We start from the raw sequence: 72089 nt of genomic DNA on the forward strand, positions 1-72089 counted from the left end.
AGCGTATCTCAACCAGTTTCCTTTCTCTGTCGCTGATGTTGGCTATGGTACACCCTCCGTTGCTGGAAAACAAAACTTTCCTACCTATTTTACAGGTGTGGGGAGTTTCCCGGTTGTCCGGACTATCGTGGCCCCATGCCTTGATAGCCCTATCTAAAAATCCGGCTTATCATTATTTCCAAGGGTGTCCCGGTTTCGTTCGTGGTTCTTTCGAACAGTAAAAAATTGGACGGAGTGACAGTTGTCTTGACTTTTTACCCTCGCATAGGCTTAACGTTGTCTAGCACTTTCGTCTCCATTCTAGCCGCCGTGATGTAGGGTTCCCCGAGGATGACTAGGTGGGAGGACGTTTCTTGCACAAAAAAGTGTTGGTTTATGTCGACATCTCCGACGCTCACCCTGACGTTCGGGCAGGCCCCGTGTAGCTCTTTCATGGCTCTTGTTGCCGCGCGTATCTTCCACCCGTGTTTGGTGTTGATCAGCCAATTTCCCTTTTTGTAGAAGTCCATGGACATTAGGTTGATTTCCGACCCGTGGTTGATTAATGCCACCACCGGTTCCTTGACATTCCCGATTCAAATCGGGGTCTCTATAGTAGCTCTTGCCCAGTGCGGCTTGGCGTAGTGGCTCTCCGCGAGCTCGTCTTCTGTGGCAATCTCATCGAGGAGTGCCGCCCTCACCTCAACTAGCTTCTCGGGCTCCGGTTCCGTCGCGAGATGCTTTCTCTTCACAAGGTCCACGATGTTGTCGTGGAACTCCCTTATTGCTATACCGAGCACTTCTCTAAGCGTGCATTCTATGCGACTATCGAGAACTCGCTCCTCTAGAACCTTTCGTAGGTTCATTGTTTTCTCGATTTCCGAGCTTACGCGGAAGCTTGGAATCCTGCCCTTCTCCTTCTCCTGGGACCCGGTCGGAGTGGCATCGTTCTTTTTGGGCGTGCTTCGGGTGTCATACCTCCCCGAAGGGCCCGCTCCCCCGGTTTTCCCCGCTCGTCTTTCGTCGATCAGGGCCTCGTAGTTCCTGCACGCGGCTTCCTTAAGCTGGTGCTTTCTTCAACGAAGTCACTCCACCCGGTAACTTCGTGCACAAGTTCTTCTACACGCTCCGCTTCTCCCTTCTGCAACCTTCCTCCGGTCAAGGTCTCGAGAATAGCCGGCCAGAACCCAGGGTTTGAATCGGGTTTGGCACTCTTTTCCCCTACTCGGATGCCGGCCGAAGCTGAATAGTGGACATCTTTGATGTGTCGGGCCGCACCCTCTTCCATTAGCCTCTTCATGCCACCACGTCCAAAATTCGTGTCGAGCAGTCTTCGCGTGTCGCTCACATGTACTCGGTCGTTCGAAAGGTAGACTACATTACTCCTGAGTGCTTCTCTGAAGTTAGCACATTCTCTTCGAGCATGCCCGGTGGCGTCGCACCATACGCACCTCTAATTGGCCGGCGGTCGCTGGTTGCGCGACTGACCCTCATTGTTTCGGCGGGCTTGGGCGATCTGGAGGTCGCGTACCATCCTTGTTAGTTCTTCAAGCCCTGCGCCGCATGCAGGTCCCACAATTATGTTCATCGGGGTTGGGCCTAGCTCGAGTTGCCTCCTCGTTTCTTCCATTCGGGTCAGCGTCGATTCGGACCTGATTTCGACAGCCGGTCCGACCGACGAGGATCCCTTTTCTTTCAAGTCTCGGCATTTGTCAATCTTGCTGCATACTTCTTTGACGGTCGCCAAGTCAGTCGTGAGACCTTGGTTGGTTTCCAAAAGAAGACCCACGCTTTCCCGAACGCACGAGTCGAAAGATGTCACGAAAAATAGGACTTTGCTTGTTTCGAGCACGGTTCAGTCCAATCTAGAGAATCGAGCAAACTGTGACTCAAACTCCTGGAGGAGCGCCGAAGCATTCTAACCCTTGTCGGGGCTATTGACCCAGTCCATAAAATCCTTTCTTGATAGCCGAAGTGAGTCATCATAGTTATACCTCTTGAGAACTTCCTCTGCAAATTCCACCCAGTCGCGACAGCCTGCTTGTATCTCGACCATCTCTGTATGGATGTGTGATGTTATGACCCGGGGAAACCCCACCAACCGTCTATCTTCGGGTATGTTCCTCATCTGCATTTCATATTTGTAGGCCTCTACGTAACTCGTGGCGTCCTTTCCGCTGAACCGGCCTATCTTGCCAACCGTTGCTTCTATGGCCCGGTCGAGGGCACTAGCGCCATCGCGAGCACTAACCAGGCGGTCTACCGCCACCGCCATTGCTTCTACAAGTTCGCTTCCTCTCATCTCCAGATTCCTTTGCCGCCCGGTTCACGTCAGGTTCACCAAATATGTCGAGGTTATCCTCGCGGAAGCGTAGAAGTTGGGCAGGACCACAGGGGGTCTCGAACCAAGGAATCGAGGAAACGAGGAGGGAGGAGTTTGAGAATCGCGTAGGTCTTGAGACCGCGGGAAAACAGGTAAGGCTAGCGAACGAGAGAGGGTAGGAGAGTCGTGCGTAGACGCAAATGCGGGCAAGACACGGAGAACAACGTTTGTTAGGTAAAGATGGTTTCTATTAAAACAACACAGATGCACGGTGTTGTGGGTGATTACAACCGGATCAGAGCCGGTGATGGAGCGTTGTCGCGAAGAATTTCGGCCAGAGGCGGAAACCGGGAAATGTTGGCTACATCGGCAGGGTGCACCATGTGCGCTCACCCTTGTACATTTAGTGTGAATAATGAGGGCACCTTTATGGCGCCGAACAGTAGTTAAGTCGGGATTTATCCCACATTGTAACGCATCCCTCTCCTTGTTCTATAAAAGGGAGGGAGCGCCCCTCTTCGAGGGGGTTGCCCATTTTTTAGTCCTAAAGGTATACTGTTTTGTGTTTCTTTCTAGGGTTAGCGACATCCTTTCTCTTCTTCGTTTCTTTCTGCTCCTTCTCGAGGAGTCGAGCAGTAGCTATGGCGAGAAAGCTATTAGGTTAACTCTTCTTCTCCAGTGCGTACCCGGCTCGCGGCCGGGGTTGTATCTCTCCCTGTTGCAGGTTGCTTCAGCTCGGCTTCTCCTGTGCAAGACCCCGATCGGCGCGACGAGCTCGAGAGCTCCCCGACGGCGGCTTGGCAGCAGACTGTCGTTGCAACCTAGCCTACCTCACTCAGCTCAGAGTCAGAGTTGTAACTCACTCTTGTAATCATAAATATATACAGGGTTGTGCATATTTGTGTCTCTGTTGGTGTGTGTGTGTGTGTGTGTGTGTCTTAGTGTTTCTTTCTTGCTTATGTACATATGTGTGCGAGAGTCAATATTGAGTGCCTGCTCTCTCTCTCTCCCTTCGGTTGCTTCCGGTGTGCTTCTGGGACGCCCCGGAAATGGTGAAGCACGACTTCCTACGCTCCGTCACTCCCTAGTCCAAGACCCCCGTGGTCCCGCCTTTCTCCACGCACGCGCGAAACTTCGCGACAGCGTAGAGCTTGGCAATAGCCAGACACGAAGGTGCGTTGGCATGCTAAAGGTCGATCCCCTAGTCAGGAGCACTCAGGCGTCTGACGCGTGCAGGGGAAGCACCTTCCGAAGATCCGTTCTTACCTCTCCTCTCTGTATATCCTCTCCCCTTCCAATGGCCTCCTGAAGACAGTCGAAGGTCATCCCTTTTATAACACAAGGGGCGACTGTTACAAGCATACATGACCCGTCGCTTTCCCTTCCAAGATTCTCTCCCCTGATTCACTCCCCTCGTAACCCTCCCTACATATGCGATGTTCTATTTCTTCTTTAATGCTCTAACTACCTAGTGCCCCTGCGTATACTCATGCTTAGTACTTTCCCTATTTAATTCTCTCGAGGCGTGCACTCACGTAAACCAGTGTTCCTACGCGTTTCACCTTGTTTCTACCTATGGCCCGAGCATTTATTATCACTCATCCGTCTCAATAAAAAGCATGATGCCCTTCTTTACGAGCTTGTATGACTCACGACATACAAGTTTTACGATGCTCAATTTGCATCTTGATGAGTTCTTCATCGAGGTAGATAGGGTCCCCGCCCAATCCTCGAAGAATTGGTCTCTTTTTAAAAGTGTGATACTAGATTCTAAGTCCTTAAACTGGAGGACTAAAGCTCTCTTCCTAGTAGTGTCATGTCCTACCCTCCAAGTTTTAGTGATTGGTAGGGCTTCTGTGTACCCTAACATTTTCCCTAGTGTTTGTGCATCTTCGTCAGGAGATGCCCCTTCCTTGAGCCTAGTTACTCGTACATTTAGGCGTCGAGCTTGACACATTTTCTCCTCCTCAAGGGTAGTGTTTACAATATTTCCATCATTTAGTTCCTTTTTAATATTACATCTTACTACATCAACCCAACCGGTTTTCGTTAATTCCATGTCGCTTTTTATCTCTTCCTTAACCTTTTTAATCTTGTCCTTAATATCCTCTAGGGAAGATATTTCACCATCTTCCCTAAATGTCTCAAGGTCCTTAACTTGTTTCTGAAGGTTCATGTTGAGCAAAGTTGAGAAATACCGAGAAAAGGTATAAACTTGTGGGTAAGAAGTGAGCATATCTCTATATACAACCATTCATTTTTTGCTATGCTCACCATTAATTTTTGAGAGGGGACACTAATGAGATAAAATTATCCATTTTGATGGTTCATACCTTGATTTCCATATTTCTTATGTCATAGTCTTGGAGTCAATGCACGTGGCAATAGTGTGAAAGCTCCACGTCAAGATTTCTCCATGCTATCAAAGAATGCAATGAGCTAGCCAACAATGCCACCAACTTACACATGACATTAAAAACACAAAATATTGTAGTTTGGATTTTCAACAAAGTGCCTTGATGGTTTGCAAAAATCAAATTTTGAATTGGACACAACATTGGCCTTAATGGTCTACATAATACCCAACTACAGAACCACCCCATCAAAAAATTTGAAAATGTAACCTTCGCCTCAAGATTCCCCCAACCATTTTACCCACATCAAACAATAGATAGAACTAAAAGTCTACGAGATCAAGGGGATATTAGAGGTTGTAAGAATCCCACATGATATCGCATACAAAATATTAGAGTTTGTAAGAATCTCACATGATATCACTTGCATCAACCATGTTTTATAGCCGAAAGATCATAGTTTGAAATGACAAACTATTCGTTTCATATTTTCAAATTTGTTTCATAAATGTGCAATCATATTGAGCATACAATCATGTTAATTGTAGTTTTGAAGTAATAGGGAAAGCTAAAACCCCCTCTTGCATTAATTCACTTATCACTTCTCTCATCTCAACTAGAAACATGATCGATTGATTGTTGAGGTGCTTCAAAGTTCATACGATGTTGACTAAAATAATAAGTGAATACCCATTTATGGTACACTTTGCATGAACTTAGTATATTCTTTAACCATATGTTTATGCAATATTTATGCCAAACAAAAAAACATCATCTACACTTGCGCTAACCATGATTTGCTACAAATTAGTGAAAGACTTCATTGCAACACCTGTTTTGGAATTCATGATGCATGACCAATAATGTTGCTTGAGTTCCTACCAATGAGGATCATTTCAACCATAGGGAACAAAATATATTTTTATCTTTTTTTTGTTATGTTGCATGCACGAGGACAACTAGGAAAATTACGGTAGAGTTTATACTTTGATATATTTGTAACAACATCAACAAGTAGGTTTTGAGAACTATTTATGTAGTTACAACAACTTTGGGTTGCAATGAACAACACAAGTTGTTTTCTCTTGCTTTAAGACTTTGACAAGCTGTTGGCCATTTGGAATTGGAAGTCATTACCTCTATAGTGTTTCACCGTGATAAAATGACACAATAATTTTTGTAATAAATTAAGGTTAATTGTTTCTTCAACACATCAAACATGTTAAATTCATAAATTTAAGGACACACAATACTTGCTTGAATTGAGTTACTAGATGCACAACCTTGGGAATTATATGCTAATTTCAATTGCTAACCGTAGTTCCATTTTTTGTCATGGTTCAATCTTGCTAGTGTAAAACATTGCACCACTTTCCATTTCCTAGAATACAAGTTATACATCCAAGTTTAATGGTACAAAAGCGATGCCCATGTAACTATGGGTCTTGAAAAAAGTGTTATGCATGTGTGTATACGAAACACAAATACTTGTGCTACGAATCGGAGTGGTCTTCAATGTTGTCGACATAATTGATGTTCAAATTCAAACTTAAAATTTAAGAAAACTTAGGTCTCACTTTCGTAGTTTTCATAAAACCATAAACTATTCTTAAGAACTTCCTTATGGTATAATTGAACCAAGGCGCTCATAAATTTAGAGTCTAGACACTTGAGAGAGAGGAATAATATATTCCTTACATCATTCTTCTCTAGACGAAAATGCAAGCACTAAGGTACATCTCTTACTAATATTCATATGGAGAAACCACATTCTATTTATGGACTCATATTATTGTTCCTCCCACAAGAAAGGGGGGACCTATATATTTCTCCCCAATCACGTATTGGAATCTCCCAATCCACGAAATTATGCTAGTATTTGGCTTTTCTTAGGTCACATTGAACACACGAGCTTTTAAAAAAAACTTTTAAAAGATTCAAGATGAGAACAAATTATTGAAAGAATAAGACAACAAACTTCACCTCTATTCTCTCGGATTGTGAGGTCCTAAGCCCTATCATCTCTTCTTTTGTGCAACGTCATAAGCAAAGTCTATATTGTAATAACACACAAAAGGGGTTAAAGAATAAACACTCTCATGATCATCATTGAAACAACAGAAAAGCTAGTCTCAAAAGTACTCGAGTCACACTCGCAAACTTATGTGTTATAAATGTTTCCATACTAAATGACAAAGAAGGGGGTCTTTGGTGCCAAACTCACTCAATCTCTCTCAATGGGTTAACGCCTCTATGAAAATCATCGTAAAACTTCAAATCTCAACGAACATCACTCCCCTACGTATGATCGTACCTCTATCTACCTTCGTAGGGATATGTATGTTCTCTTTCTCTCTCTGTATGTATGTAATAATGTGTGTGTGTGTGTGTGTAATGTATGTATATGAAGCAAAACCATGTATAAACATGAAATAACACACTCATGTCTGAAAACAAACCAAATATTAAAAAGAGCCTTCTAGTGAGTGAGCTTTCCATGTAGACATAGCATGTAGCATCCTACCCTTCCATCCCATCAAGAGGTATTGGCTATCCTCTGCCACAGTGTATTCCTTGTGCCAACTCTTCAACATTACATGGACTTTGTCCCTGATCTCCTCATTCAATAAGAGTTGTTGGAACCCCACCTCTTCGGTCACCGCTTGCCAATGCTTGTACTTGTCGACGCGCTCTACCACATCCGTCCCCTCGCACGCCACAATGTTTAGTATTGCTTTCCCAAGGATCTCGCTCTCGAACACCACTCGATCCGTGTTCTCGCGATCGATGAAAGTGTCGAGCATATCGTACACACTCTCGAAGTGGAAAAGGGCTTCTCGGAAACGCCTAGTGAAGAAGGGGGTGCTATAGGAACCTGTCACGATGCCTTGGATGTAGACATCGGGGTTTACATCTCGCCCCATCTTCAAGAGCTTGGACCGCGCCATGGGCGAGTCCAAGGTGTCATCCATGACATAGCGCAAGAGATATGCGGAAATGACCACTAGAACTTCGTCGGGCTTCCTTACGGGGGTCACAAAATCTTGCATTCGGAGGTCTTCCCGGGCGCCCGCCCATGCGGTGAATTGGAAGGGCACGCGGAATGAGGCGGCACATTCTGACAATTGTGCGCCCGAGCTTTGCAAGCCTTCAAGCACGACCTCGGTTTGGGCGGGCAGCATAGAATAGTGCGGGAAGCCAACCCCTATGAGCCGGACATGGGGCGGTCCCTCGGGCCTCGCGGCCAGTGCTTTGAAGAGAGAGGGGTACTGAAAACCCGTGGTCTGAAGCTCCAGGATGTGCAATTTGGAGGCCCCCTTTGCTACATTCAAGATGGTTTGGTTTATGAAGTAATGGGAGGCTTTGGCAAAGGGGCAGCTCTCCATGTATTTGCAAGTGGCCTTCAAGATATCGGCCGAAGAAGGGCGGCAGCGCAAGCCGCCCATATACAAGGGCCATCCAGTCCCTGAGAACCGCGCATCCATGGCCTCGGCAAAGTAGTAAGCCAGCCGTTGGGTGCCGCTCCCGTAGGGCGATGGTGCGTGTTGCTTCACTCGCTCGAGTATCTCCATAGCAGATTTCGTGTTGTTCATGCCGGCTGCTTGTGCACATTGCAAGAGCAGATCATTGATATCCACATACTTGTGCTCGCAATCGCAATCTTTGTTCGCTCCACGGCCTTTCCTTGTACCACTACTACATCTCTTCAGCGCCGTCCCACTCTCTTTCCGGAGCTTCAAGAGATTTCCCTTCTTTTGATGATGATGATGGCGACGACGATGGCGATGATGGTCATTATCATGTCTATGAAATGGTACTAAAGTGGGTGTGGTATCGGCTCCGCCGTCCCAAGCCATGTCGAAATGACTAGAGGATTGCAACCTACTCATATCTAGCACCTCATCTCCCAAGGACTCGAATCGGATGGGCTTGATCGGCACGTGCGGATCGAAATACTTGAGGCTGTTTGTGGAGGAATCACCAGAAAGATTAGGGAGTTCTTGTGGAAAGAAGGTGTCACATGTTGTCATGAATGATGGCACCATGGTATGAATGGTGGCGGTTACGGGGAGTTTCGAGGAGGATTCGACACCACCGCCATTATTGAAATCGTTGCTCATGTTCAAACTTAAGGAGGGAGAATCCTCCTTCAAGATGGCCGCGACCTCGGTGGCCTTGGCTTTGTATGCGACCAACTCGCCATAGCTAATGGAAGGATCCTTGGGCTCGACATGGGCATCGCCTTCTTCTTCTTCGCCGAGGATGTCGTAAATGTATGAGAGAGCGGGATCCGAGAGAGGCTCATACCTAGAAGAGGAGGAGCCAAAATAATCCGGCTCCGCCACTATGTTCACATCATGCTGACCGAGGCTCCGAGCCTGGAATTCGCCCCGCGTTTGCTCAGAGATGTCTCGCAAGACAGAAGAGAACGAGGTTCGATCGAGAGGCGGCGTATCGCAAGAATCCATGGAAGTCTTGACTTGGAGATCAAATTTGCGATATATATATTCGGTAGCGATTGGGGCGGGATCGAAAACTCGATCGATTCATTAGAGTAGAGGTCCAAGACCGAACACAAAATCGCAGAGGTGGACCGTGGGGGGGACAAGAGGATGAATGAGTTAGCAGCATATATGTAAAGATGATGGGGACATGGCTAAAGTGGTGTTGGTTGTCGTCCAAAAGGAGACATTCTCCATGGCTAAAGTGGTTTTCTCCATAGCTGTGTGCAGTGGAGAGGGTTTGGGTGTTGCAGGGGGGGGATCCTGGATTGGATGAAAAATGAATTGGAAAAAACTCTGTTTAGAATCATCATCATTATCATCATCATCAAAGTACCAATATATGTATTTGTATGATGGAGCACAAAATTGAATGAATCCTGGGATCATGGACCTACTACCTTACCCCCCCCTGTTCCCAAATCTATCTATCTCCATCCACACCTACTAAACCTTTGTCCACCAATGAGCTCCCGAGTCTCCCATACTGTCCGCTACCTCACTCGCTCGTGACCCGAACTGAACCGAACCGAACCGAACCGAATCATTCACGTCATTGCCCGCACTCGAGCTTGTGCTTCGGTTCGGACGCGCTGGTTGCTCGCTTCCATTATGTAGAGTCCATTCATATGCTTGTGTTTGACCCTTCTTACACTTGTTATTCTATTTCGGACGTGAGTCGGTCATGGGTGCAGAAACACGAGTTTACTACATATTGCCATGGTCGTCAATGAGTTGAAGGGTCTGATGATGATTGAGTTTCTATTAGATATTGAAAATATGTTGTCACATCACTTCAACGGCATCCATCATTTAGATTATGGACCATGGATGCCCTTACAAGATGTGGTATCACAACGATCTTGTTTGCTCCATTGACATTCCTCAGAATGTAAACCCCACTTTGATTACAAGGAGGAAACTTAGTTGGAATCTCAAAATGCTAGAAAGTTTCAAATGGTTCAAAAGTGGAATGCGATGGTTTGAACACGAGATCAATCGTCCTATCCACAAGGGTGTAGCACCGTCAAATTGTATCAATCAAAACTCAAACCTTAGGTCTACAAGGTATGTGAATTATATAGAGTTGATAGACACAATTGGATAACATTCACAAAAAATTGGAATAACCCACCCCATCATTAGCGCGTTTATGATCTCTATTAAACATCAACTCTACTCCATCAATCTAACATGCATTTACTTCTTGAAATTTAAAACTTGTAAGAAAGTAAACTCAAGCCTTTAATTTATTTTGATTGATTAGATATTGGGAGTCATTTCTGTGACGTTATTCAATTGTGAAAAATGGAGAGTTGTACCATCATTTTGAATTAACAAATGTAGACACCCCGTGATTTATTTCAATTACAGTTTACTTAGGCGCGCTGTAAACCTTCTTATAACCAATGTTGTGACAATGCATAAATCTTTAACCTATTGGGATAAATTCCTCAAAGCAACATGTTTGATTTGTTGATTGTGAATGTCTTCTTTCTCACATCTTACGTGATAAGCAACATAATATACATGAGCTTTTTTGTCTATATTGGCAAAACAATCCCACACTACAAATTGTGGCTCGTAAACTTTTCTTTTTCTTTTTTTAGTACTTCACAAATGATATTTTTTTATCTATATTAGCACAAGGTTTTGTCTTCTAGTTTCACTAGAAAACATTTTAGTATACCAACTTGTTACTTGTTTTCACTTGATTTTTTTTTGGATAATTGATTAGAATTATGTGTTATTTGTTTGATGCCTCAAGTGGACAATGGGCAATGTCATTCACCCAAAAATTCTAGTAAAGTTAATATAAGCATACTTCCTATGTTGATGCAAGATAAAGTTCAATTCTCTCGTTAAATTTAATGTTTTCAACGTGTATAAAACGACCCAAAGCCATACATAAGAAAGACGTTATTAAAAACCCATGATAACCTCAATAGATCTATGGAATGGTGCCAATCCCATGAGAGAGAAAGAGAGAGACAATTTATCATAATGAAGATTGGTGCATTCTATTCTACTTTGTCATACAGGCCACCCAACCCAAACTCCAACAACACCCACACTCATTTGAGCCCCTAGAGCATTAAAACACACATTTTACTAGAATGTCATGGTCACATGTTGTTGGAGACATGATTCTAGCACCTTATTCTAATTATTCAATCATGCACCACAGGGAAGTTTTGACATAAAAGAGAGGTCATAAAATTTGATGACTGATAAATGTTTCCTCATCATCATGTCATACGAGAGAACCAATCACAGAGGGCTTAGAAAATGAAGGCAAAGGGAAACGTAAAGTGGGGGTGAGAAGGAGAGGCGAAAACTAAGATGTTGTGTTGGGTTAGACAAAAAGCTTTGGTTGTTATAACAAGGCTTCCCCCTAGATCACGATTCACTTAGCACCATTGTAATCCTAATAAGAGAATAGAGCATGTTGTGTGGAAGCTTAAGTTTTATACACATACACATACACGTACACGTACACGTACACGTACACATACACATACACGTACACGTACACGTACACATACACATACACATACACATACACATACACATACACATACACATACACATACACACATACACACACATACACATACACATACCCCTACACGTATACACATACGCATACGTCGATCAATATATTCGTCGTATTTAGGAGAAGGAACTCGTAATGTGTATGTTGGAAGCATCCTCTTGGGGATCTCCATGTTAACGCAAGGGTTGAGGGTTGATTGTTGATGCTCTTAAAGCTTGAGCAACAATTCCCAAATTTGGCATGGGTCAACCTTCTTGTTGAGCTTCTGGTAAAACCTTTCGAATCATAAGAACAATTTCACATCTTGCAATAAAGATGATGTATGCTAGCTTAGAACCATTTGAACCTTCATCATATCCATAGAGATTCCTCCTTGTGAGACTAGATATCCCAAAAAAATCTACTTGATTGTGGTAAAAATTGCACCTCTCCACATAGCCATATTAAAGCAATTTTTATAGAACTTGACAAACTTGGGCGTTGTACCCCTTTTGATTCTTCAAGTAAATCAAGATGTCATTTAGGTAAACTATGGTTAATTGTTAAGGATTAGGTAATTAATTAAGGAATAATTATTACCTAATTATGTGATTAAGTTAAGTGGAAGATTATGTGATATGTGTGTGTATGTGTGTGAGAGGAAGAGAGAGAGAGACTTATGAATAACACAAGATGGGGGATGAGTAAACTAGAGTGTATATTATAAAACATCATCAAATCCAAAAATACCCATAATGAGGTATATATACATCTCATGTGCAAAGGTGCACATGTGTGAGTAGAATATAAGTACTAATGTGTAAGTCCTATATTAAATGTACTTAGGAGTGAAGGATCTAGAATATCCCACTTAAGTACAGGTCTTATTTAAGGCGTTATAGTCAACACTTCTAACTAGATTCTATCTAGGTAACTACGAAGTTACATTGTTGACTAACTAACTAAACTAAGTTGAGCTTGATCTCTCAACACGCCCCCTCAAGCTCAAGTGTGAGGCGTTCGACATCCGGCGTTGTTTTCGGCATTGTTCGGCTTTCGATGTTGGCTTCTGTGTGGCTTCCATCCGGCCTTCGGCTTTCTTCGCCGTGGCAATCTCGGGTCCTCCCCCTCAAGCCGGTGACGAAGGCTTGTAGTGTGTCGGCGAAGGTCGGCTACTTCCACCCATCGTGGGTTACGATCCGCTTCGGTGGAGCTCTTGGGCTCTTGTTCGGACGCTACCTTCATCGCGAAGGCATAGTGATGGGCCATATACTCGTTGTAGTCGAGCCGTGTGAGGGGGTTCTTAGCTCTAGATGAGCGTCGAAGTTTTTCACTCGCCGATGTGAGCGCCTTCTTTACTCCGGGTGTCCGCATGATGGGTACACCGAACTCACTGTCTAATGAGGGAGTCGATCCATCCGAATCATTGTCGTCGGGGTGGTCGACTTCATATTCCGGCATCTTCCCCTTGCCCTTGTCCAAGTTCGTACTTGGTTGCGATGTGCTTGGGTCGCGTGGGGGCTCTTGTGGCCCACTAGGCTTTGTCGTAATCGGACTTTCTTCGTTTAATATGTGCAAGTTGATCTTCAGCTTCTACCTCTTGTTCGGCGTAATCTGCATCGAGCGTAGTTGGCGTCGAAGAGGTCTCTAGTGTGTACCAGGATGCGTACTCGTCGAAGACTACGTCTCAACTTACGCGAACTTCTCGCGTCGACGGGTTGTAGCACTTGTACGCCTTCTTCTCGGACGAGTATCCTACGAGGATACATCTCTCTGACTTCATGTCGGACTTCTGTCGTTGTTTGTTCGGGATGCGTACATTCGCAATGCTTCCAAACACTTTGAGATGCGACAGGATCGACTTCCTTCCAACAAGGAGCTCATATGGAGTTAGCTCATGCACTCCATTCGTGGGGCATCAATTCATGAGATAGACGACTGTAGATGTCGTTACGGCCCAATAGAAGTTCGGCATGATTTTCTCATGTAACATGGCCCGTACTACCTCAAGTATTTGCCGATTTTTCCTTTCAGCGACTCCATTTTGTTGGGGTGTGTGTCGGCACGAGAATTCTCTCCGAATGCCTTCACTATGGAGGTACGAGGTGAATTCGTCGGAGAAGTACTCCTTTCCTCCATCCAATCGTAGGCATCAAATGTGCCGACCGGTTTCTTTTTCGACTTGCCCCTTGAGCTTTTGGAAGTGGGAGAACACTTCGCTCTTCTTCTTCATCGGGTAGATCCACGCATAACGTGAGTAGTCGTCGATGAAGGTTACGTAGTATTGGCATCCGCTGATCGTCGACATTTGAGTAGGTCCCCATACATCTGACTGTATGACGTCGAGGAGGCCTTTGCTTGTGGAGCTCTCCTTGGGGAATGGGAGTCGATTTTGCTTGCCAAATTGGCAAGCGGCACACACGTCTTCAATCTCTTTCTCTGCGAGTGTCGGGAGCCCGATGACGACTCCTTTCGATTGCATTGCCTTGAGCTTTTGGAGATTTATATGGCCAATCCGCTTGTGCCATAACTCTATGTTGGAATCGGCTTTCACGCCCTTCGCAAACATGGCCGATTTCATCTCGTGTGAGTCGAGAATGAACATTCGGCCCTCTCTTCGTCCGCGAGCGATGAGTCGGCCCTCTTTTTCGATGAAGCAACCACCTTGATTAAATCATACTTGCATTCCTTGCTCTACAATTTGACCGATGGAGACCAAATTCTTCGTGATAGTTGGTACATGCAAGACATTTTTAATATAAGTTTGCTTACCTTCTTCTCCGAACAGAACATTGCCGATGTGCCGAATAGGGTGCGTAGTGTCGTCTCCGGTTTCGACATAGCTGGGTCGGTCCGGCTCTCGAAGTTCTCAGAACCATTCTTGATGCAACGTCATATGGTTCGAGGCACCGGAATCGACGAACCATACGTCTTCTGGACCGGAGGCACTAGTGGAAGTAGAGGCCGACATAGAATTCGCTCTATGTCTCATCATGAACATTCTGCCACGATCATCATAATCGGAGTTGATGGCGTAGTTGGTGAGTTGTCGGCTAGTGGAAGCTGACTCGCGTATCTTCTTACGGCATTCTTCTTCGTGGTGACCGATTTTTCCGCAATATCCGCATTCGACCGAGCTTTGTCGGTTCGACCAGAATGGAAGCTCCCCCTTCTTCCGAAGGTTCCTCGATGGCTTACGTCTTGATGCCGAAATTGCGAGTTGTTTTCGTAAATCGGGCCTTGTCCGCCACGTCCTTGGCCGAATCGGCCTCTTCTTGCACGGTCGCGTCCTCTTCCTTCGTCCAAATGCATGTAGAGCATTTGGCCTTACGAGGCGTTGTTCCTTGTTTGAACATGATTCTCTTCAACCAACAACATGGATTGAAGATCGAAGAAGGAGGTGACGGGAACTGATCGTTCCTTATGCGCAACGCTTGGCCACAACCGAGATTCTTTTCATACACAGAAAACGAGAAATGAAGCGCGACACAAAGGAGAGGAAGATACACAGGAGGTTAACGTGGAAAATCCCAAACTAGGGAAAAAAAACCACGGCAGCCCACAGGCTGCAAACTGTCACTATGTATGAATGTACAAAACAGTGAGTTCACGGAGGCAACGACCTCGGACTCACGATCTTCGCCACAGGCAGCGGTTACAACAGAGGCAACGACCTCTTTCTCTCTCTCTCTCTCTCTCTGTACAGTTACGCACACTAATCTCGTGTAATACAGAAAAATGACAACAACAAAACAATATTAGTTTGCCCTAAGTCATATTTATACTAATATGACTTTTCGGCTATTTACAAATATAGCCACAATGGGCTCTCAGAAACATATTTACGAATATGTCTCTTCCTCCGGTTCATACCGGGTCTGCACCATCCGGCTCTCCGTAGCCGGGTACTCCTCATCCGGTTCGTACCGAGCCTGCACCATCCGGCTCTCCGTAGCCGGGTACTCCTCATCCAGTTCATACCGGGCCTGCATCATCCGGCTCTCCGTAGTCGGGTACTCCTCATCCGGTTCATACCGGGTCTGCATCATTCGGCTCTCCGTAGCCGGGTACTCCTCATCCGGTTCATACCGGGTCTGCATCATCCGGCTCTCCGTAGCCGGGTCCACCTCATACGATTTCGGTCGTAGTCTGTTCATCGGCACTGTTCTTCCCCCTTCCCATCCGGAGGGACCTGTCTCCCAACAGGAGGGTGGATTCTCCCGTGCTAGTACGGCGGTCCGCATCGCGCCGAATCGTGGTGCAAGGCCGCCGAGGCATATTTGCACCATCTCATCATCGTCCACATTGACGCTTATCGAACCGAGTGAGTCGCAAAGCTCCTTGATCTTCAAGGTATAGCTTGTAATGGACATATCTCGTTGTTAAATGTTATTCAACTCTTGGGGAAGTTGAAGCTTTCTCGCAGTCGTGTTGGCGGCGAAAATCTTTCTTTATGTTCTCCCACGCCTCTTTAGACGTATTGGTGTCTCGAATGTGGCTAAGCATATGGTCGTGGACACATGTTGCCAAACAATACATTACCCGACTCACTCCTTGCTCCCACGTTGGGTAGTTGGTGTTTGTGTTGTCGAGCTTGTTCTCGAGTGCGCCATTGATGTAACTCCAATACCCTTGGCCGACAAGGTATTGGGTCATCTTGTACTCCCAAGATGAATAATTGCTCCGGTCTAGTTTTTCACTAGGGAGCGAGCTACCCATTTGTGTGTTCATTTTGTTGTTGTGTCTTCCTTTTTGGCTCTTCTTCCTTCCTCTCATAGATGTGCTACATGGCGGCACTACGGTAGCGGATGGCCGGAATTTGTCGTCGGCATTTCGAACACACAATCACGAAGAGTTGGGTGGGCTTAGTGAATATGCTAAACCACACGCTCTGATACCATGTTAAGGATTAGGTAATTAATTAAGGAATAATTATTACCTAATTATATGATTAAGTTAAGCGGAAGATTATGTGATATGTGTGTGTATGTGTGTGAGAGGAAGAGAGAGTGAGAAAGAGAGAGAGAGAGAGAGAGAGAGAGAGAGAGACTTATGAATAACACAAGATGGGGGATGAGTAAACTAGAGTGTATATTATAAAACATCATCAAATCTAAAAATACCCATAATGAGGTATATATACATCTCATGTGCAAAAGTGCACAGGTTGAGTAGAATATAGGTACTAATGTGTAAGTCCTATATTAAATGTACTTAGGAGTGGAGGATCTAGAATATCCCACTAAGTACAAGGTCCTATTTAAGGCGTTATAGTCAACACTTCTAACTAGATTCTATCTAGGTAACTACGAAGTTACATTGTTGACTAACTAACTAAACTAAGTTGAGCTTGATCTCTCAACATGAGTATTCGAGGAGATATTTCAAAAGAGCATTCATCATATGTTGAAAAATTGTTTGCACATTTATAAGACTAAATGACATAACTATGTATTGGAAATGTCCATAGTGCAAAATGAAAAATTTCCACTCATCCTAAAGATGTATCCAAACAAGTATATGCAACTTAAAGGATCTAACTCCATGAAGCAGTTAGCCCCATTGAAACTCTCCAATAGAATCTCGATCAATTGTGTAACCTTATTCAATCCTTCATAAGCAAGAACCAAACAAAGAGAATCTTCTTTCCTCTTAAAGAAGAAGAAGATAAGTGTGCCAAAAGGGAATCTTAGAATGCCTATTAAATCCATTCATCGAATTCTCATTGGTGTACCCTCCGAGGACTTGAAGCTTCTATGGTGAGAGACATAGATTGAAATATTCGCATTCGTGGGGCCTGCCCCACGAATCCATACGAATAGGAATACGAATACACGTAAATATATTCGTTTTCTTCTTTTTTTTGAAATTAAATAATAAATAATAAATAAAATTGTGTTTTATTTACGAGCGAGTGAATAGTGGCCAACAAGAAGCGAAGACGCCTCACCCTACTCCCTGTGCGTGCTACTTACACCCTCGCTTCCCTCTATATCCTGTTCTCGGCCAGAAATTAGGGTTTCAACAAAAAACCCTAATTTCTGTCATAATCCTAATTTCGACAAAATTTCTTCTTTTCAGCCTGCATCATCGACTCCCTCTCATGCTCTACCTAATCCTACATCCTGTTGTCCGCTGCAAATTCAGAGTTTCACTGAAACCCTAAGTTTTGCCAAAGCCCTAATTAATTAATTATTAATGTGTTAATGAATTAAGATATGTATTTGTAAATTAATTAATGTATTAGTGAATCAATTAATGTTTAAGTGAATTAATTAGTTAATAGTAAATTAATTATTATATTAATGAGTTAATTAATTATTGATGTATGTCTGTGTACACATATATGTATGTGTGTGTATATGTATCTATGTATGTGTGTGTATATGTATCTATGTATGTGTGTATATATGTATGTATGTGTGTGTGTGTATATGTATATATATGTTTGTGTATGTGTGTATATATGTATGTGTATGTATGTGTGTGTGTATATGTATATGTAAACAAATGGTTTTATAATATTCTTAGGGCCATTTTCTATTCTCGAATACCACGAATATTACGGATGTCGAATCTCAAGAATATCACGCATGGGTCAATCTATGGTGAGAGAATATACATTGTGCCCGTGGTAGCTCTTTCCTAGGTTGCATACCTATATGGCCGTTTTACCATCAATGTTGGGGAGCATGCTAGCCTTAACCTTATTAAAGACATATGCGAACTCTTGAAACTTTGTTGGTGGTTGGATATTGGACATTATCCCAATGCCCTAGATTATTGCAAGATAGCTACAAGAAAACCTAGGAAAGACAAAGGCCATGATCTTCCACATCCACACTTATTCGTCAACAAGATGTCACCACCCTATCAAAAGGCCAACTTGAATTTGTTGATTCCTAATTGAGGATTCACATTTAAAAGCACAAGTGGGTGAAAGAATCAATTCTTTTTATGGACATTCTAAGTAGTTGACACATTTCAAAGTTTAACGAGAGCTTTCACATTGTCCCTATTTTTCTCCATGTCAATCTAGTCAAGATATTCTTCATGGAAGTTAATATATTTGATTTTGTTATTGGAAGCATCTTGTTGGAGGTTGAGAATGAGGCCAACTATATCTAGTCACATTTTATTCACGAAAATTCATAAATGCAAAAACCAATTGTAAAGTTCATGAGAAGGAGCTTTTGGCCAGTTTGTTCTTTTGACTATGACACCATTTCTTGGAGGGTTCTAACTTCTCCCTAGTAATCGTTGTCGATAATGATGACGAGGTCCTAAAATAAAATACTCACAAAATTCTTGACTTCTAGATTGATAACAAGCACATCGGGCATAGTTTCACTTGCATTTCAATTTTGTGCCCACATATCAACAAGAAAAAGGAGATGTGCTATACGGATACTCCTATCTAACAATTGCCAAGAGAGCTAGTTTTTTATCATCATAAGCAAGCTCTCTTCAGCCTTGATTGACTATTGATAATGTTGGGGGCTTTGTCTTCCATGCACCCACAAATTTGTGCATTCCAAAGATCATTCCATGTTTGCATTCAATTCATGTTTTTTCTTGCTCTAAGAATTTTCGTAAGGACTATGAGAAATTTAGTAGATGTGAGGAGTTGCTCTTTAACATGTTCTTGATAGCCCATCTCATTTTCAAGGTCTGTTGTATTGTCATGACCCTTAGTCAAATTGCTTGTTATATTGAACTGAGCTCTCAGTAACATTTGGAGATCGCTTATGCACATTTTTCATTTTCAAGAAGCAATCTCCAAATTAACTCTCCTTTCTTGAAGTGGGAATTCAGCAACCACCACTTACGAAGCAAAGAAACTTCTATACCACTACTCCATGTTCTGTGGTATACATGATAGCATGCATCAGACTAATATTGTAACTATGTGATTGCATTCAGTGATTTAGAGAATTCAGCATCGAAATTCGTTTTTTTTCAATACTGGATTCGGCTACTTTCACAATAATGGAATGCAGGTAAACAAATGCTTTCAGGGATATACTAAATATCATACATAAATTTGGTTCCTCTATACACCTTTTCCAACACCAACTCAAGGTTATATCATGGCTCAGAATAGGATAAATTTTCCTTCCTATTTTGAGGAGAAATTTTTAAATAGTCTCAATTATTTCAATTCATTAAGTACACATAAAAAAATAGTAAAAAACATTAATAATTAGCTTCTATTCTTATTCTTACTCCATAATAATAGCAACAAGAGGACATGGTTCGGTTCATCAAAGTCATAATTATACATATGGCACAGAGACTAGAAAGAAGAAACAAAGTTTCCTCATCTTCCAATATGCTTGACAGCAAGGGATACAAATCCATCTTTCCTCCTCTCATATTCCTTATAGCGTTTAAAAAAATATCCCAAATAATCAAAGTCAATGGGGGAATATTTAGCCTGCAAGAAAATGCAAAGCATTTAATACAAAGGTGTGCTGCGAGTTCTGATCCCTTTTACAAGTAATGAGTAAAAACGACATAACATTGTTGTACCTGAACGATAGCCCAAACTGCCCAAAAGAGATGACTTAATAGGGAGTAAAAGTTGGCCTCAACATAAAGCTCTTCAAGTTCAGCATCTGTAACCTGTTCAAACTTACGGATTAGAGAAACCAAATAAAATTACTGGTAGTACAGCTTTACTACATTGGAGGTTTTCATCAAAGAAACATTATACAAATGGGAAAAACCAGAACAAACTAGTAATTCTTTCAGTTAGACTCTAGTATACAAAAGCAAACACATGAAACAACACTGATGTGCATTTGTTTCTTCAATCAGATATATTATGTGCTAACATTACACACGGGAGACTAAGATATCATTCAATAGCTAAAACATTTAATCAATCAGTACTTCAGAAGAATGCTGCATACAAAAGTTTTAAATCATCAATATTAAGTAACAACCTGGTTAGGATTCTGTGGATTCAAGTAATTCCGAAAGAAATGATATTGGGCTTTCTTATTAGGATATCTGTAAGTCAAAAACGTTGAAATCGTTAATGAAAATCAGAAGATAGGTTGACTACGATGATGCAAAGAATAGACTTACAAGCTGTAGTCACACTCAAAACCGGCATATTCTGCGAAGTGGTTTCCAATGTCGTATCCACGGTAACTATATGAGCTATACTCGAAGTCTATTAGAATAATTTTTTCTGAATAATAAAAACAAAACACATGAACATAAATTGATAATTTTATTAGTATAACAAAATAAAAGTAACCAAAAAAATCACTCCACAGGGAAAGTTAAAAAAACTACCCTCAGTGTCATTATACATCACATTTCCCGAAAGCAGATCATTGTGTGAGAATATAACTGGAGCCTTCAACAAATTGCTAATACCCTGCATCAAAGTTTATCTTTACATCATGGAACTTCAAATTTTAAATGGGAAGTAGCCTCTGGCAATTGAACAGAGAACAATATCGAGTCCAAATTCAGCTATGTAAAAACACACCTTTAGAGCCTCTATTTCTTCTTTCAATTTCTCGATTGATATAGATGAATATAGCTTCTGCTTTGTCTTATCATCAAATGATAGCCCCAATGCTGCACAAAAAGTATCATCAATAGAAATAAATCAATTAAGTCTACCAACATTGCACAACCTACCTTTATCAAGAAGTTTGGAAAGGTCTGACCATAATTGGGCATCCTTGGTGCCAGGAACATCCATCTTGTGTAGCCTTCGTAATTCCTTGGCAATCAATGCGGCCAACCTTGGAGTACACATTTCTAAAAACAATCTGAAGTAGGTTATTTACATGGTTATAGCTTAGGATGAGATCTAGGCAAATAATTATTTTACCTGATGGGGTTAAGGTCCGTGCATTAATAAATGACTGCACCAAGCCATTTTCAAACACTCCGAGTAGCTCTGCACCAAATCCTGCAGTTGATAGAGCACAAATCGCCTACATTGTTTATGTAAGTTACCCATTAATGCATCCACGATGATGCAAAAAATCGAAAAGCAGCACAAAACCCTAAACTATATGTCATTACTTCTATTATCTAGGTTGGATACACTTACTTTACAGGCAGTAAATATCTCAATAGCACGGTCACTACTTTTAAAGCGTATTAATTGCTCCACTGAACATAAATAAATACAAACTGCTGGACTCTGACCTAATAGTATTGGACAAGGTGCGCCTCCAAAGGATCTACATAACCCACTAAAATTTCATGACCCGAAACCACATCCACAAAATTGACATGGTCAGTTCAATCATGTACGATCATACTATTCATTATAGGAGAGATTGAGACAAATAGACTCAAATTTGGATTCAAACAAAGAAACACACAACATTGTCACAAGCTTCTCAGCAACAACATGAAGAAAAAAGGGGCTAAATCGTGGTTCACCCCAAAAGAAGGTTTAAGACTCTGAACACTCTCAGCACCTCTCTTCCTGAACTTCAACATCTTATGAGGGACACATCACCTTCGAATGGCTGCTAAAACAGTAATTTTCATAGCTCACAAAAATTAATCATGAAATCAATATGTTTCAAATCTTGACAAGTATAGAATAATTATATTGTGTCATTCTCGTCATATGAAATAATTTGGATACTTTTGAGAGTGTATGGTCATTGAGGTTCTCAGTGCCAAAACTCCATGATATGCCATTTCCCCTGTAGACCACTTACAAATTCATTAAATGAGAAGAAAAAATGGAGGTGCAAGCATCCAAGGAATCATTCAACTAGATGTAGACTAGAATGAAATCTTAATTCCCAAAAAATCTGTTTCAGTTTTTGTTCTAGTCATTCCTAGGCTTACCCATGACTACATATGCAAGCCCACCAATCTTATCAATGGCTCATAGGCCAGCAGTTTACCAAGATGGTATAATATACTGTTTTGAAATTTAACATACAAAAAATTGAATGAAGAAAATACACTCAATTCAATATTTGTGGAAGCCACAGAATAGATTGTTTATTGTCCATGAGGTGGCCAATTTTGACCTATGGGACCAAAGAAACATACCATCTTGGATGTGAATCCTTCCTAAGATGGGGGATCACCACTTTGTAATAAAAACTCTCTATGTGAAATCATTGTTGTAGAATAATTAGCATACAATATGCGCACAATACGTATGCTAAATATTATTAAAAGTATTCTACCTTTTTTTAAATACTTAGAATACATATTCTACATATATAAAATGTTAAATACGTGTAGAATATGTTAAATATGTTGAATACATGTACAATACGTTAAACACTTCTTAAAATTTAAAGGTAAAAAAAATTGAATTTCTTTCAGCTTTTTAGAAATGTTAAAAACTTGTTAAATATGTCAAATACTTAAAATACATCGAGTACATGAAAATATTATACAATGGCCGTTCTATTTAGAGTAATCTAAAACATATTCTAAACATAGAATACACATTTATTTAACAATTATGGTGAAAATAATAATACTGCGCAGACATTTACACTCATCCTTCTTGGTGGAAACTTGAGTCTAAAACTTCACTTATCATGCCCATCTAACAAGTCATCATACTGCTCATAAATCACCTTATATCCTGAGCATGTGAGAAGTATGTGATATTCATACTCCATTAGGTTTCATTGCATGCCTTGCATATCTGCGTCTTGTGTGAGTGAGATTGAAAAAGTGTTAGTGAGAGATGTTGGATATGTTGGCATTTTTATCTTGTATTGGGGCCAAATTCGGGGGTTGACATTCACAATGTAATATTCCAATTTTGACAATTTAAGATCATGCCACTTGATGCCATGATGCTACCTCAACACCTAACATGTGTGAGTGAGATTGAAAAAGTGTTAGTGAGATGTAGTTGGAGATGTTGGCATTTTTATCTTGTATTGGGGCCAAATTTGGGGGTTGCATATCTTGATTTACCTCAACGCCTAACTTGTGTGAGTGAGATTGAAAACGTGTTAGTGAGATGTAGTTGGATATGTTGGCATTTTTATCTTGTATTGGGGCCAAATTTGGGGGTTGACATTCGCAATGTAATATTCCAATTTTGACAATTTAGGATCATGCTACTTGATCCGCAGTGCCTCTAGTAATCTATCCTCAATGATCACATACTTCATCACATCACTGAGAGTTCCAATAGATTTTTAACGCCACATCTTATAAACCATTTGATAATTCAAGCACCCAAACAAATGAGAGGATTTTGCTCTCATCAGTTTCATACCTTGCATCCTATGTTCCAAGCTTGTTTTGGCAATATGTGATCAGGCATATTCTTGTGTTTTGTGATATACCTGTATATTCTTTGTATGGCTAGTACCTCTATAGGTCAAGGACCTGTTACTAATAGAATGACAGCATAGGGATTGAGGATTTTACCCCAATTGTCTACAGAAGAAATTCTTTTGGATTCCCTCTACTTCATTCAACACACTAAGAGAGATAGTGCCACCCACATTTCCACTCCATAAAGCAACACTTGAACCACCAAAGCATTAAGTGACATCAATCTCACTTCCCATCCTTGAGCATCACTTACTTTGATTGCATTGTTTATCAATTTTTGAACATCAAACATAGTGTGACCCCACACTTCCACTCCATAAAGCAACACTTGGTTAAATAAAGTATTGAATAACATCAATCTCACTTCCCACCCTCGAGTATCACTATGGTTGTATTGATTCTTAAACATATAATAACTATTCCAACCTGCTTGAAGTCTAGACTCATAACATACATTCCACCTATTTGTCAATGAGACATTACCAGCAAGAAAATTTGAAGCTTTGCACCAATTGTATTGATTCTCCCTCATATGTGAAAGTGTAGTAGTGTCTTGGTTGTGTTGCCATCATTTTTGTTGTGTCCATGTTAACAATTAGCTTGTTGATTTGACAGAATATTTCCAATACATCAAATGTTTCATATCATTCAAAGTATATGAGAATACACAACATCAACATATAAGAATATAAAAATAAGCTACTGCATGAGTTTTGGCCATCTACGCCTTCTCCTTTTGTAGCCTTGTTTACTATCGATGCATAGACCAAAAAATGTGAGAGAGAGTGGACAACCTTGATTGACCCCATGTTGCTTAAGAAGTACTTTGAGAAACCACTACCCATTTTTAATTGGCACATAACTTGCTCATACAATCATGCTACAGCTGCTATATACTCTAATGACATGGCATTCTGTTCTTTATCATTCTTTTCCAAACCTCACTCTTTGGGACAATGTCAAAGGCTTTCATGATTTGTGGCCATGCCATTTGCAACTATGATTGAACCATTGAAAACTCATGACAAAGGCATAATTCAGAAAATAAAAATGTTTCAAATGCATTAGGATTGCATCCATCATGATTGGATTCGATAGCTAGATTAAATTATTTTTACTTTTTGTTTAATGTTCAGGGAAATGTTGTTATAAAAGAAATCACAAGGCACAATCATAACATATGAAGATAGGGAAATAGTGAGGTGTTCGATATCAGTGAAAAATGTTCCAAATGCAATAGAGTCAGACCTGAAACTCCCGCTCTCTATCAATAATTGCATCAGTGTTGGGCCCGAAAATCCTCACTGTCACGGAATCATCTTCACCTTTACCGGATTTCACTGATACCTTCAGCACTGCAAAGGTTGTCTTAGAGTGCAGATAAGCAAAAGCTTTTTGATTCCTAAACTCAAAGCAAAATTATTGTCTATATATTTGAGGTTATGGTTAATCAAGTCCAAGAGAAACATATCGTTGCCTAAATATTCAGCCTGTACAAATTTCTTGGTGTTCTGATTCTTTAATTGAAAACAAAAAGACCAGCTGCCTAGATATTAAGAAAGTACAAAGTTCTCAATGGTCATGATTTCTTGACCACAGTGAAGTCATTGTCTATATAGGCTACCCCATAAAAGTATTATTTCTGACCCAAATTTGGACTATTTAGCAACGAAGAACACTTAGAATAAGATATTATGTTAGGATCACTGCATGAATAGGTGGTAGAAAATTAGTGTTTTTGAGACTAAATGCCTGATAATCATTGCATAGCTTTTTCAATAGGTCAAAAGAAATGGTTACTATCACACTGTATTGTAATGTGCAGACTCTTGATGAGAAGAAGACTCTAAGAGTGCAGGGTCTGACGAAATTAGGTATAATACATAGAAAATAATCAAATCCCACTTTCATAATTATATTACATCAATTGGTATGACGAATACTATCCTTCCACTTACAAAGAAAGCTTTGATACCATTATAAAAGTAGTTTCTCTATCTGAAGCGGGCCACTCATTTTGGGTTTTCTAATTCAACAGTAATCACATGCAAAGAATTGTTTTTCCTATCCGGAGGAGATGATTTCATTTTGGTAGACTTTTTAACAGCATTCACTTGCAAAGATTAGATTAATTATAGAAGTACATTGTTTTAGTTTGAGGATAGAACATTCCACCCCAATACAAATAGTTGATTCATTACAACACATTCCATTATTGGAAATCATATGCATCACATAAAAGGAGACCACTTCAATTTTGGTAGATTCGCGAAATGGCTTCACTTACAAAGATTGGTGATGCCTCCGGAAATTTGTGAAATGCACAATTCTTGATCACTTACATCAGACCATTTGCAAATGAGACTCCGGCAAACTTTCCTGTTTCAAACAAAACAATGACATAGTTTTTAACACAGAGTCTGTGCAAAAGAAATGCCAAAATGCAAGGGAAAGGAAGAACGAGAAACGAGAACAGATCTTTTTACTGAGATTTTTATAGGCCATGCACGGAAACAAAGGGGAAATGCAAGGAGGAAGAGTAGAATGAAGAATAAAACAAAATGAAATGATCCTTTTACTCATTCTCTCAGGTCATGGAAAAAAGCAAGAGGGAAGAATAGAATGATCTAACAAAGCAGAACACAATGGATTCTTTACTGAATATATTCTTAGTAATTATGCGGAAGGAAGACAGAACGCAGACAAAGGAGAAGGGGGGCGCCATAAGAAACATGTATTTACTATTACCTTATCGCAGCATGGAGATCAGGAGGAGGCAGGGAAGGATCGACAAAGAGATCAGAAGTAGGGAGGGGGCCATCGGTGGAAGAAGATCGAAAGCAGAATCCCATGGTCAAACCAATCGATATAAAAAAAAATGTATCCTGTGCACTGCACGTCTTCGAGCTGATGGATCAAAACCAAAGGTCTTCTTCCTTTCTTCTTTCTTCTTTCTTCTTTCTTGGTCTGATTCTGCTTCTCCTTCGTCTTCAACAGATCTCTTGTTGTTATGCGTCGTCTTTCTTTTGATTCAAGCTATGGCGTCTGAGTCTGAGTCTGCGTCTGCGTTTTCGTCTGCGTCTTTGTCTTCTGCTTCTGATTCAATTAGGTTTTCTTCAATTACTTAATTTTGTTTGTCTCATTTGCAGGTAGGCCATGCAAAAAAGTCATATGTATATATACATTATACATATATAAAAGAATTAGAGATGCTAACCAAATCAAATTGTATAGTTTTAAATCTTTTATTCTAATAGTAGCACGTTATGTGGCTAAATCACAAATGTGAAAAAGGTTGATCCACATGAAAAAGAAAAAAATAGGGTCATAAAATCAACACGTTATGTGCCCTACTCAGTGCTCACAATGTGAAAATGTTTCCCTAGATATCCCTTCGAGACTATATAAAATCAACATAAAACGTGTGCTAAATCACAATGCCGAAAAAAAAAAGTAAGGCTTTCCGCTCCATGAGATTGTAAATTCTCCCAACGACACCAAACCCAATGTCATAAGAGTCTGATACCTCTTTTATAAGCCTCTCTTTCCGACCCGCTCACTCTGGATCCTTCTCCCAAAACACCTTTAACAATTACTGAAATGATAATGAACTTTATGACCACATAATCAATAGTAAGAAAGTCTCTAAGCAGTAGCTGCGAGCGTATATTACGAGTAATGTTGGGTTTAAATATTCCGTGTTGCACAAATATCCAATTTAACAAACAATTTGATTTAAGTAGAACGATTTTTTGATCAACCAATGGTGGAGGGAATGCCATGGCGTATCACTTAGATCTACTAAAGTTGATCCATATCGAGGGGGTGAAGTTCTAGTGTACCAACCCCACGTTGCAAATGGTACAAAAGAGGAGTTAACAACATATGTTTTACCTAAGAAACTATTTCTCAATGATAATTTTGAAATGCTCCATTAATGAACCCATATGAAACAATAAAGTGTGAGAGACAATTACCTTGTACAAGAAGGAACAAAATAGACATTCATGCTCAATTGAATCCCCAAGACACCAACGATTTGTTAATTTGGCATCCAAAATACAGAAAGGTCAGGTTCCTTGACAAAGGATATACAATAGCTTTAATGTCACAGACTCACAACTTATGTCCAGACCTATTTTTTGCATAGTTTCCAAGATGTAATCCCATTGGACATTATCAATAGTGGCATATATTTGAGAGGTGCATATTTTACATACTTCATGCTATCACAAGTGTTTTAGAATATTATCTTCGTTGTATCTCCTTGGGACAACATTTATGCCACATGGAAAACAATGATAAAGGACATCCTTAATACAATTATCACTAAACTTTGTAGAACGTTTATCACTTGTTTCTTGTAGTATTATGCATCATTGAGAGGGACAAGAAAAGAAAGTCGCCCTTTAAATGCCAATTATAAACCAAGAAAAGAAAGATCACACATATAAATGTTGATTAAAGGACCAAGAAAAGAAAGATCACCCACAGGGCCTGAATTTGATGGGTTAGTATAAAAGTTTTTTGATAGGCATTTTTTAAAGATGTATGTCATATGACACAAGAGTGCAAAAACTAACATGTCATTTGACATACAAATTTTAATAATGAAGAGGTTTGTAACCACTCCAACGACGCGGTCACTGCCCGTTTGCACTTTTGGCAGAAATGGCGGAACACACCTATGGTGATGCAAGGCGGGAGTGGCCCGAGATGGAACTACCAACCCCCACGTTGGTTGTTTCCTACTCACCTGCCACCCTCTCTTCGTTGTAGGCCCCAAGAGCCGACTCGTACTAGGCAACATTGAAGGGCATCATCGCCTTGGATATAGGTAGCTTCTTACATTAAGTTAGGCCGCAAGGCATTGTAAGTAGGCTCATCTTCTTTTACTTGATCGGAGGAAGACTCCCCAATGTGTGTATAAGTCTCTTTGTAGACTCTCTATGTAATAATCCTTCCTAACTAATGGGAAAGTAGCTTCATTTTGAAAAAAAATAAAATAATGAAAGTTCTATATGATGCTTTACCAATTTTAATAATGAAAGTTCTATATGATGCTTCATTTGTTATACAATTCATTACTATAGAAAGTGCACAAAGATGCACAAATAAACAAAGATAATGAAATACATAAAATTAATATCATGTTAATGTTTTTACTAATAAGTATGAAAAAAGGTTAGTAAAAATTTAGTTTTAACTTAAAATTTTATGCAAGTAAAAAAATTTAGTTTTAACTTAAAACTTAAAAAATTAAAATCAAACCTAGAGCTATACACTCTTGAAGTATGTAAAGGTTATTGTTTAAAATTTCAATCAAATTTCAACTAATATTATTAGTAAAGAAATTAAGAATAAAAATTGGAGAATACATACAATTATTACATGATAATGATATTATTTTAAGCGTGTTATAGTATTAATATATTATAATACACACTTCATATCTATAATAAGTGACATATGTATATGTATATAATATATATGACATGGAAAATAGAATTTTAACATGTCATTTGACATGCATAATTTGTAGCTGCCTTTCGCATGAAAAATGGATATTTAAACTTTATATGTCACTTGACGGGCATTTTTATTATGTGTATGTTTTTAATGGGCAAAATGGGCATGCCCGTCAAATTCTTGCCCTAATCACCCATGTAAATTTAGTGGATATTTGTTATGATTTCATAAATCGCACATAAAAGAAAGATGATTGGAAGGAGGGAAGGATAAGGACACATGCAACTTAGTGGATGAACTTGTGAGAAGAACTATCCACAAGATAATCAAGGCCCACACATTAAAAGACATGCAAATTAATAAATGACAAAGGTCTCATTATTATTTCATCCCAAGGGGAGAAGCTTGGAGATAGTATGAAAAAGAAAGCCAAAGGAAACATGAAGAAATAGACCAAAGCTAGGCAAAAAGGGTGGAGCCCATGACATGGTGTGACTTTTTGCAATTAGGCAAAACTACAAGTTGTGTGGGTATGAACTTTGTGTTGAGAAAACTTATTCTTGTAAGTTGTGTTAACTATTATCTCCCTCTAATGAGAGATACGTGGGACTACATATGATAAAAGACAATAAGTGGTTGTTGTACAACTTCTAAATGAAGGCATAATTCCTCCTTGAGCCACCCACAATTTTTTATGCATTTTAGTCATGTAGTTGCATACAGTTAACTAAGTAAACACTAATATGAGACCTCCTTGGTGAAATCAGGTCATGCATCAATACTATGTTTGGAGCCATCAAACTTTTATGATTTCTATCATATGAGCACAGTCTATGAAAATTTGGGTTATAATTCATGTGATCGTAGTCTTATTTTGAGGTTGCTACCAATGAATGGCTTTCTAGACAGGAAGTGGACCTACATACCTAGATAGGAAAAATTAATTGTATGCATTTACCTTTCTCACTAGTAATATTTGACTTCTTTTGAAACTCAACTTTGTTTATTCAACTGATTCACAACTTGCCCCATCATTTGAAGGGGTGTTTCTTTCACGATGGCTAAAGCAAAACATTATAACTATACACTCGTGCACTCAACTCACATATGTTCAAATTTACACCATGCTCCTTGAATTTTTACCCCTTTGAACCTTAATTAAACATTCATCTACCTCTGGATACTATTATCAATTGTGGCCTCAAGAGGCACAAAACGAATCCATCCATTTACACGTAATATGTTGGGAGTTATGTCTCAGGGTTGACTAATGGGCTTGGGTGAACCTTTTTCATAGAAGAGAAGATCATGTTTAGCTCTAGGCATACCAACATTACAGACTACCATTACTCCATGAGGATATGTAGGTGTACTTCAAGGTACAAAAACAGTGTGATAGGATCAAAGTAGAGTGATGTCCCAAATGATCTCTTTGATACTGCAAACCATTCTAAATAATAAGTAGACATAGGCATGTTTGCCTTGCATGATTCTCTTCATGTAAAGCAACCAAGATGTAGCAACTTTATTTGACAATGGCTCTACACAATTTCATTATGTTGAATGATTTAGTAAAATGTGTTACTAGGTAGTTTGCTTGTTTCTTGCAAGGCATATAAGTATTCACTTAAGTTCCTTGAAAGTTACTTTCAACCTTTCACGTTTGAAAACATGGCACAATTACTTATGCATATCTTGGTTCTTGCTTCACTGTGCATGATCGAAAAACTAAAATTATGAAGAACAAAAATCTCAAGAGATTTATAAGAAGACTTCAAGTAATCTTATATGAACCAACATAAAATCATATAACCTGACACTAGGGATGCTTAAAGTTCTCTTAGATGTAACTATAATCTGACTAAAAAAAGCAATAGTAACAACAAACTAATAGAAGCCCACTGACGAGCAAAACATTTTGTACACTATTAGTTATTATATGAAAGTGATAAGAGCATAGAAAGATAAATCTATAATTCCACTGAATAAGAAAGAAGCTTACTGTAAGTTGCTTGACTAACACAAGACCTGACAAAATATTCATATAAATCAACCAGCTTGCAAAGTATTTCATATATATATATATATATATATATATTAATTACAATATGCAGGTGCTAAGGGCATAGAGAAAATAATAATCCCTAGTACAATATTTGTATATATACTTCTACCTCGATTAGTAGTATATGCCAGTAAAGTTTCATTTTGTACTTTTCAGACATAAAAATGCACAACATCATTCTTTATTACATAAAACATAGTCTTGTTTACAATCAATTAGTAGTATATGCCAGTAAAGTTTCGTTTTGTACTTTTGCATACATCAAAATGCACAATATCATTCTTTATTACATAAAACATAGTCTTGTTTACAATCAATACCGTGATCACAGGCTCCACAGAAAAATCACCCACCACTAGATCTTACAATTAAATCAAGAATAAAAGCACAAGACTCTGACAGAAGAAGACCCTGGTACCTATCTTATAGAACTCGATTCGCTTAGAATAAAAAACCCATAAAATGAATGGGTCATTGATATACATATTTTGTGTCCCCGATCATTTGATAAACTTGATTCATTATGATTCCAGCTAGCATTCACATGTTGATGTCCTCGGACTTGGTGTTCGTGAAACATCTATAGTTTCGGGAATGTATCTGCAATCAGAAGCAAAATATGAGATTGAAATAAGTTCTGGCTTAAATAATGAAGTCACCTACTAGAAATCAATAATGAAAAACATATCCATGTTGTCTGTTATTATTAAGGGACAAAATAGCTAACAGAAGAACTAAGACAAATAGGCTAACAAAATCTATGAGACACATCCATGGCCCAAAGCAAAATAAATGTTGTGCTTAACCTAATAGTAACTTTGACACAAATATTCAAAATTAAATATGTAATATATCCATATAATATTTATTCTTGCCATAACAAATAAATCCTAAATATACGGGGGGGGGGGGGGGGGGGGAGAACACCAAAGTACCCCTGAGTTTCATTTTATTTCTTCAGTTAATGAACCTAATTTTTTATTATTTTTTAAATGCCCTTCATCAACCCACACCTGACAGAACTGTTGAAAAGGCAAATTATTTATTAAAATTATGTTGCCAAGCCATCTCCCTTTCTCCCAATCATATGTGCTATTTGAGCAGGGTCACTTAATAGAAAAACTAAATTCAGGGCATTTGGGGAAATAAAGAAAAACTAAGGAATTCCTTAAACTTGAAGCTAGTTGAAACTTTGGCATTCCTCCCAATCTTCTACATTGAGCGTCTGAATGGTAAAAATTGGACTTACATCTCTTCCTCGGTCTCATTTTTTAATGCATTTTTTGCAATACATTGAAATGCAGCATCCACATTCAGATCCTCCTTTGCAGAAGTTTCAAAGTAGGGTATGTTTCCCTTAGTAGCACACCAAGTTTTCGCCTTCTTCTCAGAAACCTACAGTATTATCCAATTTGAATATATCAAGTTAGAAAATTTTGAAAGTTACACTGATAATCTATGTGGGTAGGTGCACATACCACTCTACTATTACCACTATCTATATCCACTTTGTTTCCAAGCACCACAAACGGAAAATTATCAGGATCAGATGGATTTGCCTGTGCACAAAATACGAAAGCATTTAGCCCAGGAAACTTGGAAAGAGCTTACATAAACAAAGGAACATGTACTTGCATACATGCAGACAGATATACATCCAAAATACTCATGATGATACATAGGTATATACATACATACATCGTACACAGATGAAAAATAGAAACAAACACAAATATATGCATGTGCAGATATGCAAACCATGGCACCTCACATATATATTACATATAGCATATCTATGTAAAATGTATGAACAGGTGTCATGTACAAAATTTCCTGCCTTATACGTACATATGAACATGACTATTTATAGTTGCAATTACATATGACTAATCAACCTGACATAAACACATGCATTCATTCAAATTTGCTTCTTTTGATTTGATTTCTATTTCATTTATTTACATTTGTATCATAGTTTCCAGCATGTGTTAAACATATCCAAGTTATGTGATGGATATTAGATAGATAGATAGATATTTTTTAACATCCATAGAGAGGCCAATATTGACCCATAGGACCTAAGTACAAAAGTTATCTTGATGTGTGTCTCCTTCCTAAGATGGGATATTCATACTTTAAAGCACCAAGTCTCAGTGTGTGAATAAGGCATACACATATGAGCTCAACTTGCTAGGTGTTCTCTTTAGTATGATACTCAAGTCATCACCTCCTCTTAATATATCATCATAGCTTTCACAAATTGCACTATATGCAGAGCATGTAAAACGGAAGTGATATTCATCCTCTACTAGCATTTCCTTGCATACCTTACATGTCTTTATATTTGGCTGATTTTGATTCCATAATGCAACTTCAATACCTAGGTATTTTAATCAAGTGCGACGGAGTGTTAGGGATCTACAAGAGTTAATACTCATGTTAGCAATGAGGTAAGGTTGAATACGATCAATAGGCCTTCTTGCCTTGTATAGAACCCACCATTCAGGATTGATGCTTGCAATGTAATGTTCTAATTTTGTCCTTTTAGCATCTTTCCACTTCTTCCTTAGTGGGTCCATTAATCTTTCCCTAATAACTACATATTTTGTAGCATCACTTCAAAACCTCTAGAGGATCTTCCACATCCCATCTTTTGAACCATTTTTTGATCTCAACAACCCAATCGGATGAGGGAATCTTGTTGTGATTCTTTTGTAGTTTACATCCAACATTCCAAGCAAGATGTGGTAATATATAATTTGGCATATTCTTCACTTTTTTAATGTATCTATATACTCTCTGTAGCGCCAATATGTCTATAGGTTGAACAACTATTTCCAAGAGCATAACTTGATAGGAGGTGGTGGATTTTACTCCCAATTGTCTCCTTAAAAACATCTTTTGAATCTTCTCAATATCATTCCATGCATTAAGAAAGATAGTGCCTCCCCACACTTCTACTACATAAATCAAAACTTGTGTTACCATGGCATTAAATAACATTAGTTTCACTTCCCATCCATGAGTATCACTTTGGTTGCATTTATTTTCCAACATATAATAACTTTTCCAACCAACTTGAAGTCTAGACTCAAGGCATACACTCCATTTATTCGTTCGTAGTAGGTACATCGATACCAAGATACTTGTACATGTTCTCTGTTATATGTAAACATGGGGTATTGGTGAGGCTGAATGGTTCACATTACCATCATTTTTGTTTATCCACATATACAGTTAGTCCACTACTTTGGCAAAATGCTTCTAATGCTCCAAGTAAACGTTGCACACCATCAACATCATATGAAAAGATAACCACGTCATCTGCATATAAAAGCAATAAGAATCAATTTATCAATGGAGTGTTGACAGCGAGGAACACTTTGTGTGCAAGTGCCCAGCTCACAAGCACATGAGAGCGAAGTATGCCATAGGCCAATTCTGAGTTTCATCCCACCAATTAGAGATAGAAGCGAGGCAAGCATTTTGCATACCCGAGCTGACAGACTTTCCAAGTTATGTAACGGAGAGGTCGATAACAAGGAATACTTTATGTGCAAGGGTCCAACTCATAAGCACATCTAAGAGAAGTAACAACACTATTTTGGAAGACATGACTTCACAATACTTGCTTGAGCTTCTAATATTAGCACATGGGGATGCAAAGACAATCGCACATCACTAACTTCTTCCATAATTACACATATCCCCCAAAAGCATCCATAACAATCACCATTGACTGAGTAGAGGAATGTCAACACAGAACAAGACCATGATTATTAGAATACACTGCATATGGGCCATACCAGCTCCTGATCATGGAGATCATTGCTGATCCATTTTAAAGAGATGTATTATTTTGAAGATTTTCCATAAATGACGATATATCATGTACTCAATGCAATGCAAAAGCACATTCAAAACTTGAAACAACATTTGAAACTCCATTGCAGCAGACTGAGGTGAGTTTAGATTTTATGGTTTAATTTCAATCTCAGGGTATAGATTGCGTAGATGCTGACCTCTATTTTTCTAAGGGTAATAAAGATCTACTAGAAAATGTCAAAGATATTATCCCCAACCAACATCATGCTAAAGCACCTGTAGGTGAAATGCTTCCTGAAACACCAATTATAAAATAAAAAATCCAGTTTAATTTTTGTGTTGCAGTTTCTACTTCTGCTGCTTCTTCAGCTCTTCCTTCAATTCCTACTTGTGCTATTGTAGACCATAGTAGTTAGGAAACATGTTTTTCCTACCCAAGGAGATGTTTGAACACAAGATGTGGGTTTCCTATATAACATTTCTGTATTGCCATTCCTACATATTTGCTATGTGTCTCTTCCTCTTTCCCACACCGACATTGGTGTATTGCATGACTATTATGATTCAATCAATACTCATGAATAATGAATGGTCTTCTTGAATTGTGGCAATTTTCTATCCAATGGGCCAACTGCGGGCTTCTTTTATAAAAGCAAGAATGGCCCAATGTTTCCAATTTTGTTGTGTGTTTTCACCACTTTTTCTTCCCTATGCTGCGTTCAGCATTTATTTGATCTCGGATGATCACTGATCCAAGCTTGCGAACAAAGATATTTTCATGAACCCTGTTAGTTGAGTACTTTGCGTGTATTTGTTTTATGGCAGTTATCATAGACAAATATACATACATGTAAACAATTAACTTAAGGCATGCTCATGTATACATGATTCCATACGTTATGTGTATGTGTGGCATGTGCATATCTTATAGATAAATTGACATGTACTTGTGAGACAATAAGTATATATGTCTACCTATGGGTATCTATACACATACATACATAAATATGTCTGCATTTACCGCAGACCTATAGAAATCTTATCATATAATATGTGCTTAATATGAGCAAGGATTATTGAGGTATTTCAAATTAACTTTCACCAGTCATTCCCATATGGGCAAAGGTAAACATGAAAAGTACCTGTAAAAGAAACTCTTGTCGCCAATTGTCTAAACTGTCAAAAGACTTATTCACATTAACATCATATACAAGCACACAACAATCTGCGCCCCGATAGAAAGCAACTCCCAAGCTCTGAAACCTCTCTTGCCCAGCAGTGTCCCATATCTGAATAATCAAACATTTCATATAATAGAGAAAACTACCTGATCTAGTACAAAGGATTAAAAAAAAAGAATAGAATCAATCACACCAAAAACAGTAAATATAAGTCAACCTGCATAGTGACCAATCTATCTTCTACTTGCACTTCCTTTGTGAGAAAATCAGCACCAATGGTTGCCTTGTATTGGTTACTGAACTTCTTATTGACATATCTGTGTGCATATGAATTAAACAAAAACCAACAGTTCTTGCAAATTTCCATCTATAAAAGGATAACTGTTGAAAAGAACAAAGAAAAACAGGTCACTATAGCTTGAGGATACTGATTCATCAATGATGTTTTGCCAACACTGCAGAAAAGAAAGTGCCATGAGTTAAGAACACAATGTATATACCAAAACTTCCTGATCCAAAATATTAATACTAGGAAAATACAAAAAGCATAGACATCGAGAAGAAAAGCTCAATTTTGATGCTTCTTAGATTTGAGCAGTTTTTTCTTCTCACCGAATTTTAACAGGAACAATTTTGATTTTTAACATGAACAAATCTTAGATTTTGCCAAATTGTGTTCTTGACAATTTAACATAAAAAACAACACTATAACATGAACAAACGGATTTCATGTTGAAATTCCTTAGATATCATCAAACATGTTACAGAAATTCCATGTGTAACATAAAAACCAGAATGCCAGGAAGAAAATCTAGTAATTTAAACTTCAACATATAGATTCAACTCAGACATGCAGCAAAAACTCCTTATTTGGATGTGAATCTTCTTAAAGCTACTACACTTTAAACGAAAATGTGCTAGAGAAACACCCAATTCAAACTGAGCACCTGGGTTGTTTATCAAGAGGGAACGGATTCCTGTTTGACATGATCTTTAGATTTCCCAAAAATGTTCGGCAGAAAATCCAGATTTAACAAGAAACAAAAATGGAATTCAACATGCATGAATGAATCTTGAGACAACATGCCGTTAAAGAAATTGATAGAATTATAAACAAACCTGAGATTCTTGGGACCAAAATGTTCTATAGATACCCACAGGTAACACAGTAACAGATGCATGAGAATCCAACATGAAAAGAATGGGATTTCAACACAGATCTCATAGTAAATACAGACGGTGGAGTCTTTTTCGAGTCTTCTGGGGAGATCGAAGACATAAGGGGGAAAAAAAACAAGCAGAGATGGAGGAAGAAAGGAAAGAAAGACGGAGTAGGAAGGGAGGAAAGAAATTACCCGCTGTCTCCGAGAATGATGACCTTGAGGAGGGTTCTCTTGCGAGTGGCCATGGCGAGGCGTGGAGGCAGAGAGGGCAACAGAGGATCTGCACAACGCAGAAGACAGACAAAGAGAGAGAGAGAGAGAGAGAGAGAGAGAGAGAGAGAGAAAGGCAGACAGAGGCAGAGGAGCGTATACGTATATTTACAGACATACCCCTGGGATTTATTGTAATTACAAAAATACCCTCCTCTATTCTCCTTCTATTGACTAAATCACAACAAAGAAGGAATAGCCCTCCCTACCTTTTGCTTTAATGGTGAGCAATACCCCCCCTCCCTGCCTTTGCTCATTAATCTGTTGGCTCCAAAACTTCTCTCCACTGCGTGCCATCAACTGCGTGTAAACCTCAACGAGACCGCAATTAAGCAAGTAAGTGTTAAACCACTCGAGAGCCAACCCTCAGAGCGTGGAGCCGCCCCTAGTGAACTAACTACATTGCCCTCACAAGCCAACCCGAAGCACAATCACAGAAGTAGCTTCCTCTCACTTCCCCGACTCTTACTTAATATTCAACCTTCGCTCACTCTCGTAGGAAGTATAATCTATTAGAGCATGGCCTTGATGTTGGTTTGGTGCAAACTCCTTATGGTTTAACCACTCTTACCATCGTAGCAAATTATTGTAATATTAGACGTCGTTCGAAAAGCAACGAATAGACAGACCATCAGAATTATCATGACACCCACATTTGGTCTACAACCACAATGAACGTCACAATTTCTAACTCCCGATTGTTTGAACATTTAGGATTATAGTGATCCGAGTGTGACTTGACGAGAGAATATGAGAGGGAATATTACCCCCGCTATTGTTGATGATGTTTCTCACTCACCCACCCTCACTCTTATCTTTCTTCATTGTATCCTAGAAACTAACACATTCAATTTGCCATGATCACATAGCATTGCACTTCAATTTCCCCAAAAGGGGCCAACATGACTCATACAGAGCATTCCACTTCCAAGGGTTACTACCAAATCTTGAAGTGCCACCTTCCTCGTGCTGGGCTAACCAAGAGATTTGTGGCATCTTAGAACTTTTGCTTGTCTTCATTCCCATCTCTTTTTGTGCTCTACTAGTTTTTGGACTCATATGGGGTAGTTCTCACAATCTTTCTTGTAAACTCTATACAAATGTGAAATCTATTAGGACAACAACTAACCTCCCCTTGATATGTGTAGTTGGGACAACAACTCACAAGTAGACTTTATGTCACTTATGAGAGGCATTAAGCAACCTCATTGATCTGTTATGCATTAGGTAAGTTGATAAAAGTCTAATGCATGTCCACCAGTGTGCAAATCTTTGCAAAGAAGCCATATCAAGTCCCCGATTTAAAAGAGGGTGAAAGTTTGTGATGTCGGCCTACAACTTTTGATAATCCAAATTTCAAAGTTTAGCTTGAATTTACTACAATTTTTCAAGACAAAATTCTCCATGTTGATTGAATGATTGCCCCATTTTAAGCAAGAAAGACTATTGAGAATGTGTTGACATGTTGCCGTTGACCTTAATTGGAAGTGTAGGATGATGGAGCATGAGAGGCTCATAGTTGGATTTCCCATTCTTGGATTTAGAAAAAGTAGCTAAGATATGACCTGCCATAGCCTAAATTTGGAAGTTGTTTGATGTCGTGGACAAAACAAACCAACTTCTATCTGAACTAAGATCAAATATAGAGGAAGCACAATTCCACTACTACTAGTAGAATACACTTATTAGTGCTCCCAAGGAACCATACAATTTTTCCATTGCTACTAGCACATCTAGCACATCAATCACCATCTCTTACTCATAGTGTACTTGTACGACAATATTTTCATTTTTGGGTTTGTTTTGACAAAGATATTGTCCACCATGTGTCCTAGGTGTTGGATGTGTGTTAAACTACTTGTACAAGAACAACAATGTAAAATAGTAAAACAATAGTGTAAATAAGGATAAAGGAAAACAAAAAGACAAATATGGAGTTAGTAGAACTAGTTGCCCTAGAAGGACAATCAAGTGTTCAACTACAAAACAACTATTTAAGTGTCAGCTTGTTGTCTATGAACTCAACCATCATTAGGGCCTAACTGTTTGGCCTATGTGCCGAGCACAGTCATGGAGCAATTTCCCCTTGTCGTATCCTTACTTTACCTTCACTCACTTTGGGACAATGTATAATTGGTGAGACCATGGTTGTATATTTGACTAAAGCTAACTCCCCATGATTGACATGGTCTATAACATCCCATTGTAACACTTTGAAGGCACATAATAGTGTTAATACACAATTATATCAAGATGTATTGTATATGGTATGTAAAATTAAAGTCGTCATAAACCCCAAGGATCACATGAAGTTAGGAGATCCCAATAGCATCTCGTCAAATCTCAATTTTCAAAATCTATACAATGTACTAGCCATGTTAGTTGTAATACCAATAGAGCATTAATGTTAGACATTTTTATTAATATTCATTGTACACAACATTTTTATTAATATTCATTTTACCTTGTGTACCATCCTCTTTAAGTTAATGACGGTGATTAAGTTCTATATGACTACATATAGTCGACATAGAAAATGAATATTCGCCAAAAGGATGTCATAATATACATAGAAAGCTTGACAAGAGCACAATCTCTCAACAAAGATAAATATACTATAATAAAAAATACACAAAGATATAACTTACATAGAGAGCTACACGAAGACCACACACTCTCTCTCTCAACAAAGATACAAGAAACAAATACACAAGATCTTTTCAAAGAGATCCTTTTTATCTTTTCAAGATAGACAAGACCGTAGAGAGAAGGCCTCGAAGAGCACCGGTGACACTTTGACGAGAGAGCTCTCTACCCGCTTCTTCATTCGTCTTTTTTTCCACAACATTAGCTTTTTGGGCCGTCTTCTCATCTTCGACTAGTGGTTCAACCTTATTAACCGTTTTAGTTGAGGTGGTACTCTCATTCTCCTTTTCAACCGCATTAACTACCACCTTAACGGTTTCAATTGACTCGGTGATGGTAGTTGAATTCTCATCTTTAGCTATTGTCTCAACTACATTAACTGACTCAACCGTTTTCTCTTCAACCACATTAACTACCGGCTCAATTGTGTCAACCAATTCGGCGGTGATGGCGACACTCTCTTCTTCAACCACTTCAACTTGTGTGTTAACTACATTAACTGATGTCTCATTGTCATCTTCAACTACTTCCTCAGTTGTAGCAATGGATTCAATCTTGACATCATCCACCACATTAACTGTTGACTCGATTACATTAAGCGGCTCAATGATGCGCTCTTCTTCTTCAGGCTTCTTTTCCTCTTCTTTTGTTTCTTCTTCTTCTAGATTCTTATTAGCTATGATGGGTTTTTCTTCTTCTTCTTCTTTTTCTTCTTTTTCTTCTTCCTTTTCATTAATGACACTAGTGATCTCTTCCTTGATCTTCTCTTCTTCCAGCTTCCTTACATCTTTCTTGCTTTCATTGCTTGACCCTTTCTGTTGGATTGAGGCTTGTTTGGCACCTGTGGAGATGTGGTGAAAACTCTTGCCATATAAGAACAATAGAAACACACCAAAAAAAGCATTATCCACTCCCTAACACTAAAAACACATTTCATCCAATGAATAAATGTTACATGTAAATTTCTAAAACAATTTAGATATTCCCAATTCTTATATAGCTCAAAAACACAGTATTTTTATTAAGTGGATCACAAAAACTAGATCAAATTCATTTCCTTACAAGCCAAACAATGCAATCTCTCCATCAATCCAGAACATATTGAAAGTTTCTCACATTTTTATATAGACAATGACAATTTAATTGAATCACTAGATTTTCCATACAAAATATGTAGACCAAAAATCTTGGTTTATTCCTATGAACCCCATTTTGGGGTCTCTATAATGAGATCCTAACTCAGACCTAAGAAAAACACCAGCTTCTCATCTAAATTCCTGAGCATTACAGAGATAACTATCTCAATATGTGTTGGTTGATATATCCACATCCCTAGTTTATTACTTGCTAAGTAAATAGAGGATTGGTTTTATTTGTATACACATGATCATTTAAGTCTAGAGTATTTCTTAGACTCTCTCTTTGTCTTCTCCAAAAACTCCTAAAGTTGTTACATAGTACAGGCCTCAATATCATCACTCCCATCACTCCCTCGTAGTGGGGTACCAAGTTCAAGTTCTCAACGACCAGATTATGAAGAGATACCATCACAAGGCACCGTTACCTGACATTATCAATAGAGATGAACACATGGTCAGAAGTACAATACAAATATCCGCACGCAAATGTGGGCCTGTCTATAGCTATGCATATGCCATTGCATCAAATGGCAAAACTCTCAACTCTAAACCCAAGCCAGATTGCGGCAACTCCACACTATGGGAATAGCATGGATAAAGATAATATGAGATGAGATGTGTACATTTTTCTAAACCCCTCAATTCTTAAATTATAAGTGCTTTTATTCCCATTCGTAATTCTCAACTCTAGACACAAGCCACATTTACAAACCCTTGAATCCTAATACTATAAGGTTTTGTGCCCATAGAGAATCTCTATTGATCATTATCCACATATTTATAAAAGATATCTTGGGGATGTTTGGAAACACCTAGAGAATGACACCAAAATACCCTACGAGTTTCCAAAATGCCCTTTTCCTGTACAATTTTTTTCTATTACATATGGATATTTTAGTAGTGCTCATGGTACTTACGCGCTCAAATAAAAATACAAGCATATTCTCACAAGAAAATAAATGCATCAGCTTGACTAATATAAAGTTTCAAAAAACAAAGTAATACCTAAACTATATTGGCATATTTACCATAGAAGGTGCCTTGTTTTATGGAATCATCATTAGCATCTCCAAGAGCGGCCTCTTTGAGATATTTATCGGCTAATTTCACCCTCTTCACATTGTCTTGCTCTTGCACCAGCATTTGACCATATTCGAGCAACTTCTCCAGAGTCATGTTTGGTTTCTTGAAAGTTGGGGGACCAGTCTTTGAGTTGACAAGGAGCTTCCCCATGCCCTCCACACCAACTTCTATTACCCACTTTCGAACTTCATCATCATATACTCGAGCTCTTATAGCACCGAAGAAATCTAGGAAAACAAGTAAAAGCAAACAAATATAATTGTTTTCTATTTATGTGTAACCAATCTATTGTCTATCTATACCACATTTCTAACAACATTTTTAATTGCTCCTTTTCATCATATGCTATTTAATGTGGGTTTGTTTGTGTGGAATATGGCTTCCAACAAACTTGACATACCAATGGATTGCCCAGGGAAAGCATCGACGAGCTTTGCTATCTCCTTCTCATTGATATCATCGACTCGGAAGATACCTGAGCAGACACCGATCCTATCCTCCCTAGTGGGTGCCCAGTAAAACTTCTCCATGCGCCCATCACGAATCAGAGGCGCATACAACGTCGAGAAATCATTTCCGGTGACAATGATGGGCACCCGGGGAATCTCCTCTTTGTTATACACACCAGGAAGTTGAACATTGGTCGGATTATCCGCAATGTTCATGAGGGTGGCATTAACCATTTGGTTGTTCACAGTGTATTGCGTCGTGCCGCCCATCCGGCCTGCTCCCGCATCGAGATCGTTAATAAAGAGACAACACATCTTCCCTTTCTTTCTGATGATGTCTGCAGCTTCCCGGTAGCGTTGTCTGATGAGCTTGGCTGGCTCACCAGCATTCCCGCTCTCCAGCTCGCCCGCGCTCATTGTGATAGGGCTGTTTCAACAGCACGGTGACAACAAAAATTGGCATTGGATGTTTTTCATTAGGAAAAAACTTCACATGAAGTCCTATGACCATTTTCCACACTACGATTCACAGATTCTGGATTTAACCGATCGATGTATTTGCTATATGTGGTTTGTTTTTTATATGTTTTGAATGTGTCATAAGAACGTGGGGAAGGAAGTGCATCACATGCAGTGCTTTCATGTAGGTTTCTTATGCTTTCTAGTGTTAAATAAGAAGCAATTGGAGAAATTTGCAGAACAAAATATTTTTACTCACTTGATTCCAAGCTTCGAAAAGACGAGCTCACACTGATAGGACTTTCCTTGTCCTTTCCCACCCCAGATACCAAGAATCAAAGGAACCTGAGCTATAACCATACATTCACACAACAAAACAAATCAATCATTTTTTGTTGACACTAGGACATATAAAAAATCATCATTGAGAAGGAATCTGTTTGAGGTATAACCATACATCCACACAACAAAACAAATGAATCATTTTTTGTTGACACTAGGATATATAAAAAAATCATCATTGTGAAGGAATCCGTGATCCTCGGGCACTAATTTAGAAATATACCTTGATGTTTGGCAAGGTCATGAAGTTCTTGGCAATGTGCACGACCAGTTTGTCCATGAAGGCAGGTGCAATGTAGTAGCCATCCTTCATGTTGTCCATGTTCAAGCTATCAAACAAACATAGAGACAATTTTAAATGTCACATGATAAGGAGCTGCATATGTACCTCAGAACTTAGCAGCACTAGAGAAAGCCATAGAAACTTATGCCTTAAGTAACATGATAGGCCTCACCATGTTTCATTTATTGGTAACTTATGCCTTAAGTAACAGATTATAAAGAGGGGATTTATAGGAATCCCAATATTGACATGCTATGCACAACAAACATGATATAAAAACAAGAATGTTTACTCACAATCTTTGTCCCTGGCTAATGTAGTCATAGGAGCTCATGACAGCATGTTGGGTGCCCATACCAACAGCACCCTGGAAGACGGAATCCACCATCCCTTTCCCTCTGGTGATGTCTTGTTGGTCGTCGGATATGTCATAAGCAAGGCCTCCCCATCGGTCTTTCGTGGTTTGCTTTGCCTCATCATCCGATGTTGTTGCACGGACAACAAGATTACGACCCGGCACCAATACTCGACCATTATAACACTTATTACTACTGGTATGGCTTATACTGGGGGTTGCATTGCCAGCCACGCCTGTTTTCTTCAATGGCGTCGATGAACCAGAGCTGCCAAATAAGGATGATGATGGCGATGACAATGGAGCATGCTACAAAAACCAATATATATAATTACATACATGTCATCATTGAGTTAAATTAAATCAGAATCATAATGATGAGAATATACACATATATCTAGTGATTATTAAATACCTTACAAAACTGACATGATTGAATGTAGTGATTGGTTATCCATACCTTAGAGATTAGGTTTAAAAGATTACATGACTTAATGTAATGTATTTGATGAATTATATGCATAAATAATACCTGCAATGATCCAGCCATAGCAGCAGATGAAGAAGAAACAGGGGAAGCCATGGAACCTTTCTGCCTCTGCCTCTGCCTCTCTTCCTTCCCTCTTTTTTTTACTTCTTTATACAAATTAGAGACTATTTTTCTGTGTGTTTATCTATGGTTGAGAGGCTGTCTCTCCCCTTGTTTTGATTCCTCTTTTTGTTTATTTTCTTTTCATTTTAACTTCCTCTTGAAATTTAAATTTAATTTATGTGTGGCTGAGAAAGAGTTTCTTTTTTGCATGTTTTCTACTTTATTTTAGTTTTGCTAGTTTCTTTATTTAATCTAAGTTTTTCTACTATTATTATCTATTTAAATGTAATCCTAGACCCTGTGTTTTCCCATCATGATATTTTTATTAAGCAAATTGTTGTCTTTTTTATATTTTTGCCCCATTATCTTGTAGATAAGGTTACCCTTAGCCACACATATGATGTGCTCATTCACTCATGTTTTCTCGATGTTATTACTCGCTTGCGACATCCCTCATGAGCAACATTAGGAGAAATGACAGAATAATGGAATCCTATCAAATTTCATCAGTTACGCCATGATCTGTCACAATCGATCGAACGCCCTCTTGTCCTTAGAAAGAAAGACAAATGTATACATTACCTTGCAACCAATTTAAATCACCATAAGTGTGTAAAAAGCGGTCACTAGCTTATTATACATTGTAATAAGATACTTTTACACCATATATACAAATAAAATGATTGCATACTTCACTCCATAAGTTGAGCTTATTCATATTCTTATCCATGAAAATGATGTAGTTCTAAAGCTTATACTCTTTTTAAAGCTTTCATGTTGTGAATTCATGGGTCTTTGGCAAAATGGTGTTTGGTATAAAAGTTGTTCGTATTTTAGTTTAAGGTTGTTGATTCATATCTTGATATGCAAAAGAGCATATATTGTAAAAGTCGATCTTCCTTTTAGCGTGGGAGCAAGTAGACATGTGTACATTGTAAAGTCGCTCTTATTTTTAGTTCGAGATCATGCAAACTGATAGTTTTAGTTCAACATCACTTACCACAACCCAAAGGGGTTCCAATTCACATTCTAGAAAGTATTCTTCGAGGGATTAAAGTCTGCATTTCTTGTTTTCACTCTCTTAATTGGAGGCCATAATGACATGGTCAAGTGCAATGAGTTCAATGATGAGGAATAGGATGTGAAATGGTCGACCATATTTCGAAAAAGAAAAACAAAGAAATATCATATGATGGATTTAGCCGTGCATGTTAATTTATATCAGGGGAGCTAGGTATGTGACACGTGCTACAATGATAGGATTTCTTGAGAGCCAAAAGGCAAGCTGGTTCGATTACATGTAGATAAAGTTGTTTGTGTGATTGGTTGGTCATTTGTTGCACATTAGCTTAACTCTCCCTACGTGTTTGCCTAGTTTGGGTCCACACAAAAACCTAAACTGGCAACCCTACTTTAGCCCTGCATGTTAATTTATATCAGGGGAGCTAGGTATGTGACACGTACTACAATGATAGGATTTCTTGAGAGCCAAAAGGCAAATTGGTTGGATTACATGTAGATAAAGTTGGTCACTTGTTGCACATTAGCTCAACTCTCCCTATGTGTTTGCCTAGTTTGGGTCCACACAAAACCCTAAACTGGCAACCCTACTTATCTACTACGGTCTACCTGTCAATTGTTGCCATCTCAACATTGTGCCCCTTTTCCATAGCTACCTTCCATGCCTTGCTCAATACACTCCATACACATTTAGTACATTAAGTAACTTAAGTCATCTTAATCAAATAGCTTAGAAATATTAGTAAAATCTAGGGCAAGTATAATCAACATTCCTTGGTTTGATGTTGATCTCAAAATTTGTTCACAAAGTGAACAATACCACATTACTATTGATTCAAAAAACACTAGGAAATCATTCACGATATGTACTCCCATGACACTGGGAAACCATCTCAACTTCATGTCCCTCTGCCATTATGTCTTCAAGGAACTTTACCCCCATAAGAACAAATGCATATTTGGCATCTTCAATCATTTGGCTCAATAAGTCATTATAGGTGTTTATGTCTTAGTGTTGTCTTGAAGAACACCTCTACATCAGACAATGTAGGCATATATGGCATTTTGATCCACTTGCCTTAAAGAATACATAATAGTTGTTGAAGACCTTAAAGTTTTTATTATTGTTTGTGTCTATCTAAGTGTGCCCTATATTTGTCTAAGATCTTAGTGTTTTCATTATTGTTTGTATCTACCTAGTTTTGCCTCTCAACTACATTATGTTGTATCATTTTTTTATCCCTTGCACATTGGTTCCATTAACACGATGGCATGGATTGTAAAAGTTACAATAATTTGATTACCAACAAATAATTGAATACATTTTCAAATGAAATATATACTTCCTATTAAAAAAATATCTCGATGTGCAAGAATAATATAAAAATTCTCATAGATGATCAAGTGTGTTGACTTAGCATTAGACAACCTTATTTTCACGTAACAGTACCTTATAGAAAACATATTGTTCCATTATCCATATACCACCTACAATAAACAACGACAACCTAGGTGGTATACATAAGGATGCCATTTCAAACAAGACTTCAATTGCAAAGACAAATTAGGCGCACTTCTTTTTTTAGCTTTTTCTTAAGAAAGAACCAGAATTATTGTACACATGGTTGTGAGATCATGTATAATGTCATTGGCCGATATTGTGTCTACCTTTGCAAGTTACAACAATTACAAAGTGAATTTGGCGTGCTTGACATTTAAATTAGATATATGTGCTAAATGAATTAACCTATTTATAAGAAGATCACATAATTATAAGTTCACAATGATGTTATAAAATTTCTTTGTTTATTCTTGATGACCTAAGATTATCTCACATTGTATTTATATTTTCAGAGTAAAAATAATAGACTTGCAAGTAATCTTCCATCAATTTTGCTACATCGGAATATAAATTCATGTAATGTATTTCTCCTCAAATTCCAAATAGTCTCTCTCTCTCTCTCTCTCTAAAAGCACACAATTATATTAATTGTATGTAAAATCCACAGTTACAACACTTCTTGGTCTCCTCTACCTAACTATCTTATGTAGGGAGAGGGACGTCATGTAATGCCATTAGAAAACCTAAATATGCATTTGAGGAAATGATCTCCACATGCTCTAACATCCAGAAATTCCACATAAGAATATCTTTCAACTTCCTCATATAAGCTTTCTCTCTCTCATACCCTTAGATCATCCCATATGGCATTGATATTTTCAGGAAAAATAATACACTTGCTAGTAATCTTCCATCAATTGTATTACATTGAAATATAAATTTATGCTTATTCATGTAATGTATTTTTTCTAAGACAATTTTTTGTCAGAATGTCTTTCACTCGTTGTAATTAACTTACCACAATGGTAAGTTGTTAGAATACTAATCCTAAGTCTTGGAGACAACTAGTAAACAATGAAGACTCATTTTATTTCAGAGCACCCGCACCTAATATCGTGATTACTTTCTTGGAACCATTGATTCAAACTTGTGTAATCCTCAATAGTGTTACTAAAATATCCTAATCAACAAATTATTCAGACTCAAAATTATTTGGATGTAGTAGACTATAACAAAGCCTAAAAATTAATGTGTATTTGAGTTCTAGATACTGAAGATGCCACTATGGAATGCAAGGATTGAACACATAACCTTGATCAACAAATAAAGTTATTTGGACAAAGAAGACAATAATGCAGCCCAAAAATTAACGTGTATTCGAGTTGTAAGTACGAAGATGCCAATGTGGAATGTAAGGGTTGAACGCATAACCTTATGGTCTACATCGAACAACCTTACCAGCTAAGCTACATCCGGGTCGAGTCCACACGTTTCCTCTTAATTTATGAGATACCAATTAGGAACCTACGGGTTGAACACATGAACTTTCTAGAATTTAAGTGTTGACCACATGATCTTTTAATCTCCATCGAACAACCTTACCAACTAAGCTACATCCATAACTCAACTTTCTCTTTCTATAATCCATAAATTTTCTCTTAATTTACACAATGCCACAATGGAATGCACAAGTTGAACAAATGACCTTCTAGTCTCCATCAAACAACCTTACCAACTTAGCTACATCCAATTGGGCTCTCTCTCTCTCTCTCATACCCCAAGATATCACCTCCCCTTATTATCTATGTTTGTTTTTTGTACCTCATTTATACCCCCTACTACCTAGACTCTAGTTATTGTATGATAGAACAACAAATTCATTTTGGCTTTTTCAAAAAACAACCCATATTTCGAGAATGTCACTTTAACATTTTCAAAATGTGTCTCATGTTCTAAGAATCCCGAGAATATAAAATATGATTATCATCTTTTTGTTCTTTTCCAAGAATAGGACTTTGGTTCGAAACCACTTATTTCAGCATTTCTCTAAATGGTCATTAGAAACTTAGGACGTTGATCTCTTAACGTTCTTGTATGTGGTTCTCTTTCTTATCATCTCTATAATCTATCTTTCAAGTCCTAGAGACGGTTTGCCTTAGGGGATGTATAGAAACTTAAACTCTCATAGAAGGGTTTTTTGGATCACATTGGCTATGTTATTGGGCTCATAGATCTCTCTCTCTCTCGCTCTCTCTCAATGTGTGTGTGTGTGTGTACAACTAAACTATTATGGTTAATTAGCTCAATATTGGCTAAGTTATATAACACAATTATCGAACAAAAGATTAGCTCATGGTGGGTTGTTCATTACAAACAAGCACTTAAATTATATAGATTGGAATGTCATGAGAGTACAAAGTTGTGTAACATGATTGTATGAGCAATTTATGTGCCAATTGAAAACAAATAGTGTTTTCACGAACTACTTCTTGAGCAAGATAAGAGTCAAGCAAGGTTGTTCTCTCTCTCTCTCTCTCACACACACACACACACACACACACACACACACACACACACACACACACACACACTCTTTGGTCTATGCATTGATAAACTAGGAGAATAGTAAACGAGATTGCAAAAGAAGAAGGATTTGATGACCCAAAATGCACACATGCAAGAGCTTATTTTTATATTCCTATATGCCAATGATGTTGTGTTATTCTCATATACTTTTGATGATATGCAACACCTGCTTGATGTATTGGAAGCATTTTGTAAATTAGCGGACTAATTGTTAACATGGACAAACAGAACAAGTCATTGCCCCACTTTTACATACAAGGGAGAACCATTACAAGTGGTGTAAAGGTTTGAATATCTTCGTATTAATGTCCCATGGACAAATAGGTAGAATGTATGCTATAAGTCTAGACTTCAAGCGGGTCGAAATAACAAATATATGTTTGAGAATAAATGCAACCAACTTGATACTCAAGGATGGGAGGTGAGGTTGGTGATATTCAATGTTGTGGTGATATGCCCCATTACATATTGCCAATTTAGGTAAGGAACATAGGATGAAAGGTACAAAAAACTAATAAGAGTAAAAGTCTTGATTTGGTTGGGTTCTTGAGATTATGTAATGGTTTAAAAATGGGGAGTAAAAGATCTATTCAACTCATAGATGATGCTATGAACTATGTGTTCATCGAGGATAGATTAATATAGGCACTAAGAATGAAGTGCCAAGATAAGAGTCAAAATTAAATATTGCACTGCAAATGTTGACCCCAATACAAGGTAAAAATGTCAAAGCGTATCAAACCACATCTTACTATCCCCATGAGCCTTAACATTTATTCGAACACACTCACACAAGTTAGATGTTGAGGTGGCATCATGGCATCATCATGCTAGTACTAAGATATGCAATATATGCAATGGAAACCTAGTGGAGGATGAATATCTCTTACTTCTAGCAAGCTCAACATATAAGGTAATTCACGAGAAGTATGATGACTTTCTAGACAAGGATTGTTTAAGTGTCATACTAAAATCACCACCATGAAAAGTCAACACATACATGCATGCATTATTTTCACATTGTATTGAAAAAGCATGTCATATCCTATGTTTAGGCTTCTTAAGTCCACATTAAATGCAACCTACCTGCAACTTCATCAGCAAATAGCCTTAGGTTATCTTGGGCTGCAATGGACAATGGTCCAACCCATACGGTTGCGGATTGGTTAAAGTTTTTGTATCAGATCACAGTGCCAACTTTGCAGTTCAATCATTTTCAGAGTTGGTACGGTATGTTTTCGACACTCAATATACTTATAAGAGCTCATTTATATCATCAAAATGGCAACCTCTATTTTTATGAAGTTCTAGACAATGGTAGGTTGATATTAGTGGAGGAGTCCCCAATTATGTTCACTGCAAAGCAGTGCGAGTGCGAGTAATTGTTAGATTAGATAATAATAATAATAATAATGATCGATCATAATCCATTAATTGGTAACTACTCATCTCATATTTGGGTTTTACACTTTAGGCCAAATGTTGATTTGTAGTGGGATCCATTTGATTATGGTTGGAAGTTGTCCATGTCTAACACTTCGCAAACTAAGGTCCTTCCATTCTTCACATATTCGGTGGTGTTTAGTAGAAACTTTATGTTGAATTAGATTGAGTCGGTACCTGCTGGAAAAAAGTATTGGGAGGAAGGTAATGTGTCATCTTCTCATATGGTGATGTTTTGGAAACAATTTTGGTCAATTAAGTGTATGAACAAGATATTGCACTTTCGATGGTTGATGATTCATTACGCATTGCCAGTAGGAGAATTGCTAAGGGGATTAGTGCCTGATCAATCATGTGTTATGTGTGGGTCTGCATCTTAGACATTGCATCATGTATTTTGGGAATGTGTTGCCGCTAAACGTTTTTGGTTTCAAGTTCTCGCCACTTGATGCCACTATCATATACATTTGGAAATGTGACTTCACCAACAACAAAACTTTAATTTCAATCAATTTACGATACATTTGTTTGCATAGAAATACTGAGATTTTGCTCCTGAATAACCAATCTTTCCACTATTCATATGCCATTGTTTCTTAATCATGGCAACAACAATCAACAATTGATAATGATTGCCAAATGTAATCATATCCAAAAGGCACATGGAGCTTGATATGTGTTGCTTCGTTGTTAATGATTTACCTATTTTGAAGGCCATTATCGCATGGCACTAAAATACCATTTTGTACAAATCTCTCTCTTTTGTGTGAACAAGTTTCTATGGCCCTCTAAGTGTGATAAATAGAGAGTAGTAATTTAATGTGATAAATGGGTTGGCCATGATTGTTTTTAACAACCTAATATAATAATGGAAAAAAAGTGGTTCTTTACTAGCATTAAACATTATATGTATCTATATATCTATCTATCGCGAAAGAGCAAATGAACTAAAGCTCCAGTTTTTTCATTTCCTATGTTGTAATTCAGCTTCAACACTGCTAGTATATCATACCTTTTGTTTTTTTCCATTGTTTCTTTGTGACAATTAACTATTTATCGATTCTCCACTTGTCTTCAAACTACATATGCAGTTGATGAGATACTTGCCCAAACAACAGGCAATCAAATGGGGTAGACAAAGGGAGATTGGGGAAACATCGGAAACTAACACACATTTGATAGCACTAAACACACATTTGGTAGCACTAAGCAACAATCAACCAATGTTTGGGAATCTTCCTTTATTGATTTTAATATGATTTCATAATTGGTTTATTATTATTGAAGCATTACTCTATTAATATATCAATGCAAACATATCTAACTAAAACATGGCTATCTATCTTTTCAGTCCAGCTTAGTCTACATACATATCTCATCGATGATGGCCTTCAACCCACTTTTGTAGCTTGGATACAGCAACTCAATTTGTAGCTCATCTTTCATGCGTTTGTTATCAACCTTCTTCTCTGCTCTCTGGTAAGGAACATATGAACCAGAAACTTTCGCATCCCCAATTTCCACATATTGTAACTTAGAAGGCCATGTCTCATTTATTAGCATTCTAGCATATGAGAAGACTTCAGCACGCGAAGCAGGGTCATCATCCACAACATTGTAAATCCTCCTATTGGCAATTAAACAAAAAATTCAGCATTACCCTGGATGACAGATAATTAATGAATGGAGTCCGTCTCGCCACGCCAGAGTATGATATTATGGAGTCTAGGAATACTATGTTTACAAATTATGATATGATAGTAGTTCAAAGGGATTTGGTGCGAGATCATTGGAAACTTGGATGAGCTTCACCATCATGTCAATAACCTATTAGCTTTTCTAGGTATGCTGGTTACTATTTAAGCTTATTAGCTATAGTGTTCACATGACAAAGGTTACCCTCCAGAATGATGAATATCACACATGAAAACATATAATTAAGAGGTGTGTATGAAATTTAACAAAAAGAAAAAAGTGTTGCTATTTCTTTACCCAGAAACTGGTGATTCGATGCTCGCCATTAACACTCTGCAAATATCTTTAACATGGATGCGAGATGTGTGTTGCCGTGTTTCTCTACTGTGTTGTTTCATGGACAGTTCACTAGAACTAAGAATAGTGTTGATTGCACTGCAAAGAATGACATGTTTTAACAAGTTACGAATTTGCATCCATACAAGGATTTGATCAAAACTAGGAAGCATGATGATATGTAATGCATCAGACATAGATTTAACCTGTTAGCACCCATTTATAATAAATAATAATAATTTGATATACGACCAAAAGGAAATAATATAGTGCCGAATTTTCACCAAATGGTTGTTTTCAAGGTTTATATAATGAACATAAAATAAAAGGTCACCTTCTTCCAGGACCGTATATTCCTCCGAGGCGGAACACCTGAACACAACTACCTGTCTCGGCACCTAATTGTAGCCATGCTTCCTCTGCTTCCCGCCTTGCAACGCCCCGCTTATTAACTGGATTAGTTCGTGTACTATCCAATTGAAAAAACCAGAAACACACTTAATTTTCATCATATACTTAATATATTAATTTAAATGTATATTTCATTTTATATGTATTAAATATTAGACTGCCTTTTTTCTTTCCACCAAGAACTCACTTTTCATTAACCCATGCACCTCCATGATCACCGTATACACCTGAAAAATATAAACACCACAGTATCACACAAACAAGAAATTACAATTTATGGAACATAAAAGATAAGGTAAATAAGAAAATAAGCATTAATATACCAGTTGATGACAAGTAGCCTATCCAACGTAGATTTTTAGACATGGCTAAATCAGCAATATGATTTCTGTACATTGACAAAACCTTCATTGATCAAGGTCTTAGTGCAAAAGATAAAGCTGAGAAATAGCTAGAACAAAGCACTAAGGTTAGGTTTTACAAACTGGATCCTTGTCAAAATCAGCCACTGGAGGTATTGTTGTGACAATATGAGTTGCATTACTCAGTGCAAGTATTCCTTCATCACTGAAATATCCAAAATAAACTGATATAGATCAGTCTCTCTCCCTCTCATTTTCTGAGTAAAGAGTAATCTATTATACAACACAAAACACACAAATTCACAAAATCACTGTCAGACACCCCAAAATCAAGAACGTTTAAGCCTCAAGAACGTTTCATTAAATGTGATTTCTCATGTCTAGCGCTTTTTCTTGTATGGTGTACCACGCGATCAATTTCAGCAATGGCTCTTCAAGGACATTAATGAACGTTTATGAAATAACACCAATACACATTAAGCACATAATGGTAACTTACAATGGCAAGGCCTCTCTACAGCTTTAGGATAAGTATGTTCTTAGGCCATCATGAGAACAAAGATAGGTTTGGACGCTACTGGATGCCAGCTGTATTGCTGCTGGTTGCCTGCATTCAATTGCATCACATACACAAGTGCTCTCTGAACCATGTCCTATTTGAGTTTTAATCAATATGAACCTGCTTCTCTAGAGTTCCAAAAGGTAGCATTACCTCATTATGGACATAAGAAGAAATGTACATGAGATTCCCTACCAGTAAAAATAATGAACGGCGTAGATAAGATAGGGTGAAGGTGGTTTACAGAGTTGTTATCGAAGAATCACACATGGATCATGACATTACCAGTATTATTCCACTAAAGATTCAGATGATTGAAAACCGTCAGGTATTTTTTGGCCTAATGTGTGGTCAATCAGCCCTTTACAAGCAAGCTTTGTTCAGGTGCAGGAGGTGACAGCAGTACCAAAATGAGGCAAACACTGAATACTAGGGTCAACCAGTGAGATGGTGGGGGATAAGCTTCATCATCAGGAGAGGAACAGCCCAAATGACCAGCCAAGACCCCTAAAATGGCTAGTCAGTAGTAAAGAAGGTGAGAGCGGAGACACAACCAGAATTTTTGCCTACCAGACCTGTGGTGGAAAGAACATCATTCGATAATTTTGCCACTCCCATGAAAATATCCAGGAATGCAAAATATCAAACCCAAAAGATGAAGTAGAAACATTAACCATTTTGAAAGGATACATATAAAAGGTATAACTTCAAAATACCAAAGATTGACAATCTGACACTAGATACAAGGAAAATAATATTAGAAAAATGAAATGCATTGATCAACTAGAAAACGGGAAGAAAAAAACATAAATATATGTCAACCTAATGCCTGGGTTCACAAATATGCCCATAAATCCAAAGTCTGATGTAACAATCAGTCATTAACCACAAAAAAGATGAAATACGCTTCAAGTTAGAGTTGAGACCATATTGGAAAGTTTACATCCCATTTTTTTCTATGGTCTTTCTTTAAAAGGTAGACCACAACCATTAAAAAACTTGAAAAATGTGTGCCAAACAAAAAACCACTATTTCTAGAATGGTTGAAAAATAAAAATATTATGTGCAAATTATATAAGAAATATATGTGTTGATCAATGGAATTATTGCTTTGTTAATAAAGGTCATATTTGTATGATCTAGAATAGATATATACACGTTATATTTTGCTAATTTATAAACTTATCATGGTGGTAATAAAAACAAGACCCATGACTATCTCTAAAGACCCTAAATGACGAATACAAGACAAGTGTTTCTTTCAAAAAGCTTCTATAACAAAAATTGCATGAAGTAGCTCAAACACTCTTTTCCATAAAATTTGATCAAAAAAGATGAGGACATTCAGAATACCTTCAAAATGACGGAATTTAAAGGACAGTACCAGAACAACTCACTTCAGTTCTTCACCATCATTATCAGAATTGAATTTGAATGTATGAAGTCCAAGGTTTTGAAGAGCCACACTCTTCTCTTCCGAGGAGCAAGTGCCCATGACATCCCTAATACATTAGGGAACAACGTTATATACTCACACAAGAGTCCATTAGGAATTGACGAAACTTACATTCAGAAAAATCTCCAATACAACAGAACACAATGAAAAATACATTTATTCATACATGTTCCTATACAAAGAAGTATATCCATAAAAATCTCAATGCAATACAAAATAAATTATGAAATACACTCATAAACATAGCTAATACAATAGGAAACAAACATATTTATATGACATGATAAACAACATTATCCAATATGGTAAATGAAATATACACTCATAAACATCGCCACACGATACAAATATACACATAAACATCACTATCTAGCACTAAACATTGATAATACATCAACTTATTAGTATCCAAGAAATAAGGAACAATGAGAAATACATTCATAAACAACTCAATACAATAATTACTTCATAGACAAATCTCTATATAATAGAGAAACTTAGTACAATATATACTTATAGCATGAAACAATGACGTGCCATCGGAGATAATGAGAACTACACTCATACACATCCGTATACAACATAACAATATACTTATACACATCCCTGCCAATACAATGAGAATATGCTCATTAACATGTCTATATAATAGAGAAACAAATTATGATATACATATATGTACATGCATACATATATATAACAGAGAAACAAATAATGATATATGTGTGAATGTATACACTCATCACAAATCTCTCTCCAATAAACTATATAGAAATATGCATACGTCCATTAAACATCCATATACAATAAGAAACAATGAGGGAAAAGAACATGGAAATGGCAGCATAATCTTTATCACATTATACTCATCCTAAACATCTCTACAATGATACACACTGTATCCGTACGCTTGCACAACACCCGTACACAATACGAAATAATGGAGAGAAAAGGCACGAATTGTTTAGTTATCATGCAGGTTTGTTTACCAGCTATGATGCTCGTCTAGGATATGGCGTGCAAAGGAGAGACCCACAAACCCCAATCCAAAAATGAACATCTTCTTCTGCGAAGTGGGGGTGTTGGGAGAAGCAGTACAGTTGGAAGCCTTCATATGGACGCATCTGGGCGGTCCACATCCGTACAGGGGCAGTTTAGATGAGAGAACAGAGTAGGCATGGAACCATGGTTTGCTTCCTACTGATGATGAAAGGGCCTCCATGTCCTGTTCTTGTTCACTTCACATGGTTTTCCAATTCAAGGAGCTATTTTTAATTATCAAGGAATTATGAGATTGATTGTATGTCAATTCATTCATACACAAAAACTAGTTCACACACATGTCTCTTGTTCCGGGGGGGGGGGGGGGGGGGGGCGCGAAAGCACGGATTAGCATCACTTAATCATGCCATCGGTTTCGATCGATCAAGTGTTAGCATAGACGGGAATGTGCCTCAACATCATGGGGACTATCTCCGATCAGATCGAACACACCCATGTGTCTCTAATCGGATCGAGCACCCATGTGGAAATCATGGGGGACTTACCCTGGATTAGATCGGAGCCGCCCATGTTTTTGTTGATATCATAAGGGGGGGGGGGGGAACGCATTTGTCTTAGTAAATGTGGCTTTGGCATGAAGAATGTTGTGTCACATTAGTCCAACACTAAGAAAATCCACCTTAGTTAAGAAACTCAAACTCAATATTCGTGTAATTGGATATATGCCCATGCGGATTCGGGCACAACATTGTTTGGTAGATAAAAAGATGGGTGGGGTGTGACAACGATCGCACGATCTAAGATAGGGTGAGGTAAAAAATGACCTGCCTAGTAGAAATACAAGTTGATGACATGGCACATAATTATTGGCCACAAAAGATGTGGCTCGGGTGTAAGCTTTTTTTTCCTAATCTACCAAGGCTAGACATATAACTATTTAAGGTGGTTGGTGAAGAAAATTGTGCCACATGCAATCCAGATAACTTTATCATCTCACAACTTTGGATATAGTCAAAGTAGTTAGAACCTTCTAGAAAGTCAATGGTCAACGCAAATTACAAGCCATACTAGACATTGTGTGCGCACCAAGCTTTCCCTTTTCAAAAAGAACTTGTAGTTGGAGTCATAATGTCTACAAATATACAAAAGAAGGTTTACATCACACAAAATGTCATAAAAGCAATTGGCCTCATTAGTGCTTCAAGACATGAGTTAAGGATCCCAAGTCCCCATACATAAGTGTGAAGTTCCTCTCAAGGGAGAAGTTTTGCAAATGGAAGAGGTGCTCTTGAGGGCCTACGGGAGAACGAAAAGACTGGGAGATGAGGGAAAAAAAGGAAAAAGGGAAAGGAAATGCACAAAAGGGCGATGGTGAAAGCATGAATGGTAGAGAAAAAGACAAGAATTGCATGAACTAGCAAGTGATCATCATGACATATTAACACTTTGTGGAAACATGCTAAGATAATAACCTAGTAACGTCGTGAGTGAATGATAATGGCATTATGAGAATACATTTGGTTGTACTTTCCCAATGATTGACCACAACCTCTTAAGTAGACTCATGAAGAAGAGGATACCCTCATCAATGATATCCCATGTGACCTTTGTGTGTGTGTGCATGATAAATTCTGCGATAATTGAAGCTTCTCAATAGTGGTGCTATTGGAAGATTAGGATTTAATGGTTTGTGATCTTCAATTCATCAAATGACAGATTCAATTGTGGGAATTAAAGAAAATATGTCTTATGTGGAAACTTTTTAGCAAGAGATCTAGTCTTGAGAAGTAAATACAACATAAAGAAAAAATGTGTTAGATTGAAGACCTAGTGGGAGATCAATGATCGTTTGATATAGTGACAACCAATAGACAATAATTAGGGTTGAGGGGGCAAGACTATAGTGACACTTGGGCCTATGCTTTTAAGAAAGGTTTAAGCAATGTGTTAATTGCGAAGAATGGCCAATAGAGCAAAATCTTGCAAATAGCTATTAGAATATGACCTTTAGCATCCGTCTATCAAGCTATATCTTCTTAATGCATTTGTTAGGTCATCTCAACAAGGATAATACGTGGTGTTAGTGGTCATCAAGTTCAATGTCATTGCGTAGATGTAGGCTCCCGCATGACCAACAAATCAAGTTTTTATACAATCTAAGTTTTAAAATAGGACCATATTAAGCATAAAGATCATGTGACCCAAACAAAGTAAGGCTCACATAATTTATGCACTTGTGAGGCACACAAGATATTTAAATATCTAACCCTTGAAAAAAAGACTTTGTAAACAGCTTGTCCATACTCGGATGAAAATTGTATGTTCTTACAAGTTTTATGTATCAATACGGACTTGATATGCATACATACATACATATGTATGCATATAGTGAGCTTTTTCATTCAATTGGGCATCTTTACAACCTCCATGTGTATCTAGATGAAATACATTTCATTTGCTAAATATGACATCTTGATTGAGCAAACAAAACTATCAGAATTATCCTTCATGTCATATAAACAAGTCTTTTTCTTTTCTCTTTCCCAAAACAAACCAAACAGACTGATCAAGGAATTATCTCATGGATAAAGGGATTGCCATTTGTGAATGTAACAAGATTCAGCCTTTTTAAAAGATGTTTTATGTAAAGAGGATTTGAATTTTGTAAAAAATTGATACAATAGAATCTAAATAGCGATGGGGGCAAATTGTAGCCTCCATGACTGTTGGGATTCATGAGAAACCTCAAACTGTTTTGTTGCGAATGAAGAGAAGTGTCGAAGTGGATGGAAAATTGTTGTTAATGAACATGTTAATGATTATACAAATTGGGGGTTGAGGGGCAAGGAAATTACAAGGTGAAAATAAAAAGACAAGTTAATATCTGGTTTCTCCAAAAGTATGATTGATGAAGATGTTGGCAAGTTGCTCATACAACGTGTTTTTAAGGTTTCAAATAATTATGTTTATAATGTATGAACCTTAATGCTCAGTTTTCATTTGTCCAGGAAACAATTGGCCTGCAATATACAAATACAATGTTAGCACATTATTATAGCACACCAATCTAACCAGCTGTCCATACATACATACATATGTGTATGTATGTATGTACATGTTTTGTTTTGTTTTTCGACTTGGGATTTGGGGGCATTTGTCTTGCTACATAGTGTAGTTTGAGAGCTTTTGGATTTTCAACCTTAATGGCCGTGATTCATATCGAAATCCAAGGAGATGCTCAATCATGTCGCATAGACAAATATATGTATGTCATTGTAACACATTTTATTGGCTAAAAGGATCCTTCATGATAGGACTTATTTTACCTTGAAACCCACTTTGAACCACACTTTGAAGCTCCCCCATATCCCATCCCTGTGAAAATGATAAAATGTGTGTTATAATGACATGATAAAGAAACATTTCAGGAAAATAAAATAAAACAACATTATAATGAGTTTAGAGTTCATTGCAATTGCATTATTCAAAAAGCAAATAAAAAACCATGCACACAAAACACAAACAAATGTGCCTTGCTAGTAGTGTTGACAAAAAACATGCATCCCATGTGTAGACTTCACTTGCTTTATTTAGAAATCACCTTTAAATTCTGTATATGCATGCACATGGGTACGTGTATGTGTGTATGTGTATGTGTAACCTTAACAAAAAACATTGAAGGGAATAAGTTCCTATACAAAGCAAATTATAGAGGATTGGTTAGAACCTGTGATAGTGAATTTCCGAAGGCATTCAATGTAGATTGTGTGGCATTAGTTAATGATGTGGGATGTGGTCCAACAAAAGCATTATGCTCATGTTGTGGATGGAGGTTCGGGTAAGGGATCTCATTCTCTTGTCCGAAATGTATTGCCGAAGGAGCCATTCTCGATGGCTCAATATTCCTCTGTCCCAAGAAAAAAACCTCAAGCATGACTCTCTTGAAAAAACAAATACTGCAATGTACCAACATACTCCTGACCTTTTCGATATCTACCGGAATATAGCCCCAAAGTTATCGAATTTTACCAAAATATCCCTTAGTAGTAATATAATTATGGATGAAATCTACAGGCAAGCCCTAGGTATATCCCGTTCGGGAAATTTTTGTTTGCCTATCGGTTGAGTGCACTTTTCATGCACGAAATCATAAGTTAAGAGCAAAATTTCATAAATTTATAAGAACTTAGAAGAAAATGTACATATAAATCTATAGGTTTTCTTCCTTATTCCAAGGGGCAAGTTGAAGTTTTCTCCAAAAGACTCCCTACATAGCATTAGATTATACAATCTTCAGGACTTATTGGTTGAGTGGACTTCATGAAATCATATAAGGAAATTATGACAGATTACCATAAATGTTTTCCATGAGAAGAACTGTATAATTTTTTCTCAGGGTTTCTTCCTTTGATAAAATTTTCTAAATAGCAAGGAAAAAAAAAAACTCAACCAGCATTTTAATAACCTAGTTGACCAATTATTCCCACAGCCTAGATAGCATTATATTATAAATGAATGATAAAACGGCCACACAACATGATCCGACTCTCATCCCCACCATTCGATATATATAATCATCTTCCCCTGTGCCCTAGGTTTTACACATGGAGCCTATATATTTATTCCTATGCCTCAGTACAATGAATAAATATCATGTTGGAACTACCTTAATCCTCACAAGGACAGTGTTAAAAGTCTAAGTCCATTTAGGACTCAAATGAAAGAATGCACCATTTTTTTCCTGAGCCCCGCACAAGATAGGTCAATAGGTGTTAGTGATTTAAGACTGTTGGATATTTTTATTTCGAATGACTAACCTCATGCCCAAACACAGTTTCCATGTTGAATTCGGCCACTCTCGGGTTCATCACCGCCAATTTCATCGACAAAAACTACATAAAGAAGGACAAATTTGATTGTCAAGAAGAGCTTTCAAAACTTGTTAAAGTGTTTTAAAAGAAGTTGTTTTTCACCAGCAATATCACAGTCCAAGAACATTTAATGCATACATATATATGCGTGTGTATGCATGTATGTGTATCTATCTATCTATTTATATATATATACATAATCTCACCTCCACTTGTCTTTGGAGAGATTGAACATAGTTTATTATTTCGTCAAGCATCACGGCTTTGCCGGTTACCTACAATTTATAACCCCCAACACATAAAATGAGTGTGTTACATCAAATTTCATGCATGGAATTGATTGCCTATCTACATAAAAGAACGAAAAGCAACTCACCTTGCTGCAACCAGGCACTAGATCTTGCAAGTATTTCATTCTTTCACTTATCTTCTCTCGCCGAACCTATCATTATAACATAAGAGGTATGATGTATCTATGATATACAAGGACCATAACATGATAATGGCATGATAAACCTTGTTTGATGATACAAATGACATGATACACCTCAGTTAATCAGATCAATCTTGTTTAATGATAAAACGGACAAAAACATGATCATGAATGATGATAAATGTGGTTTGATGATACAACATGATGATGAGTGACAATAGCCCTTGTTTGATACAAAAAGTGAACATGATGAACCTTGGGAAACCTTTTTTATGATAGAAATGGACAACAAAGATGCTAAAATCCCATGGATTATTTGGTGGAAAGGTTTTACCCTCTCGGCAAGGCTGTGGCTGTCGGTTGCCTGACCCCGTCTTGCTCTCACATGAATAAAGTCTTGTTTTGGTGCAGTGTCAGTAGGTTTAACAGAATTTTCTTTAGTAGATTTGGGAGTAGATTCTCCAGAGTTCACACTAGTGCTACACTGCTCTACTTTTGCATATTGATCCCCATCGAGAGCACTAAAAGATATATTATCATCGCCTTTCTTGCATTTCAACTTGCCAGCTTCATCAGTCTCCGGAACATCCTGTTTGTGAGGCAAAATGCCACAATTAGTTTCAGGGATCAAGTATACCTCCAAACATATCCATTCAATGATGTGAAAGAAAATTCTCCTCAAAGATCCATAGTGTTCACTTGGGCTGACATGCACCCATTCTTTCTTTATCATATTTACTGCCCAGATCTACAAGAGTGCACTATCCACATTCGCCATATATAGATAGATAGGTATATACATACATGTGCATATCGACATTCACCATGAATTCTAATGTAAGCTTTCATTTGAAATTACCTATTTAGGACATCGGGGAGAGGCATCATTCATAGATGATATAAGGGGTTTTCCTAGATAGTCCTTCAATGCACACGATATAGAGGGTTACCACAAAGTGAACCCCACCTCTTCCTTGCTGATCCCAGAGATTAAGATAATAAGAGTTTGCACATAGATCCTTACCTTTGGTTTGATAGAGAAACTGTCTCTCTCTTCTTCTTCTTCTGCGCATTTTCGTTTTGAACCCACTTTTCTTTTCCTTCCAAGAGGTCTTCCATTGCTATTGTTCATTTTTTCACAACTAGAAGAGACATCTTGAGAACCCATATTGCAGTCATCGGACTCATTCATAGAGCTAGTGGTTACCTTGATCTCCAAATTACTCTTCTTTCTCGGGTTTTGTAGTATGGTAATAATGTTGTGATCCACATGCTCATTTAAGATGCTGGCCTCTGGTAGTGAGCATTTTGAAACCATAGTATGACCCTCTTGAGTTAGATTCTTATGGCCATTAGTAAAAAGTATACCTCTATCAACAACATTTGTGAAGGATTCCGGATGCATATTCATGTTGCCACCAAGCCGTGAGAATCTAGTTGCAGTCACAGGCCTCTCAGGAGAGTATCTTTGAAGAAGATTTATGCTGTCTGATGATGAGGAGACGAGATTGGCATTCATGGTACCTTGGCATGGACAATAATAATACTCGCTGAGATTCCATGGGAATCTGAAGTTGAACTAAGCATTAATATATACTAACTAGTGATGATGTAAGATTGATATTCATATAGGTATTATCTCAAGTTATACAGAAAAACTAGGTATACTGTCTAGCAACAACATATAACAAAACTTAGAATGTATGCTACTTAATAATACAAGAGTTTTAGCATACCTGACATATCTACAATGGAAGGAATTATATCGATAGAGGAAGGATCATTAGTGTGTGAATTTGAACCCGAATTAGTCTTCGAAGTTGGTAGAGAAGAAGAATCCTTGTGTACATATTTTTGCAATTCATGGTGTTGAATGAGCTGACCTGTACTGTTATAATGTATGTAATCAGTCAGGCCTTCAAGAAGTGCACTGTTGTAACAGTGTCCTTCCTCCCCAGCTGCTGTCCATGGGATATGATGATTATTGACCATATTACCTATCCTTAGACAAGAAATTTTATTGTTATTGTTGCTGTTATCCCACTTTGATCTACCTTCAGAAGGTAGTCTATTAGGGTTTCTCAACTGACCTAGATCTGTCTCGTCATCATCATGAGATTCCATCAGACCATTTACATTAAAGTGTTGTTGTTGATGGCGATTTTCTTCTCTAACTTTTTCTTCTTCATCATCTTCTTCTTCTTCTTCATTGTTATTGTTATGATTCATTAGCTGTGGATTTGTAAGATGAAGAAGAACAGAGGAGGTTGGCATTATCTCCATTGATGCTGAAGGATTAGGGTTTGGATAATGCTGTGAGAGGAAGGACTGATTATCCATGGATATATATATATAGCTAGATTTATGTATATGTATGGATCTGTCAGGAAATTAGACTGGGTCTTGACCAAATTATGAATACAGCCTTGTGGAGCCACATTTCTTCTGCATTGAATTGCAGACCATACAATATATGAATGACAGTAGATTTTCACTCTCCAAAAACCCTAGCTTTTCTTTCTTTTTTTAAACACAAAGATGGGGGAAAAAGGATAACGGTGGGCCTCCGTCCGTCGTCGTCTTCTTCTTCTAATACTACTACTACTTCTTCTTCTTTACTCTGTTTCGTCTTCTCTTTTGCTTCTTTATCTATGTTAGGACTTGGGGGTGAGAGGGCGAGAGCTTTCCTCAGCTATGGCCTTTCTTCTAACAGGGAGGGGATGGATGGATTGGTGGCAAAAACAGAATTGAGGGAGACAGGCGGGACAGAGACACAGTTTAGAAAGAGAGACAGAGACAGAGAAAGAGAGAGAAAGAGAAAGAGACAGAGACAGAGACAGAGACAGAGAGGAGAAGAGTGTAATGCATAGTATGAACCATACGTGCATTCGCCTAAGAGAATGTTTCAATCCTTTCGCGTATGGTAAATACCATAGTATGAACCATACGTGCATTCTCATTCGAGAATGTTTCAATCATTCGCGTAAGAAAAACCATACTTTTGGATTAACTATTTATTATGAGGTAAATAAGTCTTAAAAAAAAAGGAAAAAAAACCATTTAAAAAATGGAAAAAAACACAAGAATGTTTGAATAACATTCTCATTCGTTTTCCAACGTAGGAAAACGAATGTTATGCTAGACGACGACGAATTTTACGTACTATGGTAAAATACCATACTTCTGTGTATTCATTATTTATTATAAGGTAAAACAAATTTTAAGGTAAGAAAGGTAAAGGTAAAAAAGTGTAAAGAAAACATAAGAATGTTTTTGATAACATACGCATTCGTTTTCATCCGTATGAAAAGAAAAGAATTTTGGCAAATGCATTCGAGTATATTACGTAATACGTACTATGGCACTGTAATGTATAGTCACTACTCACTAGGGTGTATGTATGTATGGATTGAGATCTCTAAAGATGATGGGCAGGCGGGCGGGCGGGAAGCCGATGGCCGGCCGGACACAAAACTTGGGCCCGAGCCGATTGACCCAGCCGGGACACAAAACTAGACCCGGCCCGGACACGAAAACTTGGCCGAGCCGATGCCCCAGCCGGACACGAAAACTTGTCCGAGTTAATATGTATTTTTATAGTACTACACACTAGCAAGTGTTTAGAACACACTAAAATCCAGTTTTGAGTGAACCTCACGTCCGGATGGGGGGGCCCACGTTCACACACCCCCTGCCACGTGGCGACACCCCATTGGTTGCCCCCCCCCTTTTTTTTTGGGCTTCCTTTTTATTTATTTTATTTTTCTTTGCTCTGTTTTTTTGTTTGGAAAGATGAGCACTGAGAATCAACTAACTCTCTCCTCCTCCTCTTCTTCTTCTTCTTCTTTTTTTTAAAAAAAATCATTTTTTTTGGTTATTTTATTTATTGATATTTATTTTCTTGGCCCTCCCTCTCCTATTATTTATTTATTTATTTAGCCCTATTTTATCTCATTAATTTGTTTTAATTATTTATTCTTGAGCCCTACTTTTCCTTCCTTCCTTCCTTTCTTTCTTTTTGTTACTTCCCCTTCTTCTATCCAATCTTCTATTTATTTATTTAGCCCTATTTATCTCATATTAATTGTTTTAGTTATTTATTTTTGAGCCCTACTTTTCCTTTCTTTCTTTCTTTTTTTACTCCCCCTTCTTCTAAGTTCTATCCAACCTTTTTTTTGTCTTTTTGGGGTTTTGTGAGACAGATTTTATTTAATTGTGTTTCTAACCTTAAAGTCTCCACAAATAATTTATTTGATTGATATTGTTTTTTCCCTTCGTAGGAGAGAGAGAGAGAGAGAGAGAGAGAGAGAGAGAGAGAGAGAGGCAGTTAGTTAATGGGTCAATTTTTAATTTTGTAGCTCCTTTTTACCTCCATTTATTTAACACTTTGATTTCTTCCTTTCTTTTTGTTCTACTCGACGTTTCCCAGGAAAAGTTCGTTCTGCGGGGGGGGGGGCCAATGCCCCCATTATTATTATTTTATACGCTCGCTTATCGAGCACCCCACCCCGTTTTCCAAATCCTTCGCCTTCTTTACACACCTCGAGGACGCGATTCATAGATTTAATGGAAGTGGTACATGTCCGCGCCCATCGAGAGAATCGTCTCCTTTAGATACCTAAGCACCTCAAAAAAAAGCATATCACAATCACATAATTATCCCTTGCTGTAAACGCGTTGTCGCTCTCGCCAAACCTTCGTACCGAATCAAACCTCCAAAGCTTTCCATTCGCCTTAAAAATACGTGTGTGCCTAACATGGAAAGCTACTCGTGAGAGATGAGTTGTTAGTTAAATGAGTTGGACACGACAATTGCTCCTATGCCTCTAATTTGTCTTGTATTTTATGCTAAGCTTGTAACAATTCACCTCTTCATAAAGTTGATGGCGATCCTATTTGGGCTTCTCAAGAGTTTTATTTCTTCTAGGCATGATTCTGCGTAATGTTGCCTAGGCTTTATTTTCCCTAAGCAATCATTTCATCCCTCCCTAGGTAATCACTTCATTGTTTTATTCATCCTAATCATTATATTGGCTTGCTCCAATAATTCTTGTGATCTGCTTAATTGTAGATCATTAAGGTGTCGTAACATTATTGCTAGGTTTTTCTACCATTGCAAGTATATCTATGAGTATATCGATGTATTCTTGTCGGAATTTTACAATGTTTGATGTTCATGTGAGCGTTTCCATGCATTGTTGTAGACAACCAATGGAACCATTTGATTCTCAATCATTTGTACAAGCCAATTGTAGAATATCAAAACTTTGGATATTTATTAACCCCAAAGTTTTGAGATATATGTGTTAATTTCCTTCACTTTGTACATGGAACACCACTCCAAGTTCACAATCCCAACAACCTCCTCACAAATTTAACTTATGTCGACCTACTTCTACATATCAAATATGGATGTAAGATACGGTCATTACATCCTTGTCATGTGTTGTGATTAGGTTGCAAGTATTAAGGGGTGAATGTATGGTGATGTGAACGTACGACCAATATGTAAGGTACAAGTTCAATGTATGTGATGTGTAAACACGAGCTACATAATGTCGTTACACAAGGCCATTGTTGTGACATGTGTTGCGTGAGAGACAATACAATAAAGGGAGGACAAAACAGGGAGACGTTGCTAACTAAAAAAGTCTTAGAATGATAGCAATTAAATTAGAGAATGGGTTTTCAATATGATGGCAAAGGTGCAAAGATCACAACTCAAGGATTCGTTAGCTTAAGAAAAAAGAAGTGATGCTAGTTAAATTGGGGAACGAGTTTTTGATGTGATGGTAGAGGTGCAAATGCCACGACTCTAGGATTAATTAGCGTAACCATGCTAGCGATAGTAGAATGAGAGAGTTCAATTATTGACCATAGTAAAGATGAGAGATTAAGGTATGTATAATGTGAGAGAAGACATGTGTACCTCTTCCTTGTACGACATCCATGATAGGGGTGTGTGCATATTGTATTTATGCATACGAAAGGACGCTCAAAAGTAAATCAAACTTCCTCTACTAAATTCTTTGCATCCTTTTTGCATGTACCCATGGAGTTAGTAATGAGGATGTCACTTTGAATAATGGATTGATTGTAAGAGTTCATGTTGAGTAGATTCAATGGTTCCATTTTGCACATACGTTGATGGTTTTGGTTGCCAATCCATTGTCAAGAATATCATACCGTAATTCCAACATACTCATGCATGATAGGACAAGATGTACGAAAAGTGTATTCAATGAAAATAGTTAATTTGGATATTTATATTAGGGTATAATGAATGAGTCGATGATGACATGTGAATGTTTTGTGTAAGGAATGGATATGTAGATGAATTGCACATGTATGAGTCAGATATTGATTGTGGTTAACATAATAATAGCATTAAGTATCATGGTCTAACAAATGGCAAAAAGAAAACCTTGTTTTGATTCAAATGAACTTTCACAAGTTAACGGACATGTCTCATCTCCCTCACTCAATTATATATATTTTTTGCCCTCATTCTAATTTCCATACAAGGTGCTTAAGTACCACATATAACATTCTCTTTATTAATCTAAAACCATTTAGATATGAGAACCCACGTGTTGTATATATCACTGATTAGATTCACTACAATACGTGACTAAAATTTCCATGTTTCAAATATATAAACATGAAAATTTTTCATCTTTGTATAGTTGAACCTTGGAAGAGTACATTGGTATGTTCGTATAAACTTCTTCATAAAGAAGTCCCTAGAAAACTAGCAATTGGTGGCTAACCATCGCCAAAATGTCATAGAACTTGAACAAAATTAACTCATAAAGGGGTGGTACATCATAACCTCCATTGTTCAACTTTGGTAACATGAAGAATGGGCCCAAAGCTTAGGAGAGAAATATGTTTATTTCATTGAGCGAATGTAGGCAAAGCATGTGATATGATGAATCAAGACTTCATTCGTGTGCCCTTAAAGGTCCAATAACATAGACTTCAACCCAACACATATTTTGGTGGCCCTTATCAAAGCTTGTTCGTCACTTGAGGGAGTGTCTCCGAATGTGATAACAATTTCTTTGGATTCCAAGCACACAATTGCATAGAATCCATTGATAAAGCCCAAGAAATCCATAGTCAACTTGTAAAAATAGGGGTTTTTTTTGGAACCAATGTTGTTGGCAATTCCTTGCTTGATATGGATGCTAAATGTAGATGGGTTGCTGAAGCTACATGAGTGCTCAACAGTTTTCTAGTTAAAGATGTTGTCTTGTGGACATCACTAATAACAGGATATGCAATATTCATTGTAATAGTGAACTATTTTGTATATTGCCTCTGGCCACTTTAATTTTAATACCAATGGAGGATATTTTTTATGGGAAAAAAAAAGACTTCAAACCCTAAGGAAGTGGATAATGATCCTTCTAAAAGGATTCAACTCATATGAAATAGCCAGTCACGAATTGTTGGAAGTTATCTATCTTCTTCGGTCTTCGAGACAAGGATGCCCATAACCCATTTTCACTTTGACATAGCCATGTACATATTATTGTGGGACAGAAATGATTTGCATATGGCCCTTAACTTGGATAACCATGAAAGCCATTTACAAAAAAGTTGGATGCACATTGAATGACTTATGTATTGAATCCATGCTAAACTTTTGAGAAATTAAAACCAATTTGTCGGGGAGGTTCAAATTCAACACAAAAAGGTCTAGACTTTAGGAATGTTCGTACAATGCCATCCAGACCACTTTGATAAACTATATCTATGAAACACATAGAAGAATGAGGCTTCAAGAAATTAGTGAGAAATGAATGCTTTCAACGACAAAGCCATTTATTTGAGCTACCTCACCATGGGATTATATACATGATTTGTTGTTTCTTCTTGAGAGAAAAGAAGAGAGCATCATCCAATTTCATGATTTTCTAAGCTTGATCATGTCACGACACAATGACATGAAATACATAGTTGGTGAGGATGGAACCTACAACCTCAAATCAACAAGATGTCATGCTCAACCATTTTGATATGAGCATGCATTTGTATAACATATAGTAGATTTCAGAATTAGAATATTCTACTCGTTAGTATATTCTTGAAATATTGTACGGTACATTCTAGATATATTTCTCGAGTATATTCTAGAAATATTCAATCTTCGAACTTGTATAAATAATTGTAACCTCCTTGGCCCCTTTCAAGGGATTCAACGCCATGCATTGACACATCAATCTAGTATTCTCGCTTCACCCCATCTTGTCTCGTTGATGTTTATCATTGTCTTCATTCTATTTTGTCATTCCCAGTGTTTTAAGTTCCTCACATCGTTCGTGTTCCCGATGAGGACCGCACCTGGTTGCTCACGCCTGTCGGCGTTCCAGTCTCCGGTGTGGACCGCACATGGTCGCTCATGTCCGTGACCCGTCAGTGTTCCAGTCTCCGGTGACGAGCACACATGGTCGCTCATGTCCGTGACCCGTCGGTGTTCCAGTGTCCGATGAGGACCACACATCGTCGCTCACCTAGTCTCTGGTGAGGACCACCCATGGTTAGTCACGTCCGTTGGTGTTCGTGTCTCCGGTGAGGACAACACATGGTTTCTCACGCTTGTCGGTGCTCCAGTTCCCGCTCACCCGTACATCACGCTTTTGAAAAGGCAACCGTAAAGGGGAGGATAATATCATGATATAGTGACATGAAATACATAGTTAGTGAGGATTGAACCTACAACCTCACATCAACAAGATATCATGCTCAACCATTTTGACATGAGCATGCATTTGTATATCATATAGTAGATTTCATAATCAGAATAATCTACTCGTTAGTATATTCTAACAAATATTGTACGATATATTGTTATGTATATTCTAGAGATATTTGTCGAGTATGTTCGAGAGATATTCAATCTTGGAACTTGTATAAATACTTGTAACCTCCTTGGCCCCATTCAAGGGATTCAACGCCATGCATTGACACATCAATCTAGTATTCTCGCTTCACCCCATCTTGTCTCGTTGATGTTTATCATTTTCTTCATTATGTTTTGTCATTCCCAGTGTTTTAAGTTCCTCACATCGTTCGTGTTCCCGATGAGGACCGCACCTGGTCGCTCACGCCCGTCGGCATTCCAGTCTCCGGTGTGGACCGCACATGGTCGCTCATGTCCATGACCCGTCAGTGTTCCAGTCTCCGGTGAGGACCACACATGGTCGCTCGTGTCCGTGACCCGTCGGTGTTCCAGTGTCCGAT

General features: G+C 38.1%; 6 protein-coding genes and 1 long non-coding RNA gene across 10 annotated transcripts; 1 reads left to right on the forward strand and 6 right to left on the reverse strand.

Annotated features, from left to right (window-relative positions):
* Positions 1-7111: 7111 nt before the first annotated feature.
* Positions 7112-9149, reverse strand: LOC147849586 (scarecrow-like protein 33). The gene has a single exon (XM_087337335.1). It carries the CDS (start codon positions 9123-9125, stop codon positions 7122-7124), a length of 2004 nt encoding a protein of 667 aa, XP_087193461.1. The 5' UTR covers positions 9126-9149; the 3' UTR covers positions 7112-7121.
* Positions 9150-19686: 10537 nt separating this feature from the next.
* EMB1187 (Protein kinase superfamily protein) lies at positions 19687-27021 on the reverse strand. 2 transcript variants are annotated; one of them, XM_087337342.1, is made up of 11 exons: positions 26752-27015; positions 26291-26382; positions 25252-25358; positions 21551-21656; positions 21355-21477; positions 21200-21291; positions 21001-21085; positions 20788-20893; positions 20643-20709; positions 20227-20319; positions 19687-20131 (listed from the first exon to the last, which is right to left on the reverse strand). In XM_087337342.1, the coding sequence occupies exons 1-11, from the start codon at positions 26853-26855 to the stop codon at positions 20015-20017; spliced, it is 1092 nt and encodes a 363-aa protein (XP_087193468.1). In that variant the 5' UTR covers positions 26856-27015; the 3' UTR covers positions 19687-20014. The 2 variants fall into 2 exon arrangements, with proteins under 2 accessions (XP_087193468.1, XP_087193469.1); XM_087337343.1 differs by lacking the exons at positions 21001-21085; positions 21200-21291 and having other exon boundaries at positions 26752-27021.
* A 4783-nt stretch (positions 27022-31804) lies between these two features.
* On the reverse strand, positions 31805-38051 carry LOC147849588 (ras-related protein Rab7-like). Its single transcript, XM_087337337.1, has 7 exons — positions 37899-38051; positions 36972-36998; positions 36761-36860; positions 36505-36651; positions 33016-33096; positions 32787-32932; positions 31805-32137 (listed from the first exon to the last, which is right to left on the reverse strand). Exons 1-7 carry the CDS (start codon positions 37949-37951, stop codon positions 32071-32073), a joined length of 621 nt encoding a protein of 206 aa, XP_087193463.1. The 5' UTR covers positions 37952-38051; the 3' UTR covers positions 31805-32070.
* LOC147849589 (uncharacterized) lies at positions 37704-38001 on the forward strand. The gene is made up of 2 exons (XR_015531763.1): positions 37704-37782; positions 37870-38001. It is a non-coding gene; the product is annotated as an uncharacterized LOC147849589 (long non-coding RNA).
* A 2522-nt stretch (positions 38052-40573) lies between the features above and the next one.
* Positions 40574-45433, reverse strand: LOC147849590 (ribulose bisphosphate carboxylase/oxygenase activase 2, chloroplastic-like). Its single transcript, XM_087337336.1, has 7 exons — positions 45265-45433; positions 44674-45041; positions 44318-44423; positions 44012-44097; positions 43245-43720; positions 42790-43071; positions 40574-41463 (listed from the first exon to the last, which is right to left on the reverse strand). Exons 1-7 carry the CDS (start codon positions 45313-45315, stop codon positions 40712-40714), a joined length of 2121 nt encoding a protein of 706 aa, XP_087193462.1. The 5' UTR covers positions 45316-45433; the 3' UTR covers positions 40574-40711.
* A 7506-nt stretch (positions 45434-52939) lies between these two features.
* LOC147849591 (NAD(P)-binding Rossmann-fold superfamily protein) lies at positions 52940-57771 on the reverse strand. 2 transcript variants are annotated; one of them, XR_015531766.1, is made up of 9 exons: positions 57524-57771; positions 56476-56580; positions 54643-54724; positions 54481-54562; positions 54345-54384; positions 54081-54215; positions 53708-53845; positions 53451-53542; positions 53208-53342 (listed from the first exon to the last, which is right to left on the reverse strand). XR_015531766.1 is itself a non-coding variant. In XM_087337346.1 (8 exons), the coding sequence occupies exons 1-8, from the start codon at positions 57754-57756 to the stop codon at positions 53078-53080; spliced, it is 1080 nt and encodes a 359-aa protein (XP_087193472.1). In that variant the 5' UTR covers positions 57757-57771; the 3' UTR covers positions 52940-53077. The 2 variants fall into 2 exon arrangements, 1 of the variants encoding a protein (XP_087193472.1); XM_087337346.1 differs by lacking the exon at positions 53451-53542 and having other exon boundaries at positions 52940-53342.
* A 2403-nt stretch (positions 57772-60174) lies between these two features.
* On the reverse strand, positions 60175-65353 carry LOC147849592 (uncharacterized). 2 transcript variants are annotated; one of them, XM_087337341.1, is made up of 9 exons: positions 64643-65353; positions 63865-64364; positions 63175-63429; positions 62784-62849; positions 62614-62682; positions 62354-62428; positions 61264-61443; positions 60863-60911; positions 60175-60556 (listed from the first exon to the last, which is right to left on the reverse strand). In XM_087337341.1, the coding sequence occupies exons 1-9, from the start codon at positions 65178-65180 to the stop codon at positions 60519-60521; spliced, it is 1770 nt and encodes a 589-aa protein (XP_087193467.1). In that variant the 5' UTR covers positions 65181-65353; the 3' UTR covers positions 60175-60518. The 2 variants fall into 2 exon arrangements, with proteins under 2 accessions (XP_087193467.1, XP_087193465.1); XM_087337339.1 differs by having other exon boundaries at positions 64577-65352.
* Positions 65354-72089: the final 6736 nt, after the last annotated feature.

Source organism: Azolla caroliniana, unplaced genomic scaffold (genome assembly GCF_043228905.1).
Source record: "Azolla caroliniana isolate FFs.n. ecotype wild unplaced genomic scaffold, voAzoCaro1.0.p SCAF_30, whole genome shotgun sequence".
Lineage (NCBI taxonomy): Eukaryota > Viridiplantae > Streptophyta > Polypodiopsida > Salviniales > Salviniaceae > Azolla > Azolla caroliniana.

Bases quoted from the DNA above. Each gene is read 5' to 3' on its own strand.
- LOC147849590 (XM_087337336.1), bottom strand. From the start codon at position 45,315: ATGGCTTCCCCTGTTTCTTCTTCATCTGCTGCTATGGCTGGATCATTG. The intron at 44,098-44,317 runs GTATATTTCTAA...GTTATAGCTCAG, and splicing joins TGACCTTGCCAAACATCAAG to GTTCCTTTGATTCTTGGTAT. The intron at 43,721-44,011 runs GTGAGTAAAAAT...CTGTTGAAACAG, and splicing joins TTTTCGAAGCTTGGAATCAA to CCCTATCACAATGAGCGCGG.
- LOC147849591 (XM_087337346.1), bottom strand. From the start codon at position 57,756: ATGGAGGCCCTTTCATCATCAGTAGGAAGCAAACCATGGTTCCATGCC. The intron at 56,581-57,523 runs GTAAACAAACCT...CTAATGTATTAG, and splicing joins CTAGACGAGCATCATAGCTG to GGATGTCATGGGCACTTGCT. The intron at 54,725-56,475 runs GTGAGTTGTTCT...TGGATATTTCAG, and splicing joins AATGATGGTGAAGAACTGAA to TGATGAAGGAATACTTGCAC.
- EMB1187 (XM_087337342.1), bottom strand. From the start codon at position 26,855: ATGGGATTCTGCTTTCGATCTTCTTCCACCGATGGCCCCCTCCCTACT. The intron at 21,478-21,550 runs GTAAAATAATTA...GATTGTTTTTAG, and splicing joins ACGGACCTTAACCCCATCAG to AAATGTGTACTCCAAGGTTG. The intron at 20,710-20,787 runs GTAAGTCTATTC...TTTGACTTACAG, and splicing joins TTTGAGTGTGACTACAGCTT to ATATCCTAATAAGAAAGCCC.
- LOC147849588 (XM_087337337.1), bottom strand. From the start codon at position 37,951: ATGGCCACTCGCAAGAGAACCCTCCTCAAGGTCATCATTCTCGGAGAC. The intron at 36,861-36,971 runs GTATCCTCAAGC...ATATGCACACAG, and splicing joins AAAACATCATTGATGAATCA to ATATGTCAATAAGAAGTTCA. The intron at 32,138-32,786 runs GTAAGTCCAATT...TTCTGATTGCAG, and splicing joins AATGAGACCGAGGAAGAGAT to ATACATTCCCGAAACTATAG.
- LOC147849592 (XM_087337339.1), bottom strand. From the start codon at position 65,180: ATGGATAATCAGTCCTTCCTCTCACAGCATTATCCAAACCCTAATCCT. The intron at 64,365-64,576 runs GTATGCTAAAAC...GTCCATGCCAAG, and splicing joins TTCCATTGTAGATATGTCAG to GTACCATGAATGCCAATCTC. The intron at 60,912-61,263 runs GTTCTAACCAAT...TCATTTTCACAG, and splicing joins TCGGAAATTCACTATCACAG to GGATGGGATATGGGGGAGCT.
- LOC147849586 (XM_087337335.1), bottom strand. From the start codon at position 9,125: ATGGATTCTTGCGATACGCCGCCTCTCGATCGAACCTCGTTCTCTTCT.